The sequence below is a fragment of the Engystomops pustulosus genome, chromosome 8, assembly GCF_040894005.1.
Source record: "Engystomops pustulosus chromosome 8, aEngPut4.maternal, whole genome shotgun sequence".
NCBI classification, from domain to species: Eukaryota; Metazoa; Chordata; class Amphibia; order Anura; family Leptodactylidae; genus Engystomops; species Engystomops pustulosus.
The window spans coordinates 10,992,484-11,064,572 of NC_092418.1; the positions used below are offsets into that span (position 1 = coordinate 10,992,484).

Here is a 72,089-nt window from a genome sequence, read left to right on the forward strand (position 1 = left end):
GGGGCCATGGTATAGGGCAGTCAGCCCTAGCAGTAATAGGAGGACACACTGCCCCTGCTGGTGTGATGATGTGGGGGGCATGGTATAGGACAGTCACCCCTAGCAGTGATAGGAGGACACTGTCCCCTGCTAGTGTGATGATGTGGGTGCCATGGTATAGGACAGTCACCCCTAGTAGTGATAGGAGGACACACTGCCCCCTGCTGGTGTGATGATGTGGGGGCCATGGTATAGGACAGTCACCCCTAGTAGTGATAGGAGGACACACTGCCCCCTGCTGGTGTGATGATGTGGGGGCCATGGTATAGGACAGTCACCCCTAGTAGTGATAGGAGGACACACTGCCCCCTGCTGCCCAGGCTTCCAGCTATAGTAGTATGCTCCCCACACATAGCAGGGGTTTCCCTGGATTGTCACCCTCGCACTCCGCAGCTGCCCAGTCACCAGGTATCAGCATGTAAGGCACACATAGTGTAACACCATACACAACCTGTATCCTATCACCTGTATACAGGCTCCTCTCTATATACTGCTTTATGCCATGTATAATCCTGCACTGCCATCTAGTGGTGACAAGACAGAAGACACTGAGAAATCGTTATGGTTATACTGGTGTTTAATGAAGTTTTCGGATCCGGGGCCCTCGTTCTATAAGTCTAGGGCCCTGGTAGCGTAAGGCAAATCTTCAGCAGAGTTGAATTTATTCCCCCTCTACTCGCCCTAATGTGACTTTTCCCTTAAATATTCATGATATTCGACTCCTAGCATCAGGCCGATCCCTCGCGTGTGCACTGGATGTGAGCCCTTGCACTGCACATGTTCCTGCCCCAAGGCGACGACGGGCACTCGCTCAGAGATCTGTCCCGACTTCTACAATTTATAAACTCCAGCCAGGAGGGGGCATCATCAGAAGTTACCCCCTGGTATAGTCCGCCGGATCCACACCCCAGCTGCCCGCACAGGACGGAGACCGTATGAGGCGTCATCTCCTTATCACACACCGATCCCCAGCTCCCATTATAATAAATCTCCAGCCGTCCTTCACATCTGTTAGCGCCCCCTACCAGGCGGAGGTCTGTAAAATCTGCCAGAAAAAAAAAAAAATTGTGACACTTTGTTAATTTTGGAAATATTTTGTGGAGAATTTTTCCCTGTTCTTAATATTTGTAGGCCCCGGCATTTCAGGTGCTTGACTGAGCAGAATTATGTGTGCAGCTCTGGAGTAGCAAAGATAGCTCCATGCCAACAGGTAATTTACCCACTAGTTTGCTAATTGTGCTCCTCGGGGGCGGGACTTAGAATTTGCATTAAAGATGGAGCTGTGAATAATATGAGGCAACAAGCAGAATTGTGAGTACAGCTCTGGAGCATAATACACATGCTCGCAGTATATCCATTACTTTGAAGGACATCTACCACAAGGATGAAAGCCTGTATGCAAATGAGCCTGAGGAGCTCCAGGCTCCATTAATACCTATGAAGCCTGGAGCACCTCAGGCTTATTTGCATTCAGTCACTCATTCTGGTGGTAGATTCCCTTTAAGACCTCATATTTCAGAAATCCTGACAATCTGGTATGTGCTTAGGTAAGATAAACCTAGGGATGTATCCATAATTTGGTGTATGTGCTCCTCGGGGGCGGGTTTTCATGACCATAAATTCAGCCTAAGAGTCTGTTTCTTGTCTTACCTGAACACACAATCTTTGCAGCTTCCTGGTCCTCGGAGTCCGCTGGTCCCCATGAGCTTGAGGGACATTCCCGTAATTTGCTCTCGTGTCCTGCACATCTAAGACCCTTCAGCCATAGGTCGCCCCCTCCAGTCTTCACCACGGGGGTGGCATTAATGGCATGTCCACACCTCAGCTCCCTGCAGATTACATCCGCATTGGCCAACGTCCACGAATCACTGCTGATCCACGCCCATTCTCCCTGGTGGTGAACCTGTACCGTCCCGGCACAACGTCCATGACCGTCCACCAGCTGCACACTCGGACTCTCTGTAGACGTGAGATGGTCTATATTTACCGTAAAAAGTGATTGAAACGTTTTTATCCCAGAAGATAGAAAATATCTAACCTGAGCAGGTGACCCCCACATCTCCTCTAGCATCGGTGGAGACATCAGAAGATCTGAGTTGGGTCTTTGAGCACTCTTTTAGGTCTCTCTCACTTCCTGTGCAGAGGACTCTGTCCCAATGTACAATTCTATCCTCTGTTCTCTTTAGAGTGAACGAGTCAATGACTTCTCCGCACTGAAGCTGCCTACACACAACCTGAGCATCTTTGATGTCCCATTCATGGTCTGCAACTCGGCCCCAGATGTCATTCTGTAGGACCTCCAATGTTCCATCGCAGTGGCTTGTACCATCTACCAGGCGTAGAGACTCTGTGGTACCTGTTGGATATATCGAAGATAAACCGGTTGTTAGAAATGTTACTAACAGTGTCCTATCGGTCAAGGAATTGGTCTGGCACCCGGACTTCTACCTACCTGAACATGTGACCTTTGCAGTGGCCTGGTCTGGACACATACCGTTCCCCAGGACTGAGTTTGTGCACTCCCTGAGGTTGGACTCGGTGCCTTTACAATGAAACCTATCCGTCCAGATAAGGTCCTTCCCTCCTAAGTTCCCCCCATCAGAGATGGACACTGCGGTGCCACATTGGAGGTGTCTACATAGGACATTGGCGGCTTGGAGGTCCCAGTGTGAGTGACACAAGGCCCCCCACTTACCCTCAAACATCATCTCAACTCTTCCTGAACATCTGTGACTATCGCTCACTAACCTAAAGTCACTGCTTAGACCTGAAAAGAAACAGAAGAAGAGGTTTGTATCAGCTCAGCTTTGACCCTCACCACAGACCACGAATGGTGACTTACCTGTCCTTTTATCCTTGCAGGTGACCCCGACGTCATCCTTATGTCCACAGTGGCTGATACCCCACATGGGGTGGTTACACTCCCATATAGTTGACTCTTTACCGAAACATCTTACTTGACTAAGTAGAATCTTTCCAGACCCTGCCCCGAAGCTGCTGGCCTTGGCTTCTAGGTCATCTTCATGAGGACCACCACATCCCAGTTGTTTACAAACCACAGTGGCCTCTGTAGCCCCCCAGAAATAGCTGCACACGGTGCTCCATTGTCCCCGATGACGGACCATTAGCCTTCCCTCACACTCGTTCTTCCCATCCACCAGCTTGACCTCCTCAGGTTCTCCTGTGAACACCAAGAGATCATTGGATGGTCAGAAACTGTAGGTACCAACCCAAACAACCTCCAGTTAGAGCGATAAACAAATCTGATGAAGGAAGTAAACAAAAAGCCAACCCCTTTTGTGAAAGTAGTTTGCTCATTGGTGTCACGCTCCACCCCTCAGACCCCTTACCTGCCCATGCTTCACCCCACAGCACATGCTCCAGCCCTCGGACCCCTTACCTGCACATGCTCCACCCCTCAGACCCATTACCTACTCATGCTCCACCCCACAGCACATGCTCCAGCCCTCGGACCCCTTACCTGCATATACTCCACCCCTCAGACCCCTTACCTGCACATGCTCCACCCCTCAGACTCCTTACCTGCACATGCTCCACCCCTCAGACCCCTTACCTGCACATACTCCACCCCTCAGACCCCTTACCTGCACATGCTCCACCCCTCAGACCCCTTACCTGCACATACTCCACCCCTCAGACCCCTGACCTGCACATGCTCCACCCCTCAGACCCATTACCTACTCATGCTTCACCCCACAGCACATGCTCCAGCCCTCGGACCCCTTACCTGCACATACTCCACCCCTCAGACCCCTTACCTGCACATGCTCCACCCCTCAGACCCCTTACCTGCACATGCTCCACCCCTCAGACCCATTACCTACTCATGCTTCACCCCACAGCACATGCTTCAGCCCTCGGACCCCTTACCTGCACATACTCCACCCCTCAGACCCCTTACCTGCACATGCTCCACCCCTCAGACCCCTTACCTGCACATGCTCCACCCCTCAGACCCATTACCTACTCATGCTTCACCCCACAGCACATGCTCCAGCCCTCGGACCCCTTACCTGCACATACTCCACCCCTCAGACCCCTTACCTGCACATGCTCCACCCCTCAGACCCCTTACCTGCACTTACTCCACCCCTCAGACCCCTTACCTGCACATGCTCCACCCCTCAGACCCCTTACCTGCTCATGCTCCACCCCTCAGACTCCTTACCTGCACACATGACCCCCACGTCCTGTCCGTGATCACAGAATGGATGACCCCACATCTGGTGCTGGCACTGCCACAGGTTTGATTCTTCTCCAGTGCAGATGACATTACTGACCCAAACATTACCACTTCCAGGCCCAAAAGATGTTGCCTTAATAAGGCCACCGGGGGCGCTGCAGCCCAGCTGTCGACACACGACCGCTGCATCCTTGTCACTCCAATAGTCACCACAAACGGTGCCCCACTCCCCCTGATGACGCACCTCAAGCCTCCCCTCACATGTACTGGTTCCACCAACAAGTCTTAGCTCCGGAGGATCACCTATGGTAAAGGGAAAGGTATACAATATATTACAGCCGGTATAACCTGGGGATCTCCTGTATATAATGATATAAGTACAGCCGGTATAACCGGGGGATCTCCTGTATATAATAATATATGTACAGCTGGTATAACCTGGGGATCTCCTGTATATAATGATATATGTACAGCCGGTATAACCTGGGGATCTCCTGTATATAATGATATATGTACAGCTGGTATAACCTGGGGATCTCCTGTATATAATGAAATATGTACAGCCGGTATAACCTGGGGATCTCCTGTATATAATGATATATGTACAGCCGGTATAACTTGGGGATCTCCTGTATATAATGATATATGTACAGCCGGTATAACCTGGGGATCTCCTGTATATAATGATATAAGTACAGCCGGTATAACCTGGGGATCTCCTGTATATAATGATATATGTACAGCTGGTATAACCTGGGGATCTCCTGTATATAATGATATATGTACAGCTGGTATAACCTGGGGATCTCCTGTATATTGTTACAGGGGATATTATTCATAACTGGACCCTCTGCTCTATTATTATATATATTACATATAGTGTAAATGGATTCAGTATATACTGATAGCAGCCACTGATATTCTGTGGTGAGATGTCAGTGTGTACTGAAGCCATTGGGTCATTAACATATCAAAAGGCTTTGAACAGTAAGAAGCCGCCATGAACCAGGTGTGAGATTCCCTGCACACACTGGGGTCTATCCTAAGAGGGTCTTAGGGTGGAGTTATAGGTGGTGGGAAGGGATTACACACAAGGATATTTAAGCATGGTAAAAACAGAAATCGCTCTCTTTTGTCTCTTGCTCCTGACCTCCCTCCCGGACGTACAGCACTTACCTTAGGAACCAGGTCATATATTGTGTGTGCTTTCTGTGTATGTATATAACTTTATAAGAGTAATTATAACATAGTACTTATTATAATATAGTAGACTTTATACGTGTACCTATAGATATTCCAGGTGTTATGTGTTTTACCATATATATACATAGCTAAGTGTTTACAGTGAGTGTGTATATATTAGTGTAACTACATGTATAACCTATAGCCGTATCCCATTCACACGTGGATCTGTGCCCTGCACGTGTATTGGAGTAGATATATAGATGCTATTGTGCATGAGTCTCTATATGTATATGTACATGTATATGGTCAGGTACTGGATGTAACTCCTGCTTCAGGGTACATCCAGGAGTTTCTGTAGTGTTAACTATATATTGTATATACATACACATTACTGTGTCCGGGAGAGGTCAGGAGAAGAAGGTTTGTCTCTATGTATTTTGTATTGTATTTTATGTAGTTACTTTGTCACATGTATGTTGTTAGTAAAGTCTTTTTGTATATAAGTATCTGCGAGGGTTGTATGTTATTCCTGTGATATATGAAGGACTGGAGTAGGTGCTTATGGTAAATAGCACAGACTAAGGGGCTGGACAGAACCACTGGAGCCTAGAGGAACTGAATAGAAACCCAATCCCCAACCCCCCTTTATCAATGGCGAGCCAGGCCCAAATGTCATGATCCATCTATATTGGGATATAGTGGTGAAATTGTTGTTATACTGTGAACTTAGGTTACTAGACTGGGTAGGTTCGGACAGGTAGCACAGTTTCATCTGAGGCCTAGTATGAGTGTGATTATTGGCAGAGAATCTATATGAGTTCAGTTCTTAGGATTCAGGTTGGTTTCTGTTATCAGACCCTTGTGAGGTGACCCTGGTGTGAGGGTCTTTGCTTTGTATAGTCCTTAGTACAGGAGTAACACAGATCGCAGGGATACAATGACTGGCAAAGTGGAACATGTGACTTTTGAAAAGTTGAGTAAATGTAGTTCGTTTAACCCAGTGTTATCTAAGAAAGAGGAATCTATTGATCTGCTATGGGAATCCCTGTTAGAGCAGGCGAATTCCTATGATAAGTTGCATATTGCTAAGCGCAGTGTACTGAACCAGACATCTAAGAGGCTCCATATGATGGCCAAGCTTGTGTGTGTATTTGAAGAGGCCATTAGTAAGATGGAGAAGATAGATGGAGACAAAGGATCAAAGGTTCCTGAAGATTTGCATTGCAATTGTTGTAAGGAAGGGGTTAAACGGCTGAACAGCTTAGAGACACAATTGGAACAGCAAATTGATGCTATAAAAGATAGGGAAAGCCGCATGCACACGCTGCAGTCTCACGTAGCTGAGAAGGAGAAGTATTATACAGATGTGGATAAGGTGTTTATACAGTTATACATGGAAATAACCGAATATAAGCAAAAAGCAGCAACTACTGAGGTGATTATTGAGAACTTGAAATGTGAAATAGCAAAAAGGGATGAGATCATCTGTAGCATGCAGACGTCCATCAAAGAGTCTTTGCCCATGAAACAAGTTTGTGTTTCGAGTGCAAACAGGGGGAGAGATGAGACTGAACCTGCGGCTGCTACAGATCACTCCACACCCCTGCTTGTTACTAGGCCTGGACTACTGGGCAGTGTAGTAGATGGAGGGACAAGCATTGCTGGTGGGATAGATGGAGGATTAGAGGGCGACTCTGAGACGTCAGTGATCAGACATAACCTGCATGTGTGTGACAGTAATGTACAGGAATCACAATCTTCCCATAAGATGGAGAGGATGCAATATCTGTTGAATATATGTAAATATATCCCAAGCTATGATGAAAATTTAGATCCTTTCACTTCCTGTGACACGTTTGAGGGTTATTGTAAGAAATTTTCTGTTCCAATGGAACATCGCATGGAGCTGTTCAAACTATGGCTACCAGCACATCTTTACCAAAGATATGAGGCCATAGGGAAAGCAGCCCCCAGTAACGGCCAATTTCATGATGAGGGAGACAGACTTTCCATCCTCATGAAATTGGTAACAGGGCATTTGGATGTCACCCCAGACATACTGGTTAACTTCAGACCAACCATCTATGATGAGCCCTTGTCTCTGTGTGGGAGGTTTGAAGTTATGTATAGAAAGGTGACTAAGAATCATAGTCCAGGAACCCCACAAGGCATGATCCGCATGTTTGTGGAGAAGTTTCCATATCTTGACACCACAATTAGATTGAATGCAGCAAAAGAAGCTTCACTCATGGAGGCTGCCCTGGTGATAGAACAGGTCAGACAGGATCTACTCAAAGATAGAAGGTCTATAAAGATCAGGAAACAGATAGCAATTCACCCCAGACTGCAAGGAACCCATGTACAAAAGAAAGCATCTCCCAGCCAAATACTGAGGAAGTGGGGGAGTGTTAGGTGTTTTCACTGTTTACAGTATGGACATATAAAGAGGTTCTGTCCACAAAGGGTTAACTTGTATGAACGGGGGATGGTCTCACAAAATGAGGGGCACAAATGTGGGGCTTCACATGGAGCAGGACCACACAACTGTACAACAGACAGCCCTACTGGGAATCTGCTGCAATAGGCTTAAAGTTGGGGATCCATAATATACTTGGCCAAAATTAGTAAAATCATGGATTCCCCATATAATGGCCAGGATGTGTATTGTAAACCTCATTAGCTCTCATTGCTTGGTGATGAGATTCTATCACCTAGAGGGGGGAGGGAGGAGGTTTACTGTTACTGAACCTGTGTAAATAGTCTGTTTGTAACTAAGTGTTAATGAGGTCCAGTCCTTTTGTTTTCAACAGCTCAGAGAAGCAGAAGTGCAAGGGAAGTGTATTGTTCAGTCATTTATGGCTCAATCCTGAAGTCAGGCCTCTGCCTGTAAAGACAAAGGTGTTAATCGTAAATAACAAATTTGGTCTTTTCTTTATGTTTGTATATTTGTTTGGCAATATGATGGTTCTTAAGCTAATGTTGCACACAGAACTCTCTGCTCTCAGTGATTGGATATTCACCTGGTAACATGTTGGACAATTACAAAATAATATCCACTAAGATTGGTTGTATATTCTCTCTAATTTCTGGCACCTCAGTAATTAAAATTCAGGTAAAGGGGTGATTACCTGCCCCTGTCTAAGTGCAATAGGTCTCAGGAAAGAAAGTGGTCAACTATCTCTAGGACCTATGGAGCGTACAGTGTAATTCGCCAGCAAAGTCCGCGGCGCAGCCAATACTCCGTGGGGCATAGCTCTCGCTATTGGGGATTCTGCAGGGAGTGGGTAAAACCACGGTGAACTGCAGAGGCGCATTATGGTACAATGACTGTTCAGTCGGACGCGGGTCTTTTAAGCTGCCGGTCAAAGGGGAAGCACCATAGGAGTGACATTCCCAGCCTTGGTTTATACCGTGTGATCTGAAGGTGCCAGGTATACAGTATATAAAGCTTGCTTTTTGCTAACCAATGTCTTAGTGGTATATCTGAGGTAAAGGCTCTGTCCACAGGGGGAGAACATCATGTCTCCTGATTGATGAGGTGAACAGAGAATAAACCATGGTGGATGTACATAGAATAAATGTATTGCAGGATGAGTTCTGTATCATGTGACAATCACTGAGGATTCCTCCTCTATGCAGTGTACTCTTCCATTGATCATTCCAGGTGGAGACACACAGAGAAGCAGCGAGTGTCTGTCTACTGAAGGAAGTGCAACTAGCCAATCCCTCTTCTACAAAGATGGCGTGAAAGCTGGAACCATTCATCCAAAGAGCAAGCCAAAGATGCAAATGAACTTGTGATGTGCACTCAAGACCATATGGACTGTGACCTCTAGATGAAATATAATCTTAATGTCTTTCTGTTTTTATTTTACACCCATACATGAAAGGGTGATTTTTGGTTGTATTTGTCTTTATTTTGTACTCAGTTTGTTTTATTTTATGTCAAACATCAACACATAGAAGAGCAGACTCCAGCATAGTGTGTCAGGCGTCTGACATCAGGGGGAGATGTTACAGGGGATATTATTCATAACTGGACCCTCTGCTCTATTATTATATATATTACATATAGTGTAAATGGATTCAGTATATACTGATAGCAGCCACTGATATTCTGTGGTGAGATGTCAGTGTGTACTGAAGCCATTGGGTCATTAACATATCAAAAGGCTTTGAACAGTAAGAAGCCACCATGAACCAGGTGTGAGATTCCCTGCACACTACTGGGGTCTATCCTAAGAGGGTCTTAGGGTGGAGTTATAGGTGGTGGGAAGGGATTACACACAAGGATATTTAAGCATGGTAAAAACAGAAATCGCTCTCTTTTGTCTCTTGCTCCTGACCTCCCTCCCGGACGTACAGCACTTACCTTAGGAACCAGGTCATATATTGTGTGTGCTTTCTGTGTATGTATATAACTTTATAAGAGTAATTATAACATAGTACTTATTATAATATAGTAGACTTTATACGTGTACCTATAGATATTCCAGGTGTTATGTGTTTTACCATATATATACATAGCTAAGTGTTTACAGTGAGTGTGTATATATTAGTGTAACTACATGTATAACCTATAGCCGTATCCCATTCACACGTGGATCTCTGCCCTGCACGTGTATTGGAGTAGATATATAGATGCTATTGTGCATGAGTCTCTATATGTATATGTACATGTATATGGTCAGGTACTGGATGTAACTCCTGCTTCAGGGTACATCCAGGAGTTTCTGTAGTGTTAACTATATATTGTATATACATACACATTACTGTGTCCGGGAGAGGTCAGGAGAAGAAGGTTTGTCTCTATGTATTTTGTATTGTATTTTATGTAGTTACTTTGTCACATGTATGTTGTTAGTAAAGTCTTTTTGTATATAAGTATCTGCGAGGGTTGTATGTTATTCCTGTGATATATGAAGGACTGGAGTAGGTGCTTATGGTAAATAGCACAGACTAAGGGGCTGGACAGAACCACTGGAGCCTAGAGGAACTGAATAGAAACCCAATCCCCAACCCCCCTTTATCATATATAATGATATATGTACAGCCGGTATAACCTGGGGATCTCCTGTATATAATGATATATGTACGGCTGGTATAACCTGGGGATCTCCTGTATATAATGATACATGTACAGCTGGTATAACCTGGGGATCTCCTGTATATAATGATATATGTACAGCTGGTATAACCTGGGGATCTCCTGTATATAATTATATATGTACAGCCGGTATAACCTGGGGATCTCCTGTATATAATGATATATGTACAGCCGGTATAACCTGGGGATCTCCTGTATATAATGATATAAGTACAGCCGGTATAACCTGGGGATCTCCTGTATATAATGATATAAGTACAGCCGGTATAACCGGGGGATCTCCTGTATATAATAATATATGTACAGCTGGTATAACCTGGGGATCTCCTGTATATAATGATATAAGTACAGCCGCTATAACCTGGGGATCTCCTGTATATAATAATATATGTACAGCTGGTATAACCTGGGGATCTCCTGTATATAATGATACATGTACAGCTGGTATAACCTGGGGATATCCTGTATATAATGATATATGTACAGCCGGTATAACCTGGGGATCTCCTGTATATAATTATATATGTACAGCCGGTATAACCTGGGGATCTCCTGTATATAATGATATAAGTACAGCCGGTATAACCTGGGGATCTCCTGTATATAATGATATATGTACAGCCGGTATAACCTGGGGATCTCCTGTATATAATGATACATGTACAGCTGGTATAACCTGGGGATCTCCTGTATATAATGATATATGTACAGCCGGTATAACCTGGGGATCTCCTGTATATAATGATATATGTACAGCCGGTATAACCTGGGGATCTCCTGTATATAATGATATATGTACAGCTGGTATAACCTGGGGATCTCCTGTATATAATGATATATGTACAGCTGGTATAACCTGGGGATCTCCTGTATATAATGATATATGTACAGCCGGTAGAACCTGGGGATCTCCTGTATATAATGATAAATGTACAGCCGGTAGAACCTGGGGATCTCCTGTATATAATGATATATGTACAGCCGGTAGAACCTGGGGATCTCCTGTATATAATGATATATGTACAGCTGGTATAACCTGGGGATCTCCTGTATATAATGATATATGTACAGCTGGTATAACCTGGGGATCTCCTGTATATAATGATATATGTACAGCTGGTATAACCTGGGGATCTCGTGTATATAATGATATATGTACAGCCGGTAGAACCTGGGGATCTCTTGTATATAATGATATATGTACAGCTGGTATAACCTGGGGATCTCCTGTATATAATGATATAAGTACAGCCGGTATAACCTGGGGATCTCCTGTATATAATGATATAAGTACAGCCGGTATAACCTGGGGATCTCCTGTATATAATGATATATGTACAGCTGGTATAACCTGGGGATCTCCTGTATATAATGATATATGTACAGCTGGTATAACCTGGGGATCTCCTGTATATAATGATATATGTACAGCTGGTATAACCTGGGGATCTCCTGTATATAATGATATATGTACAGCCGGTAGAACCTGGGGATCTCCTGTATATAATGATAAATGTACAGCCGGTAGAACCTGGGGATCTCCTGTATATAATGATATATGTACAGATGGTATAACCTGGGGATCTCCTGTATATAATGATATATGTACAGCCGGTATAACCTGGGGATCTCCTGTATATAATGATATATGTACAGCCGGTAGAACCTGGGGATCTCCTGTATATAATGATATATGTACAGCCGGTAGAACCTGGGGATCTCCTGTATATAATGATATATGTACAGCCAGTAGAACCTGGGGATCTCCTGTATATATATATGTACAGCTGGTATAACCTGGGGATCTCCTGTATATAATGATATATGTACAGCCGGTATAACCTGGGGATCTCCTGTATATAATGATATATGTACAGCCGGTATAACCTGGGGATCTCCTGTATATAATGATATATGTACAGCCGGTATAACCTGGGGATCTCCTGTATATAATGATATATGTACAGCCGGTATAACCTGGGGATCCCTGTATATAATGATATATGTACAGCCGGTATAACCTGGGGATCTCCTGTATATAATGATATATGTACAGCTGGTATAAGCTGGGGATCTCCTGTATATAATATATGTACACCCGGTATAACCTGGGGACCTCCTGTATATAATGATATATGTACAGCTGCTATAACCTTGGGATCTCCTGTATATAATGATATATGTACAGCCGCTATAACCTGGGATCTCCTGTATATAATGATATATGTACATCTGCTATAACCTGGGGATCTCCTGTATATAATGATATATGTACAGCCGGTATAACCTGGGGATCTCCTGTATATAATGATATATGTACAGCCGGTATAACCTGGGGATCTCCTGTATATAGTGATATATGTACAGCTGGTATAACCTGGGGATCTCCTGTATATAATGATGTATGTACAGCCGGTATAACCTGGGGATCTCCTGTATATAATGATATATGTACAGCCGGTATAACCTGGGGATCTCCTCTATATAATGATATATGTACAGCCGGTATAACCTGGGGATCTCCTGTATATAATGATATATGTACAGCCGGTATAACCTGGGGATCTCCTGTATATAATGATATATGTACAGCCGCTATAACCTGGGGATCTCCTGTATATAATGATATATGTACAGTCGGTATAACATGAGTATCATTATGTACCTGAGCAGATAACTCCTGCATCGTATCGATGTTTACACGATCCACCTCCCCACATTCGGTGCTTGCAGTCCCACACGGCAGCCTCTTCTCCCTTACACTTGACGTTACTGAGCCAGACTTTGCCAGTTCCAGGTCCATATGGGGCGGCCTTGACTTGGATGGGATTGGTGACGTTACATCCCAGTTGTCTACAGACCACAAGGGCGCTACTCGTGTACCAGTCCAGGCCGCACACGGTGCCCCACTGTCCTCGATGCTTGACCTCCACTCGCCCTTCACAGTGGTTGTCCCCTTCGGCCAGCCTGATCTCCTCCTCCTCACCTGTTGACATTGGAGCCAAAATATCCCACTAAATATAAATCACCAAAGCCACCACCACTAGGGGGAGCTGTTAAAACTAGAATTCTCAAGTTGCAGGTGGACCTCTTACCTCCGCAGACAACTCCAATGTCCTTCTTGTGGTCACAGATGTCTTCTGTTTCGGTGGAATATTTGCAGTCATTCAGAGTTTCCTCTTGTCCGTTGCAGATGACATTGGTCAACCAGACCGTCCCGGAACCGGGGCCAAAGGAGGAAACCCGGGCATCGCGTTCTGATCCCGTGGGACAGCTCATGTGTCTACAAATAACCGCTGTGTTCTTCTCGTCCCAGTCGTCCTCACAAACCGCGCTCCATTCTCCACCAATCTTCACTTCCAATCTCCCTTCGCAGGGTCCGGATCCCCCAACAAGTCTCACTTCTTCTATCTTATCTACGAGAAGACAAATATTCAGTGGACCAGGTATGGTTGAAAGTTGCCACCCAAAAAGTAGACATGATGAGGTCAAGTGTGGACCTTCGCCTAAAGGAGACTGATATCTCAAACCCTTCAGAAGGTCTCTTGAGTGTTGGGGCTAAATGTCCTTACACTACCAAGTTGTAAAGGAAAACCCATTGGGTTGTCACACCTACCTGGGCTCCCATCCCATTGTCCTCCACAGAGGCAAAATCTTAGTTGCACCCCACCTCCCCAAGAGAGGGATTTGGGTTGGTGGGTGATGAGGAACCTGAAGACCACATAATCCCCCAGACCTCAGGATCTACTGGCCTTTCGTTACCTAGAGGGGGTTTCCGGTCCCCCATGTAGTTTCCATACCATTGACCTTTCCTCGGGATAGACCCTCAGTATGTGATTGTAGGGGTCTGACCCAGAGTAGCCCACACACCAGTCAGCTGACTTCTCCTGATCTTTACAGTAGAAGGTTCTGGAAGCAGAAGGCTCCTTTGGCTCTGTAGTGGTTGAGTTTGGGTTTTTCATCTTATCTCCCATCTTGAGGATCATAGAGCTAGGATGTACCTGAGATGGCCCCGATGAGGCCCACGAGCAGGACTATCAGAGGTCCCAGGCGTCTGCTACGTTCCATCTTCCCCATGTAACGCTCCGGTTGTGCTCAGAGGCTGCGATCAACATCTGGAACACTGACTCCTCCTCCCGACTCATTGTACTGGTGGGAATACAGGGATGGAAATGTTGGACGATGTCCCACTTGTGATTGGCAGGAAAGATGGTTCTTATCTTGGGAATGTAAAATATTTACTTGGAGTGGATTGAGAAAGGACGGACCTCATATTGCATGGAATCAAAATTCTAATATCTGTCGATCCCAGAACAGAGACATCACTGTGTGTATTATCCCTGTACTGTGACATCACTGTGTGTATTATCCCTGTACTGTGACATCACTGTGTGTATTATCCCCTGTACTGTGACATCACTGTGTATTATCCCTGTACTGTGACATCACTGTGTGTATTATGCCTGTACTGTGACATCACTGTGTGTATTATCCCTGTACTGTGACATCACTGTGTGTATTATCCCTGTACTGTGACATCACTGTGTGTATTATCCCTGTACTGTGACATCACTGTGTATTATCCCTGTACCGTGACATCACTGTGTGTAGTATCCCTGTATTGTGACATCACTGTGTGTAGTATCCCTGTACTGTGACATAACTGTGTGTATTATCCCTGTACTGTGACATCACTGTGTGTATTATGCCTGTACTGTGACATCACTGTGTGTATTATCTCTGTACTGTGACATCACTGTGTGTATTATCCCTGTACTGTGACATCACTGTGTATTATCCCTGTACTGTGACATCACTGTGTGTAGTATCCCTGTACTGTGACATCAGTGTGTGTATTATCCCTGTACTGTGACATCACTGTGTGTATTATCTCTGTACTGTGACATCACTGTGTGTATTATCCCTGTACTGTGACATCACTGTGTATTATCCCTGTACTGTGACATCAGTGTGTATTATCTCTGTACTGTGACATCACTGTGTGTATTATCTCTGTACTGTGACATCACTGTGTGTATTATCCCTGTACTGTGACATCACTGTGTATATTATCCCTGTACTGTGACATCACTGCGTGTATTATCCCTGTACTGTGACATCACTGTGCGTATTATCCCTGTACTGTGACATCACTGTGTGTATTATCTCTGTACTGTGACATCACTGTGTGTATTATCCCTGTACTGTGACATCGCTGTGTGTATTATCCCTGTACTGTGACATCACTGTGTGTATTATCCCTGTACTGTGACATCACTGTGTGTATTATCCCCTGTACTGTGACATCACTGTGTGTATTATTCTGTACTGTGACATCACTGTGTGTATTATCTCTGTACTGTGACATCACTGTGTGTATTATCCCTGTACTGTGACATCACTGTGTGTATTATCCCTGTACTGTGACATCACTGTGTGTATTATCCCTGTACTGTGACATCACTGTGTATTATCCCTGTACTGTGACATCAGTGTGTATTATCTCTGTACTGTGACATCACTGTGTGTATTATCTCTGTACTGTGACATCACTGTGTGTATTATCCCTGTACTGTGACATCGCTGTGTGTATTATCTCTGTACTGTGACATCACTGTGTGTATTATCCCTGTACTGTGACATCACTGTGTGTATTATCCCGGTACTGTGACATCACTGTGAGTATTATCCCTGTACTGTGACATCGCTGTGTGTATTATCTCTGTACTGTGACATCACTGTGTGTATTATCCCTGTACTGTGACATCACTGTGTGTATTATCCCTGTACTGTGACATCACTGTGTGTATTATCCTTGTACTGTGACATCACTGTGAGTATTATCCCTGTACTGTGACATCGCTGTGTGTATTATCCCTGTACTGTGACATCACTGTGTGTATTATCCCTGTAATGTGACATCACTGTGTGTATTATCCTTGTACTGTGACATCACTGTGTGTATTATCCCTGTACTGTGACATCACTGTGTGTATTATCCCTGTACTGTGACATCACTGTGTGTATTATCCCTGTAATGTGACATCACTGTGTGTATTATCCTTGTACTGTGACATCACTGTGTGTATTATCCCTGTACTGTGACATCACTGTGTGTATTATCCCTGTACTGTGACATCACTGTGTGTATTATCCCTGTACTGTGACATCACTGTGTGTATTATCCCCTGTACTGTGACATGACTGTGTGTATTACCCCTGTACTGTGACATCACTGTGTGTATTATCCCCTGTACTGTGACATCACTGTGTGTATTATCCCTGTACTGTGACATCAGTGTGTATTATCTCTGTACTGTGACATCATTGTGTGTATTATCTCTGTACTGTGACATCACTCTGTGTATTATCCCTGTACTGTGACATCACTGTGTGTATTATCCCTGTACTGTGACATGACTGTGTGTATTACCCCTGTACTGTGACATCACTGTGTGTTTTATCTCTGTTATTCCAGATATGAAGATAATGGGGCAGATTTATGGAAAGTTCTGTAGGTCAGACAGGTAAGTGCAGTGTAGAACTTGTATCGTTTGTGTCTGATGCTGGATGATGACTCTGCTGCGTTATACGTTGTATCTCTGCTTGTACTTTGCACCTACTGTTACTGCTCTTAATTTACACTAGAAAGTTTTACCAAAATTCTGATGCATTATTTTTGGTAAACTGATTTTTTTTTTGGCATCAGAGACACGCCTTCTTTTCAAAGGCCACACCCCTTTGCCGTACTAGTTATAAAAGTGCCTGAGAATTGTTTAAAACCCTTGATAAATGTAGTGCGGATATTTTTGGTGCAAATTACAATATGATTATTTCTGAAACAGATGGATATATCTGCAACGTCCCTATGATAACACCGATCGGACATTGACTCGTTCTGCACGTGAGAACACAAGACCGGCCTGCGGGTGGCGCTACAACGATACATCATGAAGATTCCTAGAGATCACAGAGCAACGTCCTATGACATTAATCGGAGCCAAATTTTCCATTGATTTATTATAATATTATGTTCATTTTTCTTAAAAAAAATTACAAACAAACAAAGATTTTAGGATTCTGGAGTTTTCTAGAGCTGATAATGGGGACCTGGATCCGGAACACGAAAATAGGTGGAAAGAAGAGGGATTCAGTGCAAAAGTTAAGACCTAACTCTCTCCCGATATCGGGGGATGACAATACTCTCTCCAATTGGTGAAAGGGGCGAGAGTGGGTTAAGCGAGGACTAAGCTGGGCACCCGATCCCACATGGGGCACCCGATAACCTAAGTGGCCCCAATCTGACCAATCAGCCATGTGAGTGGCCATCATGTTCCTCACCATCACTGGGGACCATTGGTGGAGGAGACATTGATCCCTGGCCTATGTGGGACCAACGGGCATAGAGGGTTTGGGAAAGTTTAAGGGGTACCCAATTCCTTGATGAGTGGACGACATGTTGAGGCGTTGCACCTGTTATGTGTTTTGGTGAGAAGATACTTTGTTGGGTCATAGAAGTTCCCACCACATGTAGAGTGATCTGGTGACTAAACATAGGACCTGTGGACTTCTAGTGTAAGACCTTTGGGGCCTTCTGGGTGTATTACTTGGACACCCTCCATTTCACATCCAACAAAAAGTCAACGGACGCCCTTGCAATGTTGTAACTCTAGACCTTCCGTTGACCTTCATCTGGTTCTACCTTACATCTCCCCTGGAATTTATAAATGTATAACCCTCATGCCGAGTGTGATAGGTCAAAAAACTCACATTTCAACATACACAAACAAATTGTAAAGAAATCGTAAAAGGGCAGAACGTTCCACACCCAGAATTCCTATCGCTCTGCACAAAGAAAGTCATAAAAACGGGCAATAAACTACGTAGTGGTGATAAATACCATTGTCCTTCAGGGCTGCTGAAGTATCAGAAACCTCACATATGTCTTCAAAATGTAACGAGACACAAATCAGATCTAAAAAAAGAGTCCTTCAAAGGGTCAAATGTCCAAGAAGCTCTATTTCCAGTATCATGTCCTGAGATGTTTCTCCTAATTCTTTATTTTAAGGCAGCTATGATCAAATATGTAGAAGGCAGCATGAAGAGGTTCATAGAAGGTGGCAGTGAAGGTGTGCAGGTGTCTAGTAGGGTTAAGCTGATAGAAGGACAGGTACCCGGCATCGTAGTCAAGGTAGATCCCAACTTCTTGAACCAGTGAATCAGAGTCCACTGTGTTCTGGATATTGTTGTGAGAAGCTCCAAGAAATTTCTGGAAAAATAAGGTCCACGACTTGTTGTTGTATCCAAAAAATGACTCATTTCCGGTAATCTTCCTCTCAATACTCTTGAAGGCCACCCCAACGATCCACCTCTTGGCTTCCCTCACATCCACTTCCCAGTAATGTTGTCCAGTGGTGATTTCGTTGATGCTCAGGACCTGACATGACTTGAACCTCTCAGGGGTTTCGGGATACTTCTGAGATGTGGTGGAGTGAGAAGCCCACTTCAGGTCTCTGGATATGATGATCTTATTATGAGCGGTGTTCACATCCAGTGTGATGTCTGACTTTTTCATCTTTTTGAAGTGATGTGAGGCCATAAGGTCCTGCAGGTTCTCTGTAAAGTTTGTGAGCCCCATGTGTAGGATGAGGGAGATGGGGCCCTCGTCTACACTTGTGGATACTTGGACGTCATCGTCACTTTTATTGGCTTTTCGAGAGCCCTTGACCTCTTCATGAGACGTACTCCTGAGCAATTTTAATGGGTCACTCACATTTTGCAACTCCTCCAGAGAGTTTTTCCTGTCCGAGAGTTGCTCCTCCGTCTTCTCCAGCTGGTCTATCAAACCATCCAGCCGGGCCATAACTTTCTGCTCCTGTCTGGAAACCTCCGTCATGGCGCTGGTCCGAAGAGCCTCCAGCTGCTGGCTCATATCCTGAAAGAGGGCGGCCACCCTGTTTGAGACTCCCGTAGTCACTCCCTGCATGTTGTTTCGTTTCTTTAGCAGTTTTTGGAGTTTTTTCTCGTTCTCATCCCTCTCCAAAGCCAAGTTGTCCAAGGAAGGTTTAAGACTTTCCTTCCTTTTTTGAATGGCATCCTTGATGGTGTCCACCTTGTGACCCCGGTGTTCTCCAATGATACAACACGACACACAGATACAGGCTCCATCCTGCGAACAGCAGAACTCGAGGACCTTATCATGGATGGGACACTTTAAGTCCTTGATGTAAGTGGTGGGTTCCACCAGGATATGTTCTGCAGACTTACTGTGGACCTTTATATGTTCTTCACAGAGAGAAGCCTCACAATGCAGACAGGTCTTGGTGGCAGGGACTGGTGACTGGACGCAGTAGCTACAGGAGATCTTGTCTTTTTCCCCAGATTTTGGTGTCTCCATCTTTCAGACAGGTAGAAGTCTGCAGCAAACAGCCGAGATGAGAGGTTCTCCTCACAATGTGCAGCTCTAGGTGTGCACAGCGGGTAATAAAGGATTGTTATGGCAACAAGATTTTATGGTTAGGAACTTCACATCTACCGAGACTAGACCTCATAGATGGACAAAGTCCAATTATACTGGAGAATGAGTAGACTGCTTTGGTAAAAGCTTGTCCATATAATGCAGAGGAATTTGTAATATTTGCAGTTCCTAGAGGTCTACACATCATAAGGACTGTGCACCATCTGGTGGTGAGATATCTCAACCTCTATCGCTTGGTCTATCTATCTCCTATCTATGTCCTATCTATCTATTTATCCTTACCTCCCAACTTTTGGCTAGAGAAAGAGGGACAAAAAGTCACTCCCCCTTTTTTTCTAAAGTACGCTTAGTGCCCTACCAACAAGCATAGTATAATATCGGCCTTAATGGCCCCCACATAGCATAATGCCCCTTTCTTGTGGCCAATCCCCCTATGTACTCATATAATACCCCGTAATACAACTCCGTAACATATAATGCCCCCTATTTTAAGTTTATCCTCCCTTTACATTTGGTCCCACACACTTATTTATCTCCCCAAACTTATAATGCCCAAGCTTTCTGTACTACAACCCCCATCCCCTCTTCTCCTCACATTGGGGCAGATTTACTTACCCGGTCCATTCGCGATCCAGCGGCGCGTTCTCTGCGCTGGATTCGGGTCTTCTGGCGATTCACTAAGGCAGTTCCTCCGACGTCCACCAGGTGTCGCTACTGCGCTGAAGTCCGCCGAGGTCCGCTGGAGTTCACGATCCTATCCTGGGTGCAGGTAAGCGCGTGTCCAGCGACACTTTTTTGTTTTTTTAAATGCGGCGGTTTTTCTGAATCTGTCGGGTTTTCGTTCGGCCATGTCCCCGATTTCCGTCGCGTACATGCCAGCGCTGATGCGCCACAATCCGATCATGTGCGCCAAAATCCTGTGGGCAATTCAGGGAAAATTGGCGCAAACCGAAAAAATTCGGGAAACCCGTCATAAAAACGCGATTCGGGCCCTTAGTAAATGACCCCCATTGTGTTTCCTCTCTTCCTCCTCTTCCCCTTATTCTGTAGCCTCCCTTCACCATCCTCTTCATATTGTGGCCTCCATTCTCCTCAGACTGTGGCCCCTTGTCCTCTATCCTCCTCATATTGTGGCCCCTTGTCCTCCATCCTTCTCATATTGTAACCTCTGCACTCCACCCCCCACATATTATGGCAAAAGAATATTTTGTTGGAGGTAGACCTACTATCCTTTCCCTTATGGACACCAAAGGCTTTTCTGAACTAAAAATCTGGATAACGTAACCGTAGAGTAGGCCCTCAATTTTACATCCATGAGGCTACAACTTCTGGAACCCCCAGAGATCAGCAGTAGTCAGTAGTTAATAAACTGAAAATAGAACAGGAAGTAGACAGCGCTATTCTCTGTGCAGTGGCCAGACCTGGTAACTGCAGACCATCTCAGATGCATTTGTCATGTGGTTCAGCCTCTACACTGGGAACGGAGCTTTCTGCTGCTTGTTCCATTATCTGTGTTTCATATAGATGTCTATCATATTAATGGCTACATATCGTATCTTTTTTGGGTTCTGTAATGGTGGCCATAATCTTTGTCTAGCAGCAAACACATGGATGTAAAACTGAATTACATTTTTAAGATATTGATAGAAGATGATGACTCAAATTGTATTAGCAGGGTTTTTTTTATAATGCGGACCTCTCAATACCTTCTCTACAGCTATGAAGCCCCCCATTCACAGGCTATGGCTGAATATACAAGAGTCACATATTAGGATGTAACAGTTAATGATAGAACAAAGCTCTCAGAACGTTTCATCCTCGGAGACGTTGCAGGTGGAGGAGGACATATCCCCCCAGGACTCGCTCTTTGAGACTCTATCCCTGTGGTTGTTCTTGTTTAGGTAATGAATTGATCCCAGCAGAGATATCCTCCCTCTGATTTCCCTCGGTTACATCAGACGGCGTCGCTTCTGGGATTATTAGTCTCTCCCGCTACAACACAAGCTTCAACTTTTAATTTATCATTTTTCTGATGTGATATCATGTCACCGTGTAAAGATCAGAGTCAATGTCTGGATCCATTACCATAACATAGAAATGAATAAAACATACATGGAAATGCCATAGATGCTATAAACTGTAAGAACAAGGAGGTTGCTGACATAGTACATTGAGACCTGTGATGATACTGACCCCCATAATGCTTGTTTTATGCTGCACACCCCCATCTTTTAATCACAAAGCTTTAGATTTACATGATAAATTTCTGCCTGCCTTCAGTCACCACTAGGGGGAGCTCACTACTGTCAGATGTATACAGTTCCTTAGAAATACAGCGATAAATAGTAAACACTCTCTTGTGCTGATGTTGGGCAGCCACCAGTGTCAACTTTTGGCCAACTCTGTAGCCTGATGTCTAAGAGTTATAATTTCTATTTTTAGAGCAACGCTTCTGTCCTCAAGGTGCTGGTGTGTGTTACGTCAAGTGTTGAGATGGTTAATTAATTTTAGTAATGGAAGCCCTTCTGAAAATAATAAGACTGCAGGTTACTTGGTTTCTGGAGATGGTTAATTGTTGTAGGAACATATTTTTATTGCTAGGTTTGTAGTTTTTAAGGAATATTGCACTATGGGCCTTGCTCTGGGCCACAATTGCAAGATAATACAGCAATGCTGGAAAGTTTGTGAACCTTTCAGACTTCATATTTCCATATAGTACTGAGAAGTATTGGGGCACATTTACTAAGGGTCCGATTCGCGTTTCTCCGCCGGGTTTTCCGAATTTTACCGTTTTGCACCAAATTGCCCTGGGTTTTTGGCGCACACGATCCGATTGTGTTGCATCGGCGCTGGGTTTCACGCGACGAAAAACGTAGGGCGTGGCCGTCGGAAAACCAGACGGATTTGTAAAAAACCGCGGTATTTAAAAAAAAAAAGTGTTGCTTGACACGCACTTACCTGCACCAAGAAATAGGTTGGTGAACTCCGGCGGACCTTGGCGCAGCAGCGACACCTGCTGTCATCGGGCGCACGACCTTAGTGAATCACCGGAAGACCCGAATCCTCGTTGGAGAACACGCCGCTGGATCTCAACAGGACCGGGTAAGTAAATGTGCCCCATTGTGTCTGTGAAAGTGGCTTTACACCCCGGCCACACTTGGCTCATTGTTCAGACATCTGAGGATCACAATTGGCTCTACTATGGTCTCCACTATGTCCGGTTGGGCCAGTTTTTTTTCTATTTGTGATCTTTTCAGATCTACAAACCACTGAACGACTTGGTTCAAGGGAAGCTATTTCCCTAGAGCTATTTTTATAGTAGTTTATTAGCCTACACAGGTTTTTGTAAACCAACCACACTTAAATATTGCTGCATGCCACCTCTGCCAGGATTCGCTACTCTTTTAGCTTCTTATGTCCTTGTTTTATGAAAAAAAAAAAGGCTTTAAATTTCATGAAAATGAACCCAAGGGGCTCCAGGCTCCATAGATGTGAATGGAGCTTGGAGCCCCTTAGTCTCATTTGCATAATTTGTAAAGCCTTTTTTTGAAAGCACAAAGCCATGAGAGGCTAAAAGAAGAGTGGATCCTGTCAGAGGGGACACACACCACCATGTCTTTTTGCTTGGTTTACAATCCTTGATCCTCGTGGTAGATTTCCTTCAAGCTGAAAGCTAAATGGTTTCTAGTGTTGCTTAATTTGCATGTTACTTTTTTATATTTGACCCAAGATGAGGGATGTGCTGGACATTTTAGGTGATGGTCTAGGAGCCTTGAAGTTATATGCAGCCACCAATACTTACGGTAATGCCCTCCATGAATGGTGCCCTACATATTATTATAGTATCAGAGGGTGCATAAAGTATGGTCACTCCTGGGCCCAGGGCCTTTCAGGACTATGAAGACACCTCACGACATCCCTTTGAAGACCAAGCCAAATAAGGCCACTAGGTTTGATTCGATCACCCTGAAATGCCCCGCAGGGGGTTTCTACGGCTATCCCAGCAGAACCTCAGTGTCAGGCAGGCCCACAGGAGAATGGCAAATCCACTGATGGACCCCTGAGCTGGGTGGGCATGTTTGGAGCATTGCAGAGCACATACACTAGACTTCAACCAATGGTGTCAACCATTTGAGGGCTTTGGATAACAGTATTGGGTAGATTATTCCACATATTGACTCAATTATTTTTGTGTACTGTAGATGCATTAGAGGACTCAGATGACACAATCAAAGGCCAACCATCGTTCTTCCATCAAGGGCCACAACTTCTCAATCACCACGTGGGGCCCCAGTCACTAATGATCTCGATCTGTTTGAGGACCACTGATGTTTGTGCTTGTATCCATGACTGAAGTGTAGGCAACATGGCGTAACCCAAGATTGTATTGGTGGACTCAAGTCCGACATTGATCTTATAATTTTAGTTGTCCTAGATTAGCTGATGGTTTTCGCTAAGGACTTTTTAAGGGCCTTCTAAGTGATGCTGTTTTGGAAGCATCTTATATCACTATGATGCTTGAAGACTCCTCCCTGGCACTTGGGTCTGTCCAGGAAATCTGTCCGCTACACGTCCAACCATGATTGTCTGAAACAATTAAAAAATTCTCAACTATGTTTGTTTTTAGAATACTGAGATGTGTCTTCAGGACGTGTAAAACTGTTTTTGTGATATGTAAAGTAATAGTAACCAATAAGCTTTATGTGACTTTGTGTTTTTGGAGTAGGAACAATTTTTTGATTTGGCCTCCCCACCAATAACCTTGGTGCACAAGTGTCCATTGTGTATGGGCCATTCGGATCCCCTTCTATGAGAGCTGCAGTAAGGCCGAATGGTTCATGGAAGGCAGTGGATACCAGTGGTGGTTCCAGTTGTTACACCCTCACAACCAATTACTAACGACTTCACCTATGGATTGGTCATGAGTGGTAGAGAAGCCTGGAAGACCCCTAGTATGACACCCATATTAGTTGTCTCCCAGAAACATATGGAAAGAAAAGCTGAATTGAAATTCTAAGACATTGACGGAAGGCAATGACCCATGGACTTAAAGGGAACCTGTCACCAGGAGACCCATTTTTAGCACTCCCCCAGTCCCCACAGAGCATAGTACATACACTGTCAAAGTGTTTTTGTATGAAAAATAGGTTTTACAGAAAAAAAGATATGTTATATTGTACCTATCATTAGCATCTGCTGTGTGACTAGGCAGTTGCCAAATGGGAGGGGCTGGAAAGGAGCAGTTCCCCCCCACCCTTGGGAAACATGTGAAATATATGAAATATATGAATAACTCCCCTCACTCAGGATTGGCTGTAGAGGAGCAGGGGGCGTCGCTAAGCCGAGTGATGGGTGTTTTCATATATTTGAAAAGGTCACATGGAGTAGCTGTTCCCCAAGGGTGGGGGGGAACTGCTCCTTTCCAGCCCCTCCCATTTGGCAACTGCCTAGTCACACAGCAGATGCTAATGAAAGGTACAATATAACACATCTTTTTTTCTGTAAAACCTATTTTTAATACAAAAACACTTCGGCGGTGTATGTACTATGCTCTGTAGGGACTGGGGGAGTGCTAAAATTGCGTCTCCTGGTGACAGGTCTTTATTTGTGAAATGTAGCCCTCCCAATACCTACTCCCCCATTATGAAGCCCCTCATCCAAGGGCTATGGCTGAATATACAATATTCACATAGTAAGACATAACGATTAACTGATAGAACAAAGCTCTGAGAAATCTCTCGTCTCCTGGGACCTCCCAGGTGGAGGAGGATGTATCCCCTCATGATTTCCCAGTGAGATTGTATCATTTTTTTTTGCTTTTCTTTAGCATAAAGAGATTTCCTCTCTCTGATTTCCCTCGATTACATGAGGCCGCTCCGCTCCAGGGATTATTAGTCTTTCCCTCTACGACACCAGTTTCAACTTATTACAATATCAGTGTATAGATCAGGGTCAATGTCAATGTCTGTATTCATGTCCATTATGTATTGATGTACAATACTCATATACTGTATATTACTCATAATAGTACAACAGTAATAATAATAACCGGTGATAAATGGGGGGCACTGTTAACTGAAATAGCATTAGAATTGACCTAAGACAATGCCAACAGACAGTACATTGAGACAGGCCGTGGTATAGTGAGCATCACTGACCCCCTTGAATCTCAATTTCTGCTGCGCATCCCTCACTTTAGCCCCCAAAACTGTAAAATCACAGCCACCACTAGATGGAGCTCACTGCTGTCAGATCTATACAGCTTATAATTACCACTATTATAAATGAATTTGTCATGTCTTCACCTGCCTCCGGTGTAGTAGGTTTAGGAGACATTGGGGCTTTACTTACCTGGTTCTGTCGCGATCCAGCGGTGCGTTCTCCGACGAGGAATCGGGTTCTGCCGGGATTCACTAAGGTCCGTGTGCCCGATGTCATATTACGTATTACTCTTAATGGGGCTCATTTACTAAGGGGCCGAATCGCCGGGTTTCCGAAATATTTCCGATTAGCGCCAGTTTTCCCTGAATTGCCCCGGGTTGTGTCGCATCGGCGCCGGCTTACATGCAATGGAAATTGGGGGACTTGGCCGTCAGAAAACCCAACGTATTCGGAAATAACACCGTATTTAAAAAAGAATTTGTGTCGCTTGACACGCACTTACATGCACTGAAGAGAACAAGGTGAACTCCGGCAGACCTCAGCGTAGCAGCGACACCTGGTGGACATCGGGCGCAAGGAATCCCTTAGTGAATCCCGGCAGAACCCAAATCCTTGTCGGAGAACGCGCCGCTGGATTGCAACAGGACCGGATAAGTAAATGTGCCCCATTGTCTTATCTGACAGTCTGAACAGGGCTCCAGTGGCTGACTGACCTGATATCTGCCGCTCCCCTCACTCTGCCTTTGTCTTGCAAGAGTTAAATCTGTGTTCCTGTAATTGCTTGCTCTTTCCACCAGTGGCTGGATGTAGCCTTCCTATAAGTGTCCAGCACACTCTTTGCTGGTCAAACTGCTATCAAACCCTATTCAGACTAGCTCTGCTCTTGCTATTACTATGATCCTGGTATCTGATCTCCTGCTTGCATCTCTGACCTCTTTATGTGGAGTATGATTTTGTCTCTGTTTGCTGACTCGCATTATCTACTTTGCCTTATTGTGTTTTTTGTTTGTTTGTTGTGTTCTGCCTGTGCATAGAGAGGCATAAGAAGGGATTGTCTCATAGTTGTCAAACTCCTACCAAGGGAGGGCTGGGCAGTAGGAAGGGACAGCTGGGGACTGGGTTTAGCATCAGGGCTCATTGTCTGTGTCCTATGTCTGTCCTCAGGCCCTGCATTACATTTTAACTATCCCAAATAAAAATCACTAGACTAGTTTGTTTGTTTCTGCCTTGGTATCATGGAGGCTATTAGCAACCGGATACAAGGCCTCGCTCATATGATGTAGAACTCTGCGGAGTGGGTTCAGTTGCAGGAAAAGCACCCCCTGCTTCTTCTGGTGTGTCTATGTATGAACCCAAAGTTAAGTTGCCTAAACTCTTTAGTCGAGAAAGTTTGTTTTCCTTTAGGGAGGGTTGTACGCCTTATTTTTATCCTAGGCCCTAGTCTTCAGGTAATGATGCTCAGAGATTAGACATCATTATTTGACTCCTGCAAGGAATCCCCCAGGAGTGGGCATTTTCCTTTGCCCCGATGATGCCCACTACTGGGGACTTCAGAAGGTCTTTTCTTTTCAGCCTTAGGATCTCTGTATGAGGAACCAGACAAATCCAGCAATGCTGAAGAACAGTTGTCCGCCTTACGTCAGGATTGCTGAATTCAGGAGGTGGGCCAAATCGGTTGGGGTGGGCCTTCGGGACCACTTCAGATTGGACCTGTTACATGCCATTAAAGATCTGTTTGTGGGGCATTCCGAACAGGCTATATCCATGGCAGATAGGGTAGACTGACCCAAAAGGGAGCGTAAGGCAAGACCTTTGTGGATTCAGGGGCAGCAAATTTTGTTAATTTGAATTTTGTGATGGCTCTAGGTGTTGATATGACTATATCCTCACCCTTAGATTTTTTTTTTTTAAGAAATGCAACAAACACCATAAAAAGAATTTGCTTTGTTTCTACTCCAAGATTTCCGGTCATTTGGTAAGAACGTGTCCCATAATACCCGAGCCTTCGGAAAGGTCAGTTAGGTACACAGGTATGGTCCTGTGGCCCCTCCTAAGAGGGGGGTACTATCATGTCTGTGCCAGCTTCCTTCTCTAGTAGGTTAAGGAGAGGTTTGTGATCGGTAACCTGCACCCAATGGGGCAGATTTACTTACCCAGTCCATTCGCAATCCAGCGGCGCATTCTTTGTGGAGGATTTGTGTCTTCCGGTGATTCACTAAGGCAGTTCCCCTGATGTCCACTAGGTGTCGCTGCTGCGCTGAATTCCGTCGGAGTTCACAGAAGCTCACCAAGCCCGGCCGTGTGCAGGTAAGTGCGTGTCAAGCGACACATTTAAAAAAAAAAAAATACGGCGGTTTCTCCGAATCCGATGGGTTTTCGTTCGGCCACGCCCCCCGATTTCCGTCACATGCATGCCGGCGCCGATGCGCCACAATCCGATCGCGTGCGCCAAAATCCCGGGGCAATTCAGGTAAAATCGTTGCGAAACGGTAAAATTCCGGTAACCCGACGTAAAAAGGTGATTCGGGCCCTTAGTAAATGACCCCCAATGTCTTGTATTATTTAAATGCACCACACTGAATGCTGGTTACCGATCACATACGTTTCCATTGAAACCCATATGTGTTCCGGAAATGGAACGCCCCCGTGTGCTTTGTGCCAGCACCCTAAGTGTCCAGCACAGGTTACACTCCTTGCTGGTCAGACTGCTGTCAAGACTAGCTCTGCTCTTGCTATTATTATCGTCCTGGTATCTGATCTCTGCCTGTATTTCTGACCTCTCTATGTGGCTTGTGATTTTGTCTGTGTTTGCTCCCACTGCTGCTGACTTGGGTTGTCTACCTTGCCCTATTGGGGGTCATTTACTAAGGGCCCGAATCACTTTTTTCCGATGGGTTATCCGAAAACTTCCGATTTGCGACGATTTTCCCTGTATTGCCCCGGGAATTTGGCGCACGTGATCGGATTGTGGCGCATCAGCGCCAGCATGCACGCAACAGAAATTGGGGGGCATGGCCTTAAGAAAACCCGACGGATTCCGAAAAAACGCCGCATTTAAAAAAAAAAGTGTCACTTGACACGCGCTTACCTGCACCCAGCGTAGGACGGTGAACTTCAGTGCACTCCGACGGAATTCAGCGCAGCAGCGGCACCTGGTGGATATCGGGCACACTACCTGGAAGACACAAATCGCTGGAAGACACGAATCCTCCCCAGAGAACGCGCCGCTGGATCGCGAATGGAGCGGGTAAGTAAATCTGCCCCATTGTGTTTTTTTGTTTGTTTGCCATGTTCTGTGTGTGCACTGGGACATAAGGAGGGATTGCCTTTCAGTTGTCTACCTTCTACCCAGGGGGGACCATGCAATAGGAAAGGACAGCTGGGGACTTGGTTTAGCATCAGGACTCATTGGGGCTCATTTACTAAGGGTCCGGAGCGCATTTTCGTTGGGTTTTGGCGCACGTGATCAAATTTTGCCGCATCGGCTCCGGCTTGCACGCGACAGAAAAAGGGGGGGGGTGGCCATTGGACAACCTGACGGATTCGGACTAATCGCGGGATATAACATTTCGAATTGTGTCGCAAGACACGCACTTACAAGCCCCGGGAAGAAGAAGGTGAACTCCGGCGGACCTCGGCCGGGAAGCGACGGATGCAGGAACTGGAGCGAACTTCTTGAATCGCGTCGGACTTCATCTTCGTTGGACCATGCGAATCAGGGATCACGGCAGGATCGGGTAGGTAAATCTGCCCCATTGTCTGTGTTTTATGTCTGTCCCCAACTAATTTAATGTCCAGCAGCAGCCTCCCCTCACTATTGTCCCACAGAGCACCTTGTAATGTAAAAAAATGAAAAGTTATCTCATTACTTACCTCCCACATTATGGTGAGCCCTGCAATGTCCTCTTCATCCTGGGATCTGTGCGCTCTGCCCACTCGCACTGTATGATGCGGCGCCACCTGATGACATCACACAGTGTGCGCGGGCAGATCACCCAGACATGTAATCAATCATATGAATGTGTTACATGGATACAATTGATCTTCTATCCCTCGGAAGGACCCACAGTTTTTGGTACCCCTCCCACCCCGGGCCTGCAGTCTGTTACACCCCTGTGATAGGTTATTTGTGGCCTGTAAAGGCAGCCATATTGCTTGTATCCCAGCAAACACATGAAGGTAAAACTGAACTTAATTTCTAAGACATTGATAGAAGACGACGACTGAATAATTTGTATAAACATTGATTATATTTGTAGAATGTGGAGCCCTCAGTAAGACTATGAAGCCTCCATTCACAGGCTATGGCTGGATATACACTTAGATGTATAAAGATGTAACGGATAACTGATAGAACAAAGCTGTGAGACTCGTCCCGTCCTCCGAGACCGCGGCAGGTGGAGGAAGATTTATCCCCACATGAATCTCCCTGTGAGATTGTATCGCTTTTGTTTTTCTTGTTTAGCTAATGAATTGAATGAATTGTTCTCGGCAGAGATCTCGTCTCTCTGAATTCCCTGGACGCCGCCACTTTAGGGATTATTAGTCTCTCCCTCTACGACACGAGATTTGTTTCAAGCAACGTAACTTAATGAAGGAAAACATATCCCAGTTTATAGGTCATAGTCAATGTCTGGATTCATAACCATGATATACCGGTGTATACATACAGCATACCTACATAGTAACAATAATAACCAATAACATATGGGGCTCCTGTAGATTTTATTAGAAATAAACATTTAAACAAGTCCTGGAACTTTTGAACCCCTTGAAGCAAATTTTTCCATACACGCTCCTTCCCTCCACACATCTAGTCACTTACATGATGACCTTCTGCCTGTCTACATCCACCACTAGATGGAGCTTGTTGCTTCCTAGCGGTGAGTGTAGGTAGTCTTTAGGAGAAGCTATCTGAAAAGGGCTACTATATGGGGGCATCCATGTGGCTGCTGACTGCTCTATGGGGCATCCCTGTGACTGCTGGCTACTGTTGAGGAAATCCCTGTGACTGCTGGCTACCCTGGGTGAGGGGGGGGGGGTAGGCTGTGTCTGTTGTCTACTCATGGGGACATCCTTGTTACTACTGGCTACTCTGGTTACATCCCTGTGACCACTGGCTACTCTATGGGGTATCCCTGTGGTGGTGGCTACTTTGAGGGGCATTTTTGTGACTGCTGGCTACTCTGTGGGACATTCCTATCACTCTGGCCACTCTATGGGGCATCCCTGTAACTGCTGGCTACTCTATGGGGCATCCCTGTGACTGCTGACTTCTCTATTGGGCATCCCTGTGACTGCTGGCTACTCTATGGGTCATCCCTGTAACTGCTGGCTTCTCTCTGGGACACCCCTGTGACTGCTGGCTTCTCTATGGGGCATCCCTGTGACTGCTGGCTTCTCTATGGGGCATCCTTGTGACTGCTGGCTACTCTATGGGGCATCCCTGTGACTGCTGGCTTCTCTATTGGGCATCCCTACAACCGCTGGCAACGCTATGGGGTATCCCTGTAACTGCTGGCTACTCTATGGGGCATCCCTGTAACTGCTGGCTACTCTATTGGGCATCCCTGTGGCTGCTAGCTTCTCTATTGGACTTCCTTGTGACTGCTGGCTACTCTATGGGGCATCCCTGTGACTGCTGGCTACTCTATGGGGCATCCTTGTCACTGCTGTCTTCTCTATTGGGCATCCCTGTGACTGCTGGCTTCTCTATGGGGCATCCCTGTGACTGCTGGCTACTCTATAGGGCATCCTTGTCACTGCTGGCTTCTCTATGGGGCATCCCTGTGACTGCTGGCTACTCTATGGGGCATCCCTGTGACTGCTGGCTTCCCTATTGGGCATCCTTGTAACTGCTGGCTACTCTATTGGGCATCCCTGTGACTGCTGGCTACTCTATGGGGCATCCCTGTGACTGCTGGCCACTCTATTGGGCATCCCTGTGACTGCTGGCTACTCTATGGGTTATCCCTGTGACTGCTGGCTACTCTATGGGGCATCCCTGTTACTGCTGACTACTCTATGGGGCATCCCTGTGACTGCTGGCTACTCTATTGGGCATCCCTGTGACTGCTGGCTACTTTATTGGGTTATCCCTGTGACTGCTGGCTACTCTATGGGTTATCCCTGTGACTGCTGGCTACTCTATAGGGCAGTGATGGTGAACCTTTTAGCGGCTGAGTGCCCAAACTGCAACCCAAACCCTCCCTTATTTATTGCGAGGTGCCACCAAAAATTAAAGCAGTAACTTATTGCTCCCCGTTTTTTAACAACTTTTAATCATGTTGGCCTCCTGAGGACACCAACACAGTAGATAGATGGAAAATTTCCATTATTCTAGCTTCTTTATAGTGTCCCTCTGCACACAGAGAATCGTGGGGTCAGCAGGAAGTAGCGAAGTAAGTATCACTTTAAGATTCTTTGAGTCCTGTCTGTTGTGCTGGGGTGATGGCCCGGGTGCCCACAGAAAGGACTCAGAGTGCCACCTCTGGCACCCGTGCCATAGGTTCGCCACCACTGCTATAGGCATCCCTGTGACTGCTGGCTTCTCTATGGGGCATCCCTGTGACTGCTGGCTACTCTATTGGGCATCCCTGTAACTGCTGGCTACTCTATTGGGCATCCCTGTAACTGCTGGCTACTCTATGGGGCATCCCTGTGACTGCTGGCTACTCTATGGGGCATCCCTGTGACTGCTGGCTACTCTATTGGGCATCCCTGTAACTGCTGGCTACTCTATGGGGCATCCCTGTGACTGCTGGCTACTCTATCGGGCATCCCTGTGACTGCTGGCTACTCTATCGGGCATCCCTGTCACTGCTGGCTAATCTATCGGGCATCCCTGTGACTGCTGGCTTCTCTATGGGGCATCCCTATAACTGCTGGCAACTCTATGGGGCATCCCTGTGACTGCTAGCTTCACTATTGGGCATCCTTGTGACTGCCAGCTACTCTATGGGGCATCCCTGTGACTGCTGGCTACTCTATGGGGCATCCATGTGGCTGCTGGCTACTCTATGGGGCATCCCTGTGGCTACTAGCTCCTCTATGGGTTATCCCTGTAACTGCTGGCTACTCTATTGGGCATCCCTGTGACTGCTGACTTCTCTAAGGGGCATCCCTGTGACTGCCAGCTACTCTATCGGGCATCCCTGTGTCTGCTGGCTACTCTATGGGGCATCCCTGTGACAGCTGGCTTCTCTATTGGGCATCCTTGTGACTGCTGGCTACTCGGGGGGAGATCCCTGTGACTGCTGGTTACTGTATGGGGCATCCCTGTGGCTGCTGGCTTCTTTATTGGGCATCCCTGTGACTGCTGGCTACTCTATGGGGCATCCCTGTGACTGCTGGCTACTGTATGCTGCATCCCTGTGACTGCTGGCTACTCTATGGGGTATTCTTGTGACTGCTGGCTACTGTATGGGGCATCCCTGTGACTGCTGCCTTCTCTATTGGGCATCCCTGTAACTGCTGGCTACTCTATGGGTTATCCCTGTGACTGCTGGCTACTCTATGGGGCATCCCTGTGACTGCTGGCTTCTCTGGGGGACATCCCTGTGACTGCTGGTTACTGTATGGGACATCCCTGTGACTGCTGGCTACTCTATGGGGCATCCCTGTGACTGCTGGCTTCTCTATTGGGCATCCCTGTAACTGCTGGCTACTCTATGGGGCATCCCTGTGACTGCTGACTTCTCTATTGGGCATCCCTGTGACTGCTGACTTCTCTCTGGGACATCCCTGTGACTGCTGACTTCTCTGGGGGACATCCCTGTGACTGCTGGCTACTTTCTGGGGGACATCCCTGTGACTGCTGGCTACTCTCTGGGGGACATCCCTGTGACTGCTGGCTTCTCTCTGGGACATCCCTGTGACTGCTGGCTTCTCTCTGGGACATCCCTGTGACTGCTGACTTCTCTGGGGGACATCCCTGTGACTGCTGGCTACTTTCTGGGGGACATCCCTGTGACTGCTGGCTACTCTCTGGGGGACATCCCTGTGACTGCTGGCTTCTCTCTGGGACATCCCTGTGACTGCTGGCTACTCTCTGGGGGACATCCCTGTGACTTCTGTTACTCTGGGGGGACATCCCTGAGATGTTCAGAGCTACCTACCTGTATTACCCTGTGACACACTGTTACCCCTGAGCGGCCTGGTGCTGCTTGGTTTTCGTGATGTTGTTTGTTCCCTAACAAAGTTCCCACAACACTTGTAGTTACATGGAGAATAAATTACATACAGGTGTCCTCAGTTTACACGCTGGATTTTATTTATGGATATAAGATTATTCATATACATTATTCAGTTGATTTGTACTGACCTGGAGTATACAGTTATCATGTTATCTATACTGCAGGGTAATACGACAAAATAAAGCATCAGAATGTATCAGACGATGGTGCCATTAGAAAAATCACCTCAACCCTCAAAAAACAAGCCCTCATATGGCTACGATTAATTAAAATATTTACATTTTACATTTTAAAGAACAGTTCTCCCTGAGGATCTTCCTAACATTTGATATTTTACCATCTATACACAATACAATGAAATCACACATGGGGTAATGTATAAATAGTCATGGAACAGAATTGTGGGGTGTTTCTTGGGCAGGTTTTTAAAATTTTTGTGCACAGGCAACTTCTTTGAGGTTGTATTTTATTATAGGTCCCTCAGCTTTTCTATGGTGCCTTATAGTTTATCTTGTGCAACATTTCGAATGTTGTGATAAACATTGGGGCAGATTTACCTACCCGGTCCATTCGCGATCCAGTGGCGTGTTCTCTGCGGTGGATTCGGGTCCGGCCGGGATTCATTAAGGCAGTTCCTCCGACATCCACCAGGTGGCGCTGCTGCGCTGAAAAGCATCGGAACGCGCTCAAGTTCACCGGCCTATTCCTAGTGAAGGTAAGTGCAAGCTCCGCAAAAAATTTTTTTGTTTTAAATGCGGCGGTTTTTCCGAATCCGTCGGGTTTTCGTTCGGCCACACCCCCCGATTTCCGTCGCGTGCATGCCAACGCCGATGTGCCACTATCCGATCGCATGTGCCAAAATCCCGGGGCAATTCAGGGGAAATCGGCGCAAATCGGAAATATTCGGGTAACACGTCGGGAAAACGTGAATTAGGCCCTTAGTAAATGACCCCCATTTTGTCCCCTCCATCCCGGCTGTAAGTAATTAATGATAAGTCCACATTAAGCCACATTTTGGAATACATTTTAGCAATATGTTTCATTGACAAAGTAAAAAAAAAAAAGGATCTTACTTATTGGTTTAGTTGGTATCAGGGACCTAGTCAATGGTCATTGGATTTGGTTTGAATCTGGTATTTCACTGGGACCAAATCAAATCTAAAAAGAATCAAAATATAGGTTGTCTGTCTTTCATCCCACAGCTCAAGTAGGGGCGGGAGAAAATTAAAAACTTTGTAAAAAAATAAGCTAAATAGGATAGGCCCTCTCTGTGAGGACTAGAGGGGGTTATATGGCAGTTTCCAATTGGAGCAAATGTCTCCATCTATGTCTCGGTCTTTTGCTGTTCATGCTGTCAGGCTGAGAAGACGCTGAATTTATCTGGTTCTTTCCATTAGGCAATTTGAACAGAGCTCTATTGGCTGGACTGCTGGCCTTCTGCCCCTCTCACCTGGATCATACATCAGACTCTGATAAAATCCCTGCGTGTTGTATCCTCCATTGCTGGTTAAAGTTTGTCTGTCTAGCTTTCTTGTTTGTACTTTGCCTGCTATAAATATGTACTTCTGTTTTTTCAATATTTGGCTTACATTCTTGACTATTCTTTTGTGTATATGATTCTGTACTTAATGGGGCAGATTTATCAAGCTGTTTGAATATTTCTAGTTGCCCATGGCAATCAGATACTTTGTTGTACCAGGCCTGATGAAGTGACCTTAGCTTTGCTAAAACCTATAACATCTTCTATTTTAGTTCATCCATTCAAAGGTCTCACAATTAGAGATGAGTGGAAGCGATGTTCCTGTTTCAGTTTTGGGTTTGGCTATAGCCTTGTGACCCCTGGCCAGTCATAGCCATGGTAAGTTGTTATAGGCATCAGTTTGCTGGATTGGCTATTCGGCCACCAATACGACAAGGTGTTCGTAACCCCAAACCTGAACGGGAGCATCAGGTCCTCTCATCTATACTCACAATCTCAAGAAGGTTATTATATTTGGAGAAGAAAAATCTCAGATTTTAACCATCAAAAGACAGTTTGAGGACACCTGACCCTTATTATTGAATCAAACATGTCCTGTAGGTTCCACCACATGAAATGTCCAAGGACATATAGAAACTACCCTTCTACTCTTACTGATTGACGTTGTGTTGCTGTGACTTTACACCCTAACAATTTCAGTATCGCCCTCTTTACATCTTCATTCCGGACGCTGTATATTATAGGGTTTATCATGGGGGTGATGATTAAGTACAGGATAGAAAAGGTTGTTTCGAACACCTGAGGATCTTTTAATGGTGGCGCTAGATATTCAGAAGTCCAACTGCCGTAGAACATGGTGAGGACTATGAGGTGGGACGAGCAGGTGGAGAAGGCCTTTTTCCTTCCATCAATTGATTTTATACGTAAGATGACAATAACAACCTTAGCATAAGATATTATACTGCACAGAAAAGGGGCCAAGCCAAACACTATGGCCTCCATTAAGGTCAAGTGCTGAAGCCCCACAATGGGGCAGAAAATTTGGGTAAAAGCCTTGAAATCACAGTAGAACTGGGCGACTCTATTAGAATAACACAATGTAACTTTAGATGCAATCAGTATTCCACTTAGGGAGTTAAGAAACCCAATGACCCAGATGATGACCAAGAATGTGATACAGTTCTTCTTACTCATCATGTAATGGTAATGTAGAGGTTTACAAATGGCGACGTATCGATCATAAGCCATGACGAAGAGCAGGAGATCCTCCGTAGTAGCCACATGGCTGTAGAAGTACATCTGGGTGAAACATTGGCTGAATGATATTGTGTAGTCACCACTCAGTAACATGTGGACCAACTTAGGGACTGTAGAGGTTATGTAACAAACATCAACAATAGATAAATTACAGAGGAATAGATACATGGGGGTGTGTAAGTGCGGATCTCTATATACAACGATAACGGTGATGGAATTGGCAAACACGCCGATCAGGTATATCAGGATGAAGAAAAATGATAAAAATGGCTTATTCTCCTCATGTGTAGAAAAGGTCAAAATGAAAAATGTATAAGTGTGATTCTCCATTAGGCCTTTCTGTAAGAAAAAACTTATTATTATAAAATAATATTGTTGCGGGTGCCCCTGTGATCCACGTCTCGGATAGCAGGTGCGCCTGCGCCCCTCTCCTTGGCGGCGGCCCATCCCAACCTCACTTGCCACTCCAAGTTCCTGCTCACATCCTGGCTGCCGAGCAAGAGGCTGAATGGCTGTATACTGAGAGCAGGGGGATGGTTAGCTATATACTGGGGGCAGAGGCTGGCTGGCCAGATACTTGGGGGCATGGTCTAGCTATGTAGTGAGGGGCATGGGCTGGCTGGCTTTATACTGGGGGCATGTGCTGGCTATATACTAGGGGGCCGATGGCTGGCTAGATACTAGGGGCTGGCTGGCTATACACTGGCTGGAGGCTGTGACCAATGCAATTTCCACCCTAGGAAATATAGGTGTCAGCAGAGTCCCCTTCTGGCTTCCAGGAGATACTAACCCTGAGATCTAACCTTTCTCTAATGCATCTATCCTGATACACGTCTGTATATGTGCAGTAACATGACTACTGTTTAGTACCTGCTCTGTGCCTACAAATAATAACCTGGGTGGGGGAGGGGGGTTACCTAGCTATTCATTGTACAGAACAGCTAAGAACTGTGGGTATTTAGTGTTGGAGTTTTTTACATGTTTTTTTTAAAAGGTTATGTTATTATCGTGTGCATCCAGCCTATAGTTCTGTGACTACTTTGGATGCCAGAGACACAGGTATAACACCGCATCTGGTTATCTCTATACCATTGGTTGGTTCCAAAAGCCGGTGCAGTCTCCACAGTTTAAAGTAACACCGTCCAAGGTGTTTCTGCCCCTGCTCTGTCCCTGCGTTGTCCCTGCTCTGCCCCTGCTCTACTCCTGCTCTGTCCATGATCTGCTCCTGCTCTGTCCCTGCTCTGTCCCTGCTCTGTCCCTGCTCTGTCCCTGCTTTGCGCCTGCTCTTTTCCTGCTCTGTTTCTGCTCTGCCCCTGCTCTGTCCCTGCTCTGTCCCTGCTCTGTCCCTGCTCTGCCCCTGCTCTGCCCCTTCTCTGTCCCTGCTCTGCCACTGCTCTGTCCCTGCTCTGTCCCTGCTCTGTCCCTGCTCTGCCCCTGCTCTGTCCCTGCTCTGCTCCTGCTCTGTCCCTGCTCTTTCCCTGCTCTGCCCCTGCTCAGTCCCTCCTCTGCCCCTGCTCTGCCCCTGCTCTGCCCCTGCTCTGTCCCTGCTCTGCCCCTGCTCTGTCCCTGCCCTGCTCCTGCTCTTTCCCTGCTCTGCCCCTTCTCTGTCCCTGCTCTGCCACTGCTCTGTCCCTGCTCTGTCCCTGCTCTGTCCCTGCTCTGCCCCTGCTCTGCTCCTGCTCTGTTTCTGCTCTGCCCCTGCTCTATCCCTGCTCTGCCCCTTCTCTGTCCCTGATCTGCCTCTGCTCTGCCCCTGCTCTTCCCCTGCTCTGCCCCTGCTCTTCCATTCACCTTTACACCCGGTCATGCTCAAAGTGCTGTGTGAGGAGCAACCAGCTAAAAATCTTCTAAAATTGTGATTTCAATGAGCCTTGTCTACCAGGTAAGGAAAGGCTTCGTACACAACTCCCATAATAATTTCTGTAATATCTAAGGATTTGCTGCAGAAATCTTACCTTTGGGTGTAGTGTTGCTGTGGCTGGATTGTAGGATGAGGGTGAGGTGTATATATGGTGTATAGAGTGTAGGGTGACGCTACGGGACGCTCCGCAGGGACAAGGAAAAGTCACCTGCCAATTACCGTAACGTGTTATTGTGTTTCACCCCTTTTATTCCGTGTTTTCAGGAAAATAAGACTTTTATTCATTTTTGCTCCTAAAGATGCACCTGGTCTTATTATTCCATGAACAACAATTTACATTCATCGTTGCACAAAAAAGTCAACATTTTTTAATATCCTGTCGTCTCGTCCTCACAGATTTTTTATTACAGATTGTGAAATTTCATTTTTCACTCCCTACATTTAAAAATCCATAACTTTTATATTTTGCCATGTACAGAGCTGTGCAAGGGCTTGTTTTCTGCGTAATAAATTGCGCTTCATAATGACGGTATTTAATATTCCATGCCGTGTACTGGGAAAGCGGGAAAAAAAGCAAAAATGCAGTGAAATAGGTGTGAAAATGCATTTTGCGCCATTTTCTTGTGGACTTGGTTTTTACGGATTTCCCTGTGAGCCCCAAATGACATGTCCATTTTTTTGGGGGTGGGGTTGGTACAATCATGGGGATACTAAATTTATACAAGTTTAAATCTACATTTCGCCATCTTCTGGCGCTAATAACGTTTTCATACTTGGTTGTACGGAGCTGTGAGTGGCGTAATTTTTTGTGAGATGAGATGACATTTCTATTGCTAACATTTTGGGGACTGTACGGCCTTTTGATCACTTTTTAGTAAATTTTTTTATATGTTGTAAAGTGGCGAAAAAAGTGGCGTTTCAGACATTTGGGCGCTATATTCCGTTAAGCTCTGGGAATAACCGTTATTATATCGTTAGATTGGACATTTTGGGATGCGACAATACCGAACATGCTTATAATTTTTGTTGTTTATTTTTATATTGATTCTAGGGAATGGGGGGGTTTTGAATTTTTTAAAATAATTAATTTATTTATTTTTATATTTTTTTAGACCCCCTAGGGTATTTTAACCCTAGGGATTTCACTGACCATTTATCACAATGTGCCACTGGCCATAAACCATTCAGCCTCAGATCATACAATGACCCAAGGCTGGAGACAAATCTGGGAGCGACGATCTAAACCAATATGGCGCCGCTAGGTCTTATTTTCAGCAGAGGCCTTATATTTCTAAACCTGAACAAATTGCACTGGGTCTTATTTTCCGAAATATAATAATAATTTTATATAATAATTAGAGATGAGCGAACACTAAAATGCTCGGGTACTCGTTATTCGAGACGAACTTTTCCCGATGCTCGAGTGCTCGTCTCGAATAACGAACCCCATTGAAGTCAATGGGAGACTCGAGCATTTTTCAAGGGGACCAAGGCTCTGCACAGGGAAGCTTGGCCAAACACCTGGGAACCTCAGAAAAGGATGGAAACACCACGGAAATGGACAGGAAACAGCAGGGGCAGCATGCATGGATGCCTCTGAGGCTGCATAATCGCAACATTATGCCAAAATTATGGGCAACAGCATGGCCATGACAGAGTGACAGAATGAAGCTAGATAGCATCTAAAACATCCAATAATTGACCCTGACACTATAGGGGACGGCATGCAGAGGCAGCGGCAGCAGGCTAGAGAGTGTCATGGCGACATACCCTAAATGGACTCAGGCTTCAAACCAATGGGTGGCAGAGAGGAACCAAAGGAGGTGAGCAAGAAGCGCTCAAATAATATCGGTACATGATAAAAGTTTGCCAGTATATTTTGTGGATTACACAGCAGGGTGGCGACAAAGTTAACATGGAAGCCATGAAAACAACCCAAAATTCTGCCTGACACAGCTCGTTTGATAAGGGGACCATGTATGGAGGCAGTGAACTAGTAGTAGATTAAAGGTGCTGCAGTTAAAACTATGTTAGTTGGATCTTGGCATGGAGCTGGCGCTCCGCTGCCAGGCGAGCTTTCGCCAATCCAAGCCCCTGTCTATAGGCTACTCCCCAAACAGCACTTCTAAGAACCTTTTGTATAAGATCAAGTGTAGTAGCGTTCTTATAAGTTTAGGATATGGCGGGTGAGGGGAATGTAAACAGCTGCGCAAGAAGCGCTGAAATAATATCGGTAAATGATAAAAGTTTGCCAGTATTTTTTGTGGATTACACAGCAGGGTGGCGACAAAGTTAACAAGTTTGTTGTGGAAGCCATGAAAACAACCCAAAATTCTGCCTGACACAGCTCGTTTGATAAGGGGACCATGTATGCTTACAGTTCATGCCAGTCGCTGCACTGGCTGCCAGTCTCCTTTCGAATACAGTTTAAAATAATAATAACCCTCATCCATAAAGCTCTGTATAATGCTGCACCCCCCTACCTCTCCTCTCTTATCTCAGTCTATCGCCCAACCCGTGCTCTTAGATCCGCCAGTGATCTTAGATTAACCTCTACCCTAGTGCGGACCTCCCACTCGCGTCTCCAAGACTTCTCTAGAGCTGCACCAATTCTATGGAATGCTCTGCCCCGGACTATCAGACTAATACCTAACCTCCAAAGTTTCAAACGTGGTCCTAAAACCCATTTCTTTAGGCAAGCCTATAACACTCATTAACTGCATGAAGTTTTAACTCTTCTACTAACCCGTCCTGTGTCGTCCTCCCATCTGTTATCCAGCAACCAACAGGCACCAGACTTCTCTGCAGTCCCATTCACCCTGGACCTGGTATATAAGATGACGGCTGAGTGGTTCAAGCGACAGCAATTCCATTTATTATATTTTGTTCTATTCCCTAAGAAGAATGGCTTGACCATTAAATATTCTTTTACCTCGTGTTACCCCATCATCTTCATAAACCGTAAGCTCTGGCGAGCAGGGACCTCACTCCTGTTGTTCCATACAAATGTTGTGCTCTGTTACATTACATTTGTATTTGTTTCCTATGATTTGTAAAGCGCTACAGAATATGATGACGCTATATAAATAAAGATTATTATTATTATTATTATGGAGGCAGTGAACTAGTAGTAGATTAAAGGTGCTGCAGTTAAAACTATGTTAGTTGGATCTTGGGATGGAGCTGGCGCTCTGCAGCCAGGCGAGCTTTCGCCAATCCAAGCCCCTGTCTCTAGGCTACTCCCCAAACAGCACTTCTAAGAACCTTTTGTATAAGATCAAGTGTAGTAGCGTTCTTATAAGTTTGGGATATGGCGGGTGAGGGGAATGTAAACAGCTGCGCAAGAAGCGCTGAAATAATATCGGTTAATCATAAAAGTTTGCCAGTATATTTTGTGGATAACACAGCAGGGTGGCGACAAAGTTAACAACTTTGATGTGGAATCCATGAAAACAACCCAAATTTCTGCCTGACACACCTCGTTTGATAAGGGGAGGATGTATGGAGGCAGCTATATGGACGACTTTTGGAGGTAGCAATGGAGACAACGTGTGGAGGCTGCTATGGAGACAATTTAATTTGGATAGTGCCTGTATGTGGCAGTCCCAAAAAGTTTTCAAACCAGAGGAGCAGGTAGGTGTCTCTCCAGAAAAATGGAATAGATTGAGTGCATGTATGTGGCAGTCCCAAAAAGTTTTCAAACCAGAGGAGCAGGTAGGTGGCCCTCCAGAAAAATGGAATAGATTGAGTGCCTGTATGTGGCAGTCCCAAAAAGTTTTCAAACCAGAGGAGCAGGTAGGTGTCCCTCCAGAAAAATGGAATAGATTGAGTGCCTGTATGTGGCAGTCCCAAAAATGTTTCAAACCAGAGGAGCAGGTAGGTGGCCCTCCAGTAAAATGGAATAGATTGAGTGCCTGTATGTGGCAGTCCCAAAAAGTTTTCAAACCAGAGGAGCAGGTAGGTGTCCCTCCAGAAAAATGGAATAGATTGAGTGCCTGTATGTGGCAGTCCCAAAAATTTTTCAAACCAGAGGAGCAGGTAGGTGGCCCTCCAGTAAAATGGAATAGATTGAGTGCCTGTATGTGGCAGTCCCAAAAATTTTTTAAAACAGAGGACCGGGTAGGTGGCCCTCCAGAAAAATGGAATAGATTGAGTGCCTGTATGTGGCACTCACAAAAATTGTTTCAAACAGAGGACCGGGTAGGTGGCCCTCCAGAAAAATTAAATGCATAAAGTACTATAGCAAGAGCCAGTGGGCCCTGTCAAAATATAGCCAGTTTCCTCTGCTTTACTGTACAAAGAGGAGGAGAAGGAGGAAAATGAGGAGGAGGAGGAGTGGATCAATTATTCAGGTTGAGCTTCCTTCACCTGGTGGAGATTGGAAATTCTGAGAAATCCAGCCTTTATTCATTTTAATAAGCGTCAGCCTGTCAGCGCTGTCAGTCGACAGGCGTGTACGCTTATCTGTGATGATGCCACCAGCTGCACTGAAAACCCGCTCGGACAAGACGCTAGCGGCAGGGCAGGCAAGAACCTCCAAGGCGTACAGCGCCAGTTCGTGCCACATGTCCAGCTTTGAAACCCAGTAGTTGTAGGGAGCTGTGTGATCATTTAGGACGATGGTATGGTCAGCTACGTACTCCCTCACCATCTTTCTGTAAAGATCAGCCCTACTCTGCCGAGACTGGGGACAGGTGACAGTGTCTTGCTGGGGTGACATAAAGCTGGCAAAAGCCTTGTAAAGCGTACCCTTGCCAGTGCTGGACAAGCTGCCTGCTCGCCTACTCTCCCTCGCTACTTGTCCCGCAGAACTACGCACTCTGCCGCTAGCGCTGTCAGAAGGGAAATACTGTTTCAGCTTGTGCACCAGGGCCTGCTGGTATTCATGCATTCTCACACTCCTTTCCTCTGCAGGGATGAGAGTGGAAAGATTTTGCTTGTACCGTGGGTCCAGGAGAGTGAACACCCAGTAATCGGTGCTGGAATAAATTCTTTGAACGCGAGGGTCACGGGATAGGCAGCCTAGCATGAAATCTGCCATATGCGCCAGAGTACCAACGCGTAAGAATTCACTCCCCTCACTGGCCTGACTGTCCATTTCCTCCTCCTCCAACTCCTCCAACTCCTCTTCTTCTGCCCATACACGCTGAACAGTGAAGGACTCAACAATGGTCCCCTCTTGTGTCTCGCCAACATTCTCCTCCTCTTCCTCCTCATCCTCCTCCACCTCCACCTCCTCCGATATGCGCTAAGAAACAGACCTGAGGGTGCTTTGGCTATCAACAAGGGAATCTTCTTCCCCCGTCTCTTGTGACGAGCGCAAAGCTTCCGACTTCATGCTGATCAGAGAGTTTTTCAACAGGCCAAGCAGCGGGATGGTGAGGCTGATGATGGCGGCATCGCCACTGACCATCTGTGTTGACTCCTCAAAGTTACTCAGCACCTGACAGATATCAGACATCCACGTCCACTCCTCATTGTAGACTTGAGGAAGCTGACTGACCTGACTACCAGTTCTGGTGGAAGTTGACATCTGGCAGTCTACAATCGCTCTGCGCTGCTGGTAAACTCTGGATAACATGGTCAGTGTTGAATTCCACCTCGTGGGCACGTCGCACAACAGTCGGTGAGCGGGCAGTTGGAGGCGGCGCTGCGCTGCCCTGAGAGTGGCAGCATCTGTGCTGGACTTCCTGAAATGCGCACAGATGCGGCGCACCTTCGTGAGCAAATCTGACAGATTGGGGTATGTCTTGAGGAAACGCTGAACTATCAGATTTAACACATGGGCCAGGCATGGCACATGTGTCAGTCTGCCGAGTTGCAGAGCCGCCACCAGGTTACGGCCGTTGTCACACACAACCATGCCTGGCTTCAGGTTCAGCGGTGCCAGCCACAGATCAGTCTGCGCCGTGATGCCCTGTAATAGCTCTTGGGCGGTGTGCCTTTTGTCGCCTAGGCTCAGCAGTTTGAGCACCGCCTGCTGTCGCTTAGCGACGGCACTGCTGCTGTGCCTAGAGCTACCGACTGATGGCGCCGTGCCCACGGATGGTAGTTCGGAGGAGGAGGTGGAGGAGGGGTGGGAGGAGGAGGAGGCATAGTAGGCCTGAAACACCTGGACCGAGGTAGGCCCCGCAATCCTCGGCGTCGGCAGTATATGACCAGCCCCAGGGTCAGACTCGGTCCCAGCCTCCACCAAGTTAACCCAATGTGCCGTCAGCGATATATAGTGGCCCTGCCCGGCAGCACTCGTCCACGTGTCCGTGGTCAGGTGGACCTTGTCAGAAACGGCGTTGGTCAGGGCACGGGTGATGTTGTCTGACACATGCTGGTGCAGGGCTGGGACGGCACATCGGGAAAAGTAGTGGCGGCTGGGGACCGAATACCGAGGGGCGGCCGCCGCCATGAGGTTGCGAAAGGCCTCGGTCTCTACTAGCCTATAGGGCAGCATCTCCAGGCTAAGCAATCTGGAGATGTGCACATTAAGGGCTTGGGCGTGCGGGTGGGTTGCACTATATTTGCGTTTCCGCTCCAGCGTCTGGGGTATGGAGAGCTGAACGCTGGTGGATGCTGTGGAGGATCGTGGAGGCGACGATGGGGTTTTTGTGGCAGGGTCCTGGGCAGGGGGCTGACTATCAGCTGACACAGGGGAAGGAGCAGTGGTGTGCACGGCCGGAGGTGAACGGGCTTGTTGCCACTGAGTGGGGTGTTTAGCATTCATATGCCTGCGCATACTGGTGGTAGTTAAGCTAGTAGTGGTGGAACCCCTGCTGAGCCTGGTTTGGCAAATGTTGCACACCACAGTCCGTCGGTCATCCGGTGTTTCCTTAAAGAACCTCCAGACTTCTGAAGATCTAGCCCTCGCCGCAAGAGCCCTCACCTCGGGAGCTTCACTAGTTGACACATTTGGCGCTGATGCACCAGCTCTGGCCCTGCCTCTCCGTCTGGCCCCACCACTGCCTCTTCCAACCTGTTCTGGTCGAGGACTCTCCTCCGTCTCAGAAGCACTGTGTTCACCCGGCCTCTCAACCCAGCTTGGGTCTGTCACCTCATCATCCTCCGATCCCTCAGTCTGCTCCCCCCTCGGACTTCCTGCCCTGACAACAACTTCCCCACTGTCTGACAACCGTGTCTCCTCATCGTCGGACACCTCTTTACACACTTCCACTACGTCAAGAAGGTCATCATCACCCACAGACTGTGACTGGTGGAAAACCTGGGCATCGGAAAATTGCTCAGCAGCAACCGGACAAGTGGTTTGTGACTGTGGGAAGGGTCCAGAAAACAGTTCCTCAGAGTATGCCGGTTCAAATGCCAAATTTTCCTGGGAGGGGGCAGACTGGGGGGGAGGAGGCTGAGGTGCAGGAGCTGGAGGAGTGGCGATTTCGGTGACATGGGTGGACTGCGTGGAAGACTGACTGGTGGACAAATTGCTCGAAGCATTGTCAGCAATCCACGACATCACCTGTTCGCACTGTTCTGGCCTCAACAGTGCTCTACCACGAGTCCCAGTAACTTCAGACATGAACCTAGGGAGTGTAGCTCTGCGGCGTTCCCCTGCTCCCTCATAAGCAGGTGGTGTCTCACCCCGGCCAGGACCACGGCCTCTGACCCCTGCAGTAGTTGGACGCCCACGTCCCCGCCCTCGTCCTCTACCCCTAGCCCTCGGGTTAAACATTTTTAAAATGAGAGTTATAGCTTTAATTTTTTTTTAACTTTTTTTTGTGTTTTTTTTTTTTTTTGTGTTTTTGAGTTTTTAAAACCAAACAATGCTATCCTATTGCTATGGCTATTTTCTAGCCAAGTATGAAAGCACACTACTATGCCAGATGAGATGACACTGAGTTATTGCCTAATTGAAATCCAACCCCTACTAAATTTTCCCACTTCGGTCTTTGCAATGGATATGTGCGTCACTAAGCGCAAAACACAGCGGTCGCAAGTCTCACTACAAATTGCTCACAATTGGCTAGTAGATGCACTGCAGCAAGTACAGCCACCAGCAGATCAACCAGAAATCAAATATATAACGCTACTGTAGGCGTAAGCCGTTTGGATTCTCCTATGGCTATTTTCTAGCCAAGTATTAAAGCACACTACTATGCCAGATGAGATGACACTGAGTTATTAAACAAAATAAACGTAAAATAAAAAAGGAAAAATGGCAGACTGTGCCTAATTGAAATCCAACCCCTACTAAATTTTCCCACTTTGGTGTTTGAGGTGGATATGTGCGTCACTAAGAGCTAAACACAACGGTAACAAGTCCCCCTGCTAATTCCTCACAAAATGGTACTAGATGCAAATAAAAAAAAAAAAAGTAGAACGTTATTGTAGCCCTAAGAAGGGCTGTTGGGTTCTTGGAGAATCACTCCTGCCTAACAGTAAGCTAATAGAACACCCTAACGCTTTCCCTGACCAGCAGCAGCTCTCTCCCTAGCGGCATCCAGACACAGAATGATCCGAGCAGCGCGGGCAGCGGCTAGTCTATCCCAGGGTCACCTGATCTGGCCAGCCAACCACTGCTATCGACGTGTAAGGGTACCACGTCATGCTGGGTGGAGTGCAGAGTCTCCTGGCTTGTGATTGGCTCTGTTTCTGGCCGCCAAAAAGCAAAACGGCGGGAGCTGCCATTTTCTCGAGCGGGCGAAGTATTCGTCCGAGCAACGAGCAGTTTCGAGTACGCTAATGCTCGAACGAGCATCAAGCTCGGACGAGCATGTTCGCTCATCTCTAATAATAATATATATTTGTAAAGTGTAATTTAACAAGCAACCTCTACCTTTTGTAAAATAATTTCTAATGAGATTTAATAGAGTTGGACATCTAAGCTCTAGTGAAATACGTCCCATTCATCGGCTTTTCGCAATAACTTTAATACAGAAACCTAATTTAAATAATAATAAATAAATCTACCATCAAAATCCATCATGATAAAGCACTTACTCATAGATCCAGGCACCGGGACTGCGGTATCTTCTTATATTTGTTATCCATTGCCTCTTTCCTTCTAAAATCAACTTTTAAAATGATGCTAATGAGCCAGAAGGGCTCTGTGGGTGTTAGCAGAGCCCTTCCGTGCTGCAGCTTAACAGGCTGTTACACTGTGCAGGAGCACTTCCCCCTCCCACTGTGTGCTGACCCTTCCTCTGCTGTGAGATTACATCAGGCACAGGGAGAAAGGAAGGAGCTATCCGACCATCTCAGGCAACTGGGAGAATGTCCCGGCATGTCCTGGGCTGTCCTATCTCCTGGTGCCAGTCCCTATTATCTAGAGAGGCTTTGAGAAGAAGGTGGCATTTCTTCCAATGCTCTACAACAGAAATGTGTGGAGGTAGCTCCTCCCCTCGGCTGACTGTAGGGGAACGAGGACAGGTAAGTAGCAAAGTTTTTATTTGTTTAATACAAACAGGGCCGCAGTATGAGAGAGGAGAGGGGATCACAATATGCACAATAAGAGAGGAGGGGCCACAGTTTGAGAGGAGGTGCCACAATATAAGAGGAGGAGCCACAGTATGAAAGAGGGCAGGGGACCACGATATAAAAGACGTCAGAAAGCCGTAATATAAGGGGAGGGGGCCACAATAAGTTAGGACTCGGAGCCACAATATGAACAGAGGGGGCCACAATATGAGGGAGACAGGATGCCACAATAAAAGTGGGGAACAAAAGAAACTGAGGATAAAATTAAAGAGGAGCCATTATATGTTGCTGGGTTGCATTATGGGATATTAAATAATTCTATAGGGGGTTTGGCCACAGGAAGGGGCATTACACTATGTGGGAGCCGTTAAGGACAATATAATACTGTGTTTGGTCATGGGGCAAGGGGCAGGACATTGGGTGTGGTTGTATACTCATTACCTATAGTAACCAATCAAAGCCCAGAGCTCATATTAAGATCAGTGGCAAAATGCAAACTGAGCTGTAATTGGTTGCTAGAAACTGAGATGTGATTGGTTGCTAAAATGGTGCAGATTCTTTTAGTGGACATAGATACACACCCACACTAACACACATATACACACATACATACTTACATATACACTCATGGATACATACATACATACAGAGCAGAGACAATAACTATATGTGTACATCCGTAGCATCTTATAGCACACAGCCGGCCGGGGGCCTTCCTGCTCCTCTTCCATGCTCCTTCTATTTTTGGGTGATGGACTGAACAGGACCCCATGAGATGTTCAGAGCTACCTACCTGTATTACCCTGTGACACACCATTACCCCTGAGCTGTCTGGTGCTGCTTGGTTTTCGTGATGTTGTTTGTTCCCTAACAAACTTCCCACAACACTTGTAGTTACATGGAGAATAAATTACATACAGATGTCCTCAGTTTACACGCTGGATTTTATTTATGGATATAAGATTATTCATATACATTTTTCAGCTGATTTGTACTGACCTGGAGTATACATCTCAACCCTCAAAAAACAAGCAAAGAACAAACAATAACCTGGACAATTGTAGCAAATTTCTCCATCTATATCTGGGTCTTATGCAGTTCATGCTGTCAGACTGAGAAGATGCTGAATTCATCTGGTTCTTTGAAGTTTGCTTTTTGAACAGAGCTCTATTGGCTGGACTGCTGGCTCTCTGCAATCTTTACTCTCTCGCACTTTTCAGAGTTCTGCCCCTCTCACCTGGATCATACATAAAAACCCTGTGTGTTCTATTCTCCATTGCTGGTTAAAAGTTTGTCTGACTAGCTTTCTTGTTTGTACTTTGCTTGCTATAAATTTGTATTTCTGGTTTTCAATATTTGGCTTACGTTCTTGACCATTCTTTTGTGTATATGATTCTGTACTTAATATGTTACCTCAGTTGTGATTGTTGACCTCCTCTATCTGTTTGTCTGTCTTGTTACATGTTGACACTTTTTCGCAGGTAGCAATTGTCTTTGCGGTTGTACTTTATCACCTAGCATACACAGAGGGCTGTTGGCGAGGGGGGGGGGGGGCTGGAATTTTGAGTTTTACTGTTCTGTCAGTTGTCCATGAGTCCAGTGTCTCCAGTATACAAATCTAATGAAAAATTTTACAAAGCTTACACAAATCGAATCTTAAGATTCGGTCTTGTTGGTCTTGTTGGTGTTACATACAGTAGGTCACAGGAAAAAAACTGTATACCATAGAGTACACCTTTTTATCATTTTTTTAGTACTGGGTCACATGCACCAGTACTAGTGGAATGAATCCAGTTCCTCAAAGAAGCAATTACAGAACTTCACAACCTCATGGTTGAAGATAGTTATGGCATGTCTATCATAAGTGCCCATTCATCTGCCTCTAAGTAGTGTATATATTATACAAGTGTATATATTAGTAGTGTATATATTATATAATATTGTAATAGTTTCAATCTGTGACTACTAAGGTCCCTTCATCAGACCCTTTGATACTTTGTTATATGGGGCATGATAAAGTGACCTTAGCTGTACTGAAAACCCATAACATCTTCTATTTTAGTTCATCAATTCAAAGGTCTCACAAATGGAGATGATTGGACGCGTTGTTCCTATTGCGGTTTTGGGTTTGGCTTCGGCCATGTGACCCCTGGCCAGTCATAGCCATGGTTAGTTGGCATCAGTTTGCTGGATTGGCTGTTCGGCCACTAATACGGCAAGGTTTTCGGAACTCCAAAGCTGAACGGGAACATCGGGTCCTCTCATCTATACTCACAATCTCAAGAAGGTTATTTTATTTGGCCTATTAAAAGCAATAGGAAATAAGATATGATGAAACCTTCACATGTTCGATTACTGCAGTTTACACCACTTTTAAGGAAGATCTTTGTGGTGGAGCTGCACATGTCTGCTTAGTATAATTATCGGATTTTGACCATCAAAAGACAGTTTGAGGACACCTGACCCATATGATTGAATCAAACATGTCCTGTAGGTTCCATCACATGAAATGTCCAAGGACATATAGAAACTACCCTTCTACTCTTACTGATTGACGTTGTGGTGCTGTGACTTTACACCCTAACAACTTCAGTATCGCCCTCTTTACATCTTCATTCCGGACACTGTATATTATAGGGTTTATCATGGGGGTGATGATTAAGTACAGGATAGAAAAAGTTGTTTCAAAAACTTGAGGATCTTTTAATGGTGGCGTCAGATATTCAGATGTCCAGCTGCCGTAGAACATGGTGAGGACTATGAGGTGGGACGAGCAGGTGGAGAAGGCCTTTTTCCTTCCATCAATGGATTTTATACGTAAGATGACAATAACAACCTTAGCATAAGATATTATACTACACAGAAAAGGGGCCAAGCCAAATATTATGGCTTCCATTAAGGTCAATTGTTGAAACCCCACAATGGGGCAGATTATTTTGGTAAAAGCCTTGAATTCACAGTAGAACTGGGTGACTCTATTAGAATAACACAATGTAATGTTAGATACAGCCAATGTTCCACCTAGGGAGTTAAGAAACCCAGTGACCCAGATGATGACCAAGAATGTGATACAGTTCTTCTTACTCATCATGTAATGGTAATGTAGAGGTTTACAAATGGCGACGTATCGATCATAAGCCATGACGAAGAGCAGGAGGTCCTCCGTGGTAGCCACATGGCTGTAGAAGTACATCTGGGTGAAGCATTGGCTGAATGATATTGTGTAGTCACCACTCAGTAACATGTGGACCAACTTAGGGACTGTAGAGGTTATGTAACAAACATCAACAATAGATAAATTACAGAGGAATAGATACATGGGGGTGTGTAGGTGCGGATCTCTATATACAACGATAATGGTGATGGAATTGGCGAACACGCCGATCAGGTATATCAGGATGAAGAAAAAGGATAAAAATGGCTTATTCTCCTCATGTGTAGAAAAGGTCAAAATGAAAAATTCATACGTGTGATTCTCCATGAGGTCTTTCTGTAAGAAAAAAAATTAATTATTATTATAAAATAATATTATGAATTTTTATTTTGTAATTTTTCTTTTTATACATTTTATTGTACTTGCTCTTGCTTTTTATATTTCCATTGGGTTGATCCAGAACAATAGAAAATACCAATGATCGATCCCCAATTCTGCTCATTTGAACTGGACTTTAGTTGACATTACTTACAGGTTTTAAAGGGATCAACCATAGAGTAAATGTGTGTAGAGGAAGCTAAACATCTACTGGAGACAGACTTTCAGGTAAACCGCTATGTAATATACTGTTTGACCAGTTCAGATTAACACGTCAACCATATGATAAATCCAAAGAATCTCGCCACTCATTAATAATTCAAGGATAAGAAAACAGAATTGAAAAATTGTAAACTTCTAAAAGTAGAAAAAACAAAAATAACATTTCACAATCTGTACAATTCCAAATAAATAAAATAATTTTACACTTTTTTTGTAATTTATTTTTCAAATTACCCTCTATACTCAAGTATAAACTGTAATGTGCTGAAAAAAACTAACTTTGATTTCACTGAAGTCTATTAAAAAAATGAACTCTGTACCTTTCCGACGGCCCCCACAGGTCAGTCCTCTTCTGGCATACTTGAGGCTGGCTATCTACTGGTAACAGGGGCTGCTGCCCATATACTAGTGGCCTCTCTGGCTATATACTGGGGGTAGGAGCTGCTGGCTATATATTTGGGGCATTGGTCTGAATAGTTATATACTGGGGGACATGGGCTTGCTGGCTATATACTGGGGGTAGGGGCTACTGGCTATATACTAGTGGGCATGGGCTGGCTATATCCTGGATGGAATGTGCTGGTTGGCTATATACTGGGGGCTGGAACTGGCTATATACTGGGGGCATGGTCTGACTGGCTATATACTAGTGGGCATGAACTGGCTATATACTGTGGATAGGGGCTGTTGGCTATATACTGGGGCCATGTGCTGCTGACTATATACTGGGGGCATGTGGCTGGCTGGCTATATGCTAGTGGCCATGGGCTGCCTTGCTATATACTGGGGACAGGGGCTGCTGGCTATATATTGGGGACTGACAGGCTATATGCTAGGGACATGGGCTGAATATAAACTGGGGGGCAAGGGTCTGGCTGGCTTTATACTGGGGAGAGGGGGCTTGCTGGCTATATACTAGGGGCAGGTTGCTAGCTATATATTTGGGGGTATGGGCTGGCTGGCTATATACTGGAGGGCATTGGCTGGCAGGTTATATACTGGTGGCATTGACTGGCTATATACTGGGGGGGCTGGCTGGATATATACTGGGGGCATAGGCTGGCAGGCTATATACAGGGGCAAGAGGCTGAATGGCTATATACTGGGAGCAGGGGATGGCTGGCTATATATTAGGGGCATGTGCAGGCTATATACTGGCTGGAGGCTGTGACCAATGCATTATCCACCCTAGGCTTTTACTGGAGTCAATAGGTTCTCTAAGTTTTTTTGTGTTAAAATGAGGTACTCGGCTTATACGTGAGTATATACTGTGGTAGACTGATGCAGTTAAACGCTTTATTGTCCATCCAGCGTAACACACGCCAGATTTGTAAAGAGACAGTGGCCTCTTAATAAATCTGAAAGAGCAACGGACCGGCGACCTACCCGCTCTCCATCAGGTTTGACACCGGCTCTAAAAAGCAGAAATATTGGCTGGATGCACATGATAATAAAGCATCACCTTTAATAAATACCATGTAAAAACCTGCAGAATTTAACTCCTCCAGCATGTACTGATATCAAACAATAAATAGTCACAGTTCTTAGCTGTTCTGTACAATCTATAGCTCGGTAAGTTGTAAAAACCCCCCTCAGGGTATTATTTGTAGGCACAGAGCAGGTACTTAACAGTAGTCATGTTACTGCACATATAGAGACGTGTATCAGGGTAGATTCATGGAAAAAGGGTCAGATTTTAGGGTTAATATGTCCTGGAACCCAGAGGGGGGCTCTGCTGACAGGTCCTGTACCTCCTACCTCGCTATACACTTGGATAGGGGCGTAACTAGGAGAGGCCGGGCCCCATAGCAGCTCCTGAATGGGACCCCTCTTCCCACTTAAAAAATATACTCATTTGAATACTCACAACATTTATAAAATCATTTATAACACTTGTGCGTACAAATATAAAGCATATACACACACATACAGTGCCATATACACACGTACAGTATATATACACACCATACAGCATATACACATCACAGATATACATACATGTACAATGTGCAGCACAATTTGTATATAATGGTGCACACCTTCCACTTTTTAGTGTGCCTGATACACATCTGTATATGTGCAGTAACATGACTACTGTTTAGTACCTGCTCTGTGCCTACAAATAATAACCTGGGGGGGGGAGGGGTACCTAGCTATTGATTGTACAGAACAGCTAAGAACTGTGGGTATTTAGTGTTAGATCCCCAGTTTTTACGTGGTATTTATTAAAGGTTATGTTATTATCGTGTGCATCCAGCCTATAGTTCTGTGACTACTTTGGATGCCAGAGACACAGGTATAACACTGCATCTGGTTACCTCTATACCATTGGTGGGTCTCAAAAGTCGGTTAAGACTCCGCTGGTCACTCTAACTTTGATGGGCCAAGGCGTATCTGCCCCTGCTCTGCCCTTGTTCTGCCCTTGCTCTGCTCCTGCTCTGTCCCTGCTCTACCCCTGCTCTTCCCCTGCTCTGTCCCTGCTCTGTCCCTGCTCTGCCCCTGCTCTGTCCCTGCTCTTCCCCTGCTCTGCTCCTGCTCTGTCCCTGCTCTACCCCTGCTCTTCCCCTGATCAGTCCCTGCTCTTCTCCTGCTCTACCCCTGCTCTTCCCCTGCTGTGTCCCTGCTCTGCCCCTGCTCTGTCCCTGCTCTGTCCCTGCTTTGTCCCTGCTCTGTCCCTGCTCTGTTTCTGCTCTGTCCCTGCACTTTCCCTGCTCTGTCCATGCCCTGTCCCTGCTCTGCCCCTGCCCTGTCCCTGCTCTGCCCCTGCCCTGTCCCTGCTCTTCCCCTGCTCTGTCCCTGCTCTGTTTCTGCTCTGTCCCTGCGCTTTCCCTGCTCTGCCCCTGCGCTTTCCCTGCTCTGTCCCTGCCCTGTCCCTGCTCTGCCCCTGCTCTGTCCCTGCTCTTCCCCTGCTCTGTCCCTGCTCTGTTTCTGCTCTGTTTCTGCTCTGTCCCTGCGCTTTCCCTGCTCTGTCCCTGCCCTGTCCCTGCTCTGCCCCTGCCCTGTCCCTGCTCTTCCCCTGCTCTGTCCCTGCACTGTTTCTGCTCTGTTTCTGCTCTGTCCCTGCTCTTGTGATTTCTCTGAGCCTTGTCTGCCAGGTTAGGAAAGGCTTTGTACACAACTCCCATAATCTCTACAATGCAAACACTTCACTTCTGTAATATCTAAGGATTTGCTGCAGAAATCTTACCTTTGGGTGTAGTGTTGCTGTGGCTGGATTGTAGGATGAGGGTGAGGTGTATATATGGTGTATATAGTGTAGGGTAACGCTACGGGACGCTCCGCAGGGACAAGAGAAAGTCACCTGCCAATTAATATGTTATTGTGTTTCTTTTCCCTTGACAGCAGTTGTGTAACATCTTTTATACCGTGTTTCCAGGAAAATAAGACTTTTATTATTATTATTTTTGCTCCTAAAGACGCACCGGGTCTTATTTTTCCATGAACAACAGTTCACATTTATTAATTTATTTATTATTTATTAATATCCTGTAATCTCGTCCTCACATACATCAGCAGAACATCTCATTTTACTGTTTTTTATTTATTTTATATGGGTTCTAGGAAAAGGGGGAGGTGATTAGAATTTTTATTTTTTTTAATTAATTTTTTTTTTTTAAATATTTTTCAGACCCGGGTACTTTAACCTTAGGGATTTTACTGATCATTTATTACAATATGCCACTAGCCTAAATTCTTAATTTTAGGGAAATTATAATAATTGTCAGGTATTATTAAAATTTCCCTGTCTCCTAGTGCTCACACGCCAGCTCTATAAGATTTGAAGAGCACGCCGTTAGTTGGTGCTGGCCGGTCGTCTGCCCTGATAAATTTCTAGCCCCTTCGTGTGTCCCCTGTTGGATCTTTGAGCCTTGTGCCTTAGAAAAAGCTTCTTCCTATGTTCTCTGCGTTTATAGTGATTTCCCGTTGTGACCTTGATTCCGTTCCTGACTCTGCTCCTGTGCCCCCTGTCCTGACCTTCCCCCCACGTCCCCGACTCTGATCCCGTGCTGCCTGCCCTGACCTCCTGCCTGTCCACAACTCTGATCCTGTGCTGCCTGTACTGACCTGATACACCCCCGACTCTGAACCCGTGCTGCCTGCCCTGACCTCCTGCCTGTCCCGACTCTGTCTTTTCCTCACAATTCTGCACTTCGCCTTGGCCACCACCGTGGACAAAGTTGTGCCTGTGGAGTAACCTGGTGGTACCACGCCGCAGCAAGTCCAACCTGCTTTGCAAAAACTGGGTAGCAGTTAGACTAGGCTCCCAGATGTCAGCTTACGTCATCGTCCGCGGTGGTTCAGTGGGTCCACTACCTCTAAATCCTGACAGCCTCTTTGTAATAATTTTATTACAGAAACCCAATTTAAGTAATAATAAATAAATCTATCATCAAAATCCATCATGGTAAACCAGGGACACTTAATCATAGATCCAGACAACGTGATTGTGGTAATCTTCTTATATATTTTTTATCCATGGCTTTTTTTTTCTTCTAAAATCAACTTTTAAAATTATGCCAATGAGCAAGAACGGCTCTGGGGGCGTTACCAGAGCCCCACTGTGCTGCAGCTTAACAGGCCATTACACTATGCAAGAAGCACTTCCCCCTCCCACTGTGTGCTTACACTTCTCTGTACAAAAATACAAAAATAATTAAAGTACAAAATAATTAATAGTAAGAACAAATATACAATGTTCATGAAACAGGATCAGAAACTGATTCTAATTGGGACAAGCTTCTGTGGTAGTCCAGCAAACGTTACAATCATCACATGTATAAAATCCCTAAAATAACCGGTGGTCCCATCTCACTAGATCACCCAATCACACCTCCAATGTACTTCGTGCTCTCTCACCCCTGAGTCCAATCAAATTTCTACAAAAAACATTTGGATGTCTTTAAAGGCATCAAGCAATAAGGAGCTTGGAATTGTTGTGGCACAACATATTGGGAACTGGAGAGGAATATTTTTAGTAAATGTTTAATTTTCACTGTGCATTAGCCGTAGCACTTTACTTTTTGAAAACAAATGAGGGGTCAAATGTGATATCCCGAGGTCTATTTGATGAGGGATGTTCTACTGTCCTAGTATCTCAGGTTCAACATTTTCATCAAGTATTTTCAGTAATTGGAGATTTTTAGTTTTTTTTTTAACTTGGATGATCAATTAGTGTCTCATAATTTAATTTCAAAGTAAATAAGAGTAACATCACGACCATGAAACCCTTATATTTTCAATTACCATAAGTACTCGAGTATAAGCCAAGGTACATAATTTTTCCACCAAAAACTGGGAAAACGTATTGACTCGAGTATAAGCCTAGTGGGAAATGCAGCCGCAACTCTGTAATAAAATGTCCAGTAGTCTTCTATCATCAATAACATGTCCAATAGTCTCCCCTCATGAATGAAATGTCCACAGCATCCCCTCCAATTAATATAATGTCCAGCAGAGTGCCCCATAGATATAATGTGCAGCAGAGTGCCCCCTTAGTATAATGTCCAGCAGTTTCCCTTTTAGTATAATGTCTAGCAGAGTGTCCCCATAGATATAATGTGCAGCAGAGTGCCCCATTAGTATAATGTCCAGCAGTATGCCCCCATTAGTATAATGTCCAGCAGAGTTCCCTGTTTAGTATAATGTCTAGCAGCGTTTCCCCATTAGTATAATCCTCAGCAGAGTGCCCCCGTTTGTACACTGCATTGCAGATTGCTCCCATTTGTTTAATTCCCAGAGGAGTGCCCTCATTAGTATAATCCCCAGCAGAGTGCCCCCATTAGTATAATGTCCAGCAGAGTGCCCCCATAGATATAATGTGCACCAGAGTTCCCCATTAGGATAATGTTCAGCAGAGTGCCCCCATTAGTATAATGCCCAGTGGATTGCCCCCATTAGTATAATGCCCAGTGGATTGCCCCCATTAGTATAATCTCCAGCAGAGTACCCCTATAAGCATAATGTCTAGCAGAGTGCCCAATAAAAAAAATAAAGTTAGTACTCACCCTCCAGTGCTGACCCGGTGTCATCTTCTCCCTGCAGAACCACTTTGGGTACCTGGGACATCTATGCCATCTACCGGCAAACTAACGGCAAACAAACTATCAGCAGGTGACTACACTGCCACATCATGGTTTCTATGCTGGCAGATAGCATTAACGAAGAGGTGCTTTGGGGAGAAAAGGACGCTGGGGGTCATCACTGGAGGGTGAGTACTAACTTTTTTTTTTTTTATATATTCGAGTATCAGCCAAGTGCAGCTTTTTCAGCACAAAAATTGTACTCGAGTATACATGGTACTAAAGTTGGGTCCTACACATCACTTTTCAGAAGACTTGGGTGGAGCTGGATATTTCTGCTTTGTACTAGAAGAAGTAAGATAATAATTTTGTTCTTAACAAGTAAAAAACAATAATATTGAGGATGTAATGTTGTAGAATCACTCCGTTCTCCACTGACTTAACACTGTAACAATTTTATTATCGCCCTCTTCACATCTTTATTCCTTACGCTATATATCAGAGGGTTTAACATGGGGGTGACAATCAAGTACAGGATAGAAAAAGTTGTTTCGAAGACCTGAGGATCTTTTAATGGTGGTGTTAGATATGCAGAAGTCCAGCTGCCGTAGAACATGATGAGGACTATGAGGTGGGACGAGCAGGTGGAGAAGGCCTTTTTCCTTCCATCACTGGATTTGATGTGTATGATGACAATGATGACTTTAATATAAGATATTATACTGCTCAGAAAAGGTGCCAAGCCAAATATAACCGCTTCCATGAATGAAAATAACTGAAATCCAGTGCTGGGACAGGATATTTTGGCAAATGCCTTAAATTCACAGTAGAATTGGGAGACTGTGTTAGGATAACACAATGGTACATTAGATGCAGTCAGTGTTAACGACAGGGAATTAAAAAGCCCAGTGGCCCAGATAGTCACCAGGAACACAATACAGTTCTTCTTACTCAACAAATTATGATAATATAGAGGTTTACAAATGGCGACATACCGGTCATAAGCCATAATAAAGAGCAGGAGGTCCTCTACTGAGGCCACGTGGCTGAAGAAGTACATCTGGGTGAAGCATTGTCTGAATGATATTTTATAGTCACCACTTAGTAACATGTGGACCAACTTAGGGACTGTGAAAGTTGTGTAGCAAATGTCGACAATAGATAAATTACAGAGGAATAGATACATGGGGGTGTGTAGGTGCGGATCTCTATATACTACAGTAATGGTGATGGAATTAGCGAAGACACCGATCAGGTACAACAGGACAAAGAAGAAAGATAAAAATGGCTTATTCTCCTCATGTGTAGAAAAGGTCTCGAATAACGAGCCCCATTGAAGTCAATGGGAGACTCGAGCATTTTTCAAGGGGACCGAGGCTCTGCACAGGGAAGCTTGGCCAAACACCTGGGAACCTCAGAAAAGGATGGAAACACCACGGAAATGGACAGGAAACAGCAGGGGCAGCATGCATGGATGCCTCTGAGGCTGCTTAATCACACCATTATGCCAAAACTATGGGCAACAGCATGGCCATGACAGAGTGACAGAATGAAGCTAGATAGCATGTAAAACATCCAATAATTGACCCTGACACTATAGGGGACGGCATGCAGAGGCAGCGGCAGCAGCGGCAGGCTAGAGAGTGGCATGGCGACATACTCTAAATGGACTCAGGCTTCAAACCAATGGGTGGCAGAGAGGAACCAAAGGAGGTGAGCAAGAAGCGCTCAAATAATATCGGTACATGATAAAAGTTTGCCAGTATATTTTGTGGATTACACAGCAGGGTGGCGACAAAGTTAACATGGAAGCCATGAAAACAACCCAAAATTCTGCCTGACACAGCTCGTTTGATAAGGGGACCATGTATGGAGGCAGTGAACTAGTAGTAGATTAAAGGTGCTGCAGTTAAAACTATGTTAGTTGGATCTTGGCATGGAGCTGGCGCTCCACTGCCAGGCGAGCTTTCGCCAATCCAAGCCCCTGTCTCTAGGCTACTCCCCAAACAGCACTTCTAAGAACCTTTTGTATAAGATCAAGTGTAGTAGCGTTCTTATAAGTTTGGGATATGGCGGGTGAGGGGAATGTAAACAGATGCGCAAGAAGCGCATGATGCGCATGGAGCTGGCGCTCCGCTGCCAGGTGAGCTTTCGCCAATCCAAGCCCCTGTCTCTAGGCTACTCCCCAAACAGCACTTCTAAGAACCTTTTGTATAAGATCAAGTGTAGTAGCGTTCTTATAAGTTTAGGATATGGCGGGTGAGGGGAATGTAAACAGATGCGCAAGAAGCGCTGAAATAATATTGGTAAATGATAAAAGTTTGCTAGTATATTTTGTGGATAACACAGCAGGGTGGCGACAAAGTTAACAACTTTGATGTGGAACCCATGAAAACAACCCAAATTTCTGCCTGACACACCTCGTTTGATAAGGGGACGATGTATGGAGGCAGCTATATGGACGACTTTTGGAGGTAGCAATGGAGACAACGTGTGGAGGCTGCTATGGAGACAATTTAATTTGGATAGTGCCTGTATGTGGCAGTCCAAAAAAGTTTTCAAACCAGAGGAGCAGGTAGGTGGCCCTCCAGAAAAATGAAATAGATTGAGTGCCTGTATGTGGCAGTCCAAAAAAGTTTTCAAACCAGAGGAGCGGGTAGGTGGCCCTCCAGTAAAATGGAATAGATTGAGTGCCTGTATGTGGCAGTCCAAAAAACTTTGGACTCAAGAGGGAAATACTGTTTCAGCTTGTGAACCAGGGCCTGCTGGTATTCATGCATTCTCACACTCCTTTCCTCTCCAGGGATGAGAGTGGAAAGATTTTGCTTGTACCGTGGGTCCAGGAGAGTGAACACCCAGTAATCGGTGCTGGAATAAATTCTTTGAACGCGAGGGTCACGGGATAGGCAGCCTAGCATGAAATCTGCCATATGCGCCAGAGTACCAACGCGTAAGAATTCACTCCCCTCACTGGCCTGACTGTCCATTTCCTCCTCCTCCAACTCCTCCAACTCCTCTTCTTCTGCCCATACACGCTGAACAGTGAAGGACTCAACAATGGTCCCCTCTTGTGTCTCGCCAACATTCTCCTCCTCTTCCTCCTCATCCTCCTCCACCTCCACCTCCTCCGATATGCGCTGAGAAACAGACCTAAGGGTGCTTTGGCTATCAACAAGGGAATCTTCTTCCCCCGTCTCTTGTGACGAGCGCAAAGCTTCCGACTTCATGCTGATCAGAGAGTTTTTCAACAGGCCAAGCAGCGGGATGGTGAGGCTGATGATGGCGGCATCGCCACTGACCATCTGTGTTGACTCCTCAAAGTTTCTCAGCACCTGACAGATATCAGACATCCACATCCACTCCTCATTGTAGACTTGAGGAAGCTGACTGACCTGACTACCAGTTCTGGTGGAAGTTGACATCTGGCAGTCTACAATCGCTCGGCGCTGCTGGTAAACTCTGGATAACATGGTCAGTGTTGAATTCCACCTCGTGGGCACGTCGTACAACAGTCGGTGAGCGGGCAGTTGGAGGCGGCGCTGCGCTGCCCTGAGAGTGGCAGCATCTGTGCTGGACTTCCTGAAATGCACACAGATGCGGCGCACCTTCGTGAGCAAATCAGACAGATTGGGGTATGTCTTGAGGAAACGCTGAACTATCAGATTTAACACATGGGCCAGGCATGGCACATGTGTCAGTCTGCCGAGTTGCAGAGCCGCCACCAGGTTACGGCCGTTGTCACACACAACCATGCCTGGCTTCAGGTTCAGCGGTGCCAGCCACAGATCAGTCTGCGCCGTGATGCCCTGTAATAGCTCTTGGGCGGTGTGCCTTTTATCGCCTAGGCTCAGCAGTTTGAGCACCGCCTGCTGTCGCTTAGCGACGGCACTACTGCTGTGCCTAGAGCTACCGACTGATGGCGCCATGCCCACGGATGGTAATTCGGAGGAGGAGGAGGTGGAGGAGGGGTGGGAGGAGGAGGAGGCATAGTAGGCCTGAAACACCTGGACCGAGGTAGGCCCCGCAATCCTCGGCGTCGGCAGTATATGACCAGCCGCAGGGTCAGACTCGGTCCCAGCCTCCACCAAGTTAACCCAATGTGCCGTCAGCGATATATAGTGGCCCTGCCCGGCAGCACTCGTCCACGTGTCCGTGGTCAGGTGGACCTTGCCAGAAACGGCGTTGGTCAGGGCACGGATGATGTTGTCTGACACGTGCTGGTGCAGGGCTGGGACGGCACATCGGGAAAAGTAGTGGCGCCTGGGGACCGAATACCGAGGGGCCGCCGCCGCCATGAGGTTGCGAAAGGCCTCGGTCTCTACTAGCCTATAGGGCAGCATCTCCAGGCTAAGCAATCTGGAGATGTGGACATTAAGGGCTTGGGCGTGCGGGTGGGTTGCACTATATTTGCGTTTCCGCTCCAGCGTCTGGGGTATGGAGAGCTGAACGCTGGTGGATGCTGTGGAGGATCGTGGAGGCGACGATGGGGTTTTTGTGGCAGGGTCCTGGGCAGGGGGCTTACTATCAGCTGACACAGGGGAAGGAGCAGTGGTGTGCACGGCCGGAGGTGAACGGGCTTGTTGCCACTGAGTGGGGTGTTTAGCATTCATATGCCTGCGCATACTGGTGGTAGTTAAGCTAGTAGTGGTGGAACCCCTGCTGAGCCTGGTTTGGCAAATGTTGCACACCACAGTCCGTCGGTCATCCGGTGTTTCCTTAAAGAACCTCCAGACTTCTGAAAATCTAGCCCTCGCCGCAAGAGCCCTCGCCACGGGAGCTTCACTAGTTGACACATTTGGCGCTGATGCACCAGCTCTGGCCCTGCCTCTCCGTCTGGCCCCACCACTGCCTCTTCCAACCTGTTCTGGTCGAGGACTCTCCTCTGTCTCAGAGTATGCCGGTTCAAATGGCAAATTTTCCTGGGAGGGGGCAGACTGGGGGGGAGGAGGCTGAGGTGCAGGAGCTGGAGGAGTGCCGATTTCGGTGACATGGGTGGACTGCGTGGAAGACTGACTGGTGGACAAATTGCTCGAAGCATTGTCGGCAATCCACGACATCACCTGTTCGCACTGTTCTGGCCTCAACAGTGCTCTACCACGAGTCCCAGTAACTTCAGACATGAACCTAGGGAGTGTAGCTCTGCGGCGTTCCCCTGCTCCCTCATAAGCAGGTGGTGTCTCACCCCGCCCAGGACCACGGCCTCTGACCCCTGCAGTAGTTGGACGCCCACGTCCCCGCCCTCGTCCTCTACCCCTAGCCCTCGGGTTAAACATTTTGAAAATGAGAGCTATAACTTTAATTTTTTTTTTACTTTTTTTTGTGTTTTTTTGTTTTTTTTTGTGTTTTTTAGTTTTTAAAACCAAACGATGCTATCCTATTGCTATGGCTATTTTCTAGCCAAGTATGAAAGCACACTACTATGCCAGATGAGATGACGCTGAGTTATTAAACAAAATAAACGTAAAATAAAAAAGGAAATGGCAGACTGTGCCTAATTGAAATCCAACCCCTAATAAATTTTCCCACTTCGGTCTTTGCAATGGATATGTGCGTCACTAAGCGCAAAACACAGCGGTCGCAAGTCTCACTACAAATTGCTCACAATTTGCTAGTAGATGCACTGCAGCAAGTACAGCCACCAGCAGATCAACCAGAAATCAAATATATATAACGCTACTGTAGGCGTAAGTAAGCCGTTTGGATTCTCCTATGGCTATTTTCTAGCCAAGTATGAAAGCACACTACTATGCCAGATGAGATGACGCTGAGTTATTAAACAAAATAAACGTAAAATAAAAAAGGAAATGGCAGACTGTGCCTAATTGAAATCCAACCCCTAATAAATTTTTCCACTTCGGTCTTTGCAATGGATATGTGCGTCACTAAGCGCAAAACACAGCAGTCGCAAGTCTCACTACAAATTGCTCACAATTTGCTAGTAGATGCACTGCAGCAAGTACAGCCACCAGCAGATCAACCAGAAATCAAATATATATAACGCTACTGTAGGCGTAAGTAAGCCGTTTGGATTCTCCTATGGCTATTTTCTAGCCAAGTATGAAAGCACACTACTATGCAAGATGAGATGACACTGAGTTATTAAAAAAATAAACGTAAAATAAAAAGTAAATGGCAGACTGTGCCTAATTGAAATCCAACCCCTAATAAATTTTCCCACTTCGGTCTTTGCAATGGATATGTGCGTCACTAAGCGCAAAACACAGCGGTCGCAAGTCTCACTACAAATTGCTCACAATTTGCTAGTAGATGCACTGCAGCAAGTACAGCCACCAGCAGATCAACCAGAAATCAAATATATATAACGCTACTGTAGGCGTAAGTAAGCCGTTTGGATTCTCCTATGGCTATTTTCTAGCCAAGTATGAAAGCACACTACTATGCCAGATGAGATGACGCTGAGTTATTAAACAAAATAAACGTAAAATAAAAAAGGAAATGGCAGACTGTGCCTAATTGAAATCCAACCCCTAATAAATTTTCCCACTTCGGTCTTTGCAATGGATATGTGCGTCACTAAGCGCAAAACACAGCGGTCGCAAGTCTCACTACAAATTGCTCACAATTTGCTAGTAGATGCACTGCAGCAAGTACAGCCACCAGCAGATCAACCAGAAATCAAATATATATAACGCTACTGTAGGCGTAAGTAAGCCGTTTGGATTCTCCTATGGCTATTTTCTAGCCAAGTATGAAAGCACACTACTATGCAAGATGAGATGACGCTGAGTTATTAAAAAAATAAACGTAAAATAAAAAGTAAATGGCAGACTGTGCCTAATTGAAATCCAACCCCTAATAAATTTTCCCACTTCGGTCTTTGCAATGGATATGTGCGTCACTAAGCGCAAAACACAGCGGTCGCAAGTCTCACTACAAATTGCTCACAATTTGCTAGTAGATGCACTGCAGCAAGTACAGCCACCAGCAGATCAACCAGAAATCAAATATATATAACGCTACTGTAGGCGTAAGTAAGCCGTTTGAATTCTCCTATGGCTATTTTCTAGCCAAGTATGAAAGCACACTACTATGCCAGATGAGATGACACTGAGTTATTAAACAAAATAAACGTAAAATAAAAAAGGAAATGGCAGACTGTGCCTAATTGAAATCCAACCCCTAATAAATTTTCCCACTTCGGTCTTTGCAATGGATATGTGCGTCACTAAGCGCAAAACACAGCGGTCGCAAGTCTCACTACAAATTGCTCACAATTTGCTAGTAGATGCACTGCAGCAAGTACAGCCACCAGCAGATCAACCAGAAATAAAATATATATAACGCTACTGTAGGCGTAAGTAAGCCGTTTGGATTCTCCTATGGCTATTTTCTAGCCAAGTATGAAAGCACACTACTATGCCAGATGAGATGACGCTGAGTTATTAAACAAAATAAACGTAAAATAAAAAAGGAAATGGCAGACTGTGCCTAATTGAAATCCAACCCCTAATAAATTTTCCCACTTCGGTCTTTGCAATGGATATGTGCGTCACTAAGCGCAAAACACAGCGGTCGCAAGTCTCACTACAAATTGCTCACAATTTGCTAGTAGATGCACTGCAGCAAGTACAGCCACCAGCAGATCAACCAGAAATCAAATATATATAACGCTACTGTAGGCGTAAGTAAGCCGTTTGGATTCTCCTATGGCTATTTTCTAGCCAAGTATGAAAGCACACTACTATGCAAGATGAGATGACGCTGAGTTATTAAAAAAATAAACGTAAAATAAAAAGTAAATGGCAGACTGTGCCTAATTGAAATCCAACCCCTAATAAATTTTCCCACTTCGGTCTTTGCAATGGATATGTGCGTCACTAAGCGCAAAACACAGCGGTCGCAAGTCTCACTACAAATTGCTCACAATTTGCTAGTAGATGCACTGCAGCAAGTACAGCCACCAGCAGATCAACCAGAAATCAAATATATATAACGCTACTGTAGGCGTAAGTAAGCCGTTTGAATTCTCCTATGGCTATTTTCTAGCCAAGTATGAAAGCACACTACTATGCCAGATGAGATGACACTGAGTTATTAAACAAAATAAACGTAAAATAAAAAAGGAAATGGCAGACTGTGCCTAATTGAAATCCAACCCCTAATAAATTTTCCCACTTCGGTCTTTGCAATGGATATGTGCGTCACTAAGCGCAAAACACAGCGGTCGCAAGTCTCACTACAAATTGCTCACAATTTGCTAGTAGATGCACTGCAGCAAGTACAGCCACCAGCAGATCAACCAGAAATCAAATATATATAACGCTACTGTAGGCGTAAGTAAGCCGTTTGGATTCTCCTATGGCTATTTTCTAGCCAAGTATGAAAGCACACTACTATGCAAGATGAGATGACACTGAGTTATTAAAAAAATAAACGTAAAATAAAAAGTAAATGGCAGACTGTGCCTAATTGAAATCCAACCCCTAATAAATTTTCCCACTTCGGTCTTTGCAATGGATATGTGCGTCACTAAGCGCAAAACACAGCGGTCGCAAGTCTCACTACAAATTGCTCACAATTTGCTAGTAGATGCACTGCAGCAAGTACAGCCACCAGCAGATCAACCAGAAATCAAATATATATAACGCTACTGTAGGCGTAAGTAAGCCGTTTGGATTCTCCTATGGCTATTTTCTAGCCAAGTATGAAAGCACACTACTATGCCAGATGAGATGACGCTGAGTTATTAAACAAAATAAACGTAAAATAAAAAAGGAAATGGCAGACTGTGCCTAATTGAAATCCAACCCCTAATAAATTTTCCCACTTCGGTCTTTGCAATGGATATGTGCGTCACTAAGCGCAAAACACAGCGGTCGCAAGTCTCACTACAAATTGCTCACAATTTGCTAGTAGATGCACTGCAGCAAGTACAGCCACCAGCAGATCAACCAGAAATCAAATATATATAACGCTACTGTAGGCGTAAGTAAGCCGTTTGGATTCTCCTATGGCTATTTTCTAGCCAAGTATGAAAGCACACTACTATGCAAGATGAGATGACGCTGAGTTATTAAAAAAATAAACGTAAAATAAAAAGTAAATGGCAGACTGTGCCTAATTGAAATCCAACCCCTAATAAATTTTCCCACTTCGGTCTTTGCAATGGATATGTGCGTCACTAAGCGCAAAACACAGCGGTCGCAAGTCTCACTACAAATTGCTCACAATTTGCTAGTAGATGCACTGCAGCAAGTACAGCCACCAGCAGATCAACCAGAAATCAAATATATATAACGCTACTGTAGGCGTAAGTAAGCCGTTTGGATTCTCCTATGGCTATTTTCTAGCCAAGTATGAAAGCACACTACTATGCCAGATGAGATGACACTGAGTTATTAAACAAAATAAACGTAAAATAAAAAAGGAAATGGCAGACTGTGCCTAATTGAAATCCAACCCCTAATAAATTTTCCCACTTCGGTCTTTGCAATGGATATGTGCGTCACTAAGCGCAAAACACAGCGGTCGCAAGTCTCACTACAAATTGCTCACAATTTGCTAGTAGATGCACTGCAGCAAGTACAGCCACCAGCAGATCAACCAGAAATCAAATATATATAACGCTACTGTAGGCGTAAGTAAGCCGTTTGGATTCTCCTATGGCTATTTTCTAGCCAAGTATGAAAGCACACTACTATGCAAGATGAGATGACACTGAGTTATTAAAAAAATAAACGTAAAATAAAAAGTAAATGGCAGACTGTGCCTAATTGAAATCAAACCCCTAATAAATTTTCCCACTTTGGTGTTTGAGGTGGATATGTGTGTCACTAAGAGCTAAACACAACGGTAGCAAGTCCCCCTGCAAATTCCTCACAATATGGTACTAGCTGCAAATAAAAAAAAAAAAGTATAACGTTATTGTAGCCCTAAGAAGGGCTGTTGGGTTCTTGGAGAATCACTCCTGCCTAACAGTAAGCTAATAGAACACCCTAACGCTTTCCCTGACCAGCAGCAGCTCTCTCCCTAGCGGCATCCAGACACAGAATGATCCGAGCAGCGCGGGCAGCGGCTAGTCTATCCCAGGGTCACCTGATCTGGCCAGCCAACCACTGCTATCGACGTGTAAGGGTACCACGTCATGCTGGGTGGAGTGCAGAGTCTCCTGGCTTGTGATTGGCTCTGTTTCAGGCCGCCAAAAAGCAAAACGGCGGGAGCTGCCATTTTCTCGAGCGGGCGAAGTATTCGTCCGAGCAACGAGCAGTTTCGAGTACCCTAATGCTCGATCGAGCATTAAGCTCGGACGAGCATGTTCGCTCATCTCTAGTCATCACCATCATTATTATTATTATTATTATTATTATTCATTATTTTAAGTGAATGCATAATCTAATACCTTCTAATTTTTTTTCTCCTAATGTATTGAAAGATAGAAATTTTATTGTTTGATAAATAAAATGGTCATTTTGATTGGATTTTAGTTATTTTTCTTTTGTATGAGCCAAAAAACAAAACCATAGAGGTAATTTAATATCTTCCTGACATCTGTCACAAACAAAAAGAAGGCTCAGCTCAACGTCTAATGTTTTGTTCCTTTGCACACGACTTACACATACACGACTTACACATAAGGTCGTGCGCCCGATGTCCACCAGGTGTCGCTGCTGCGCCGAGGTCCGCCGGAGTTCACCATCTTCTCCTCAGTGCATGTAAGTGCTGATCTTGTGACACAAATTATTTTTTACATTCCGCGTTTTTTCTGAATCCGTCGGGTTGTCTTACGACCAGGCCCCCCGATTTCTGTCACTTGAAAGCCGGCGCCGATGCGCCAAAATACGATCGCGTGCGCCAAAATCGCGGGGCAATTCAGGGCAAATCGGAAATCGTCGGGTAACCAGATGAAAGTGCCCAATTCGGACTCTTAGTAAATGAGCCCCAATGTGTCGACTTAAAAAACTTAAAACTTTCAACTTTATATTAAAACTAGAGACAAGCTAATCTATTTGGCGATTTTCAGGCAGTGGATGGAATCCAAATATATTCTGATTTGTTTCGGTTGAAACTCGTATAAAACGATAATACCAAAAGTCTAATAGATCCATTTTAATGTCCATTGATATCAATGGGCTTTTGATGGTTTCTGTAATTTTTTGTTGAAACCACATAATTTGAGGTGCCTGCACATGGTCAGGATTTTAACAGTATTTTACATTCATATTTGTAAGCCAAAACTAAAAGTAAATGATCTGTATCCGTTTCATGTTTTGGACCATTGCTGGTTTTGGCCTATAAATACTGATACATAATACTGATCAAATCTTGTCCATGTGCAGCTACCCTTAGGCTTCAATAATTATTGTTTGAGTAAAAACTGGAAATTTCAAAATGTGCAGAAATTTTTTTAAATGAGATGTTTATTAGAGGCCTAGAGGAGGTCATGTACCAATTTCGTTGACAGATGAATAGTCGTGTAAAATTTGACAAAGATTAAGCTTCATCTCTAATAATATCATAAAATTTCTCTTTGCCCTAATCATTGTGCACAACATAGACAGACACCAGATTTCTTCATATGACCATTTTGACATGTGTCAGACAGACTATACAATATCCTGTGACATTTCATTTGCATCTCTTCAGAATCGCTCAGTTTCAAATTCTTAAACTTAAATTTGTAGTTTATTTTGTACCTGAGAAAGTTTCAATAATCTTAATTTAGTAAAAAAAAACCCAAACATTTAAAAAGAAAACATTTTGCAGACAAAAAGAAGATGTTACATTGTAAATTTGTCCAATACTAATTTAAATCCATCTGCAGCTCAACACTAAACAGAAAATTCAAAATAGAAATAAAATTTTCAAAATAGAAAACTTAGAAATCTGATTTACAGAAATGTCTTGCAAGGATGGAAGGATAAATATGATGACACATAATTAGGGGGGAGTCACTGTATGCAAGAGCACAAAGCAATTATAATATCTTAAAGATTTATTAGAATTGTTAGCTATTTTTTACATTGTTAGTATTTCCATATTAAACATAATTGGACATTTTTAACATTTAACATTTTAAAATTGGTAAAATGCAAAAATTAAAAATGCAGAAATAAAATTCTAAAAATTTTCCGTTCAACATTGATAACAAATGAACAACAATAGATTTATTTAAATTAAATTGTCCCTAACATTTCCCTTAACCGAAAACATTCCTGCCCTTTTGTGATCATCTTACCTTTGGGTGTAATTTTGCAGTCGTTGACTTGTACAATGAGGGTGAGGTATTTATATGGTAGAGTTTGAGCATACGGCGCTATGGGAGGCTCCGCAGGGACTAGAACCAACAATTTGATAATTTATATGTTTTTACGTTTCTTGTATGCAATTTACTACAATTAATATAAATGTAAAAATAAACCACTAATAAACCTCTAGGTATTTTATTATTCTATCCAGTTTAGTAACCAAACAAATCAAGTTATCATACAGGTTTATGTTAGGTTTAAGAAGAGTGAAGAAATCAGGCGATACCTTTTTGAGGATAACTGAGTATATTTGATGGTGAGCTTTCGAGAATACTAGTTCTCTTTGTCAGACATGATGTTATGCATGAAACAAAAAATTCACAGCATTTTATACACACTAAACAGTGATCATCAAAGGATATTAAAAAAAAAACCCTCTAAAACAACAGATTGATGTTAGGTTTATGCAATTATGTGAATGTAATAATAAATATCTATATCTAATCTTTATACAGGTCATTGTACAGGGAGTAGGCGATAACTTTGACATCATCTATTGTCAGTAGTAATGTAAGGATGGGTCAGTGTTATACACATAGAGAAATAGAAGACAAAATGGGGCTTAAAGGGAACCTACCACCATGAATCTACCTATAAAGGTAGATCGGGTGGTAGGTGGATGTATGGGACGTGAGGATAGCCCTTTTTAGAGCTAATCCTCACGTCCCCGCTAGCGTAGTATAAACTTTATTGCCCTAATATGTTAATTTAATTAAGCGGCTACCGGGGCGTGGAGTAGCCGGACACGAGGCTACACGGCGCGGCTACTCCACGCCCCAGTAGCTGCTTTCCCCCGCCTACCCTGTGATCTTCGGCGCGCAGCTCCTGGCAGCTGCGCGCCCTCGTCCGAGAAGCCGGAGTTCTGCGCATGCGCAGTAACTCCGGCCTCGTTCCCGAGATCGCACATCTTGACCGGAGTTACTGCGCATGCGCAGAACTCCGGCTTCTCGGACGAGGGCGCGCAGCTGCCAGGAGCTGCGCGCCGAAGATCACAGGGTAGGCGGGGGAAAGCAGCTACTGGGGCGTGGAGTAGCCGCGCCGTGTTGCCTCGTGTCCGGCTACTCCACGCCCCGGTAGCCGCTTAATTAAATTAACATATTAGGGCAATAAAGTTTATACTACGCTAGCGGGGACGTGAGGATTAGCTCTAAAAAGGGCTATCCTCACGTCCCATACATCCACCTACCACCCGATCTACCTTTATAGGTAGATTCGTGGTGGTAGGTGCCCTTTAACGGGTGCGCTAATCACCAACTCGCAGATCAGACCAGTGATGCACGGAAATGAATTAACTAATATTTATTTGATTAGAAAAACAACAAGACATCCAAATGGTATCCAAATGGATGTCTTTCTAATCAAATAAATATTAGTTAATTCATTTCTGTGCATCACTGGTCTGATCTGCGAGTTGGTGATTAGCACACCCTTTAAACCCCATTTTGTCCTCTATTTCTGTACGTGTCTCACGGTTCCATTGGATACCGGCTTTGGAGTGCTTGGGAGCTGCTCTTTCTCCAACAATACAATCTGGACCTTCGAGGGATCATTGTCCCACTGTTTCTTGCCACTATACAAGTGTGCATCAGGTGAGCACATTCTGCTACTCACCTGACTCATTGCCTAAACGTTATCACACAAAGCGCCATCCTCCTTTGTTG

General features: G+C 45.1%; 3 protein-coding genes across 3 annotated transcripts; all 3 read right to left on the reverse strand.

Moving 5' to 3' along the window:
- Positions 1-598: 598 nt before the first annotated feature.
- LOC140074645 (scavenger receptor cysteine-rich type 1 protein M130-like) lies at positions 599-14,684 on the reverse strand. The gene is made up of 9 exons (XM_072119707.1): positions 14,537-14,684; positions 13,631-13,951; positions 13,201-13,521; positions 4,229-4,546; positions 2,882-3,220; positions 2,492-2,806; positions 2,078-2,395; positions 1,690-1,998; positions 599-1,084 (listed from the first exon to the last, which is right to left on the reverse strand). Exons 1-9 carry the CDS (start codon positions 14,610-14,612, stop codon positions 768-770), a joined length of 2,634 nt encoding a protein of 877 aa, XP_071975808.1. The 5' UTR covers positions 14,613-14,684; the 3' UTR covers positions 599-767.
- A 3,598-nt stretch (positions 14,685-18,282) lies between these two features.
- LOC140076019 (tripartite motif-containing protein 16-like) lies at positions 18,283-19,948 on the reverse strand. The gene has a single exon (XM_072122551.1). The coding sequence runs from the start codon at positions 19,930-19,932 to the stop codon at positions 18,586-18,588; it is 1,347 nt and encodes a 448-aa protein (XP_071978652.1). The 5' UTR covers positions 19,933-19,948; the 3' UTR covers positions 18,283-18,585.
- A 16,538-nt stretch (positions 19,949-36,486) lies between these two features.
- LOC140076100 (olfactory receptor 1468-like) lies at positions 36,487-37,437 on the reverse strand. Its single transcript, XM_072122604.1, has one exon. It carries the CDS (start codon positions 37,435-37,437, stop codon positions 36,487-36,489), a length of 951 nt encoding a protein of 316 aa, XP_071978705.1.
- Between the last annotated feature and the right edge of the window lie 34,652 nt (positions 37,438-72,089).

What these genes read in the sequence shown, in the direction of transcription:
- LOC140074645 (XM_072119707.1), bottom strand. Translation starts at nt 14,612, where the DNA reads ATGGGGAAGATGGAACGTAGCAGACGCCTGGGACCTCTGATAGTCCTG. An exon ending in CTGCAAGGATAAAAGGACAG is followed by an intron (nt 2,807 to 2,881) that starts GTAAGTCACCAT and finishes GTTTCTTTTCAG; the next exon opens with GTCTAAGCAGTGACTTTAGG. An exon ending in TGCAAAGGTCACATGTTCAG is followed by an intron (nt 2,396 to 2,491) that starts GTAGGTAGAAGT and finishes TATATCCAACAG; the next exon opens with GTACCACAGAGTCTCTACGC.
- LOC140076019 (XM_072122551.1), bottom strand. Translation starts at nt 19,932, where the DNA reads ATGGAGACACCAAAATCTGGGGAAAAAGACAAGATCTCCTGTAGCTAC.
- LOC140076100 (XM_072122604.1), bottom strand. Translation starts at nt 37,437, where the DNA reads ATGGAGAATCACACTTATACATTTTTCATTTTGACCTTTTCTACACAT.